Here is a 72,089-nt window from a genome sequence, read left to right on the forward strand (position 1 = left end):
TGCGACTGGGTCACACAATATCAACACAACGTCCGACTAGCGCTTTAAGTGGCTTGGCACTGACTTGGGTATATTCGAATATTCTATACATACAAGACGATCATCCTACTACTAAAGTAACTCGGGTGTCCTCATCATTTCCCAAGTGACAAACAAAGGCATAAATCTTATGAAATATTACCTCATAAGGTTATTATGGTTATTACACATACATCATTACTATCATGTGGTTATCTTGTCATTATTATTAACTAAAAGACAAGTATGAGAGGTCGCTCCCTCACTTACTACTATTTGGTTCGTTCTCTCTCCTAGAATGTTATGCAAGGGTTTATTAGTTTGTTATTGTTGCTACTTATTAAGTTATTCCATTTCAGTCATTCGTTACTTAAGGACATTTTAGTTACTTCTATCTATGATGAGGTCTCTATGCGTTTCGTGACTTAACGATGATTTATGTGTTTGTTGTTCAATGACTGTAGCATTAGCTAGCCTGATACTTGATTCGAGTTCATTACTGAGTTACAAAACTCTAGTCGTTCTTATTGCACTTCCTTTTAGTACATCTTGAACTAAATGGACGGCTTACAAGTTCTCAGTTCACTAACGTTTCCTCATACTACAACTTCACTATTGCGTAATCTGACTTACTTATTGTACCGCTTGTCAGTATAACCTCAGCAATGATCCTTGACCTTAATTATTCGATACATACTCGACTGATGATAATTTGATATATTACTCTTAGTTTGGTTACATCAGTTGTAACCCACTCTTACGAGTTTTTTTAGGCCCTCTTGGTCCTTTGTGTCCCTCACGGACTAAGTTCCCTTATTACAGATCATCCTTAGCTTTTACGGGCCTTAAAAAGGTCAAATCTAACCATCCAAAGTGAGTAGTATCAATACTCTACTTGCAGTATCGATACCCTAAGGTCAAGTATCGATACTCTTATGAGTATCAATAACAAAAATACATTTTGTTGCTAAAATTAGGCCCAATATTGATATTGTTACCCTATGTATTGATACTGTATGGACAATATCGATACTCTCCTTATTATTATTATTGATATTCCTAGTTGGAAATCCCCAAATTTTATCCCAGATCATCCAATATCGATATTGTTCATCTAGTATCGATACTCGAACCAGAAAACCTAGAAATAAGCTCGGGAAACACTCAAAATCCTCCCACAGGACTTAGTTTGATCCCAAAACATGCTTTAAAGTTTAGAAAAGTTATTTAGGGTCTTTTAGTACTATAAAAACACTATTTTTACACCAAAACATCATCTATCATAAATCAAGCAAAAACTCCAAAATATGCTCAAATAGCCAAATCCCCCACAAAACATCATGTTTAGGAAGTTCATAACACACAAAAATTAGAAATACACTACCTAGGTTAAAGAATCCCAAAATGAAGCTCTTTTAACTAGCTATCACTCTTCTCCAAGACTTGGATGGCAATCCTCCACTTTTTCTTGCAAACAAAGAACCCCAAAATAAAGCTCTTTTAACTACTATCACTCTTCTCCAAGACTTGGATGGCAATCCCCCACTTTTTCTTGCAAACAAAGAACCCAAGGCTTTAAAGCATTGAAACGATGTTGTTTGAGGGATTATGAATGAAATTGAAGTATGAAAGATGCCTAAGAACTTACCATTAAGCTATAGTGCTTGGGAGGAAGAATGGAGAAGAAATGAATGGTGGAGAAGAATGAAATATGGAGAAGAAGATGGAGGATATAAAACCCTCATATTTTCTCAAATGGGAGAATAACACTTTTGGTCCTTCATGTTTTGCCTTATATTTAAAAATCCTCCTTTTATGGTTAATTGGTCCCAACAACTTAAATTACAAAATCATCAGGGCTCACATACCTCTCAAGTAAACCCGAAACTACTAGCCTGAAATTTAGAGTGTTACACCTACATTTAGCAAAGCTTGTAAATTTAACAAATTTCTAAGTTATTTATACAAATTTATGGTTTAATATAAAAATAAGTGTTTAAATTATACTCAAAATTTACTTTTGGTGCCCAAAGAGTTTTTTTATTAAAAATAGGTGCCTAATGTTTGCTCTTTTATGCTTTAAAGTGTTGCTACCGTTAAAAAAAGGTTAAGTGACATGTGTCACTTTTAGATTTTTAAAAATATATTTTTAAATAATATTTTATTTAAAAAATTAAAAATATAAACATGACATGTGTCACTTAACATTTTTTTAATGATAGCAACACCTAAAAGTGTAACAGAAGAAATATTAGACACCTATTTTTAATAAAACATTCTTTGAACACCAAAAATCAATTTTTAGGTATAGTGGAGACATTTATTTTCATATTAAGCCTAAATTTATCAAATAATAATTATAATTTCTAGTGAAATTTTTTATTTAAATATCTAAAGAACTACTACCGTATTCAACCAACTTTTGATTGCGCCACACTTTTTGACATCTCTCGCTAAATTTATGAACACATGTAAGGTGTTTAGTCAATGAGATATAAAATTATTTTTGAAAATAAATTTTTAGTATGTAATATTATCTGATTTATTATTAAAAATATTACATTATTTTGTTTGATTTATTTGATATGAATATAAGATTATAATGTTTGGTTAAATCAAATTTTATCAAAGTATCTTTATAATATATTTTATTTCTAACAAATTAAAATTTTAATTTTAAAATCAAATATTTGCATAAAAATTTATATAAATATTTTTAGTTCACAATCTAATTTTTTAAAAACTATATTTAATATATTATTAATATAATTTTCATACTAAACGATGTTTGAAAAATAAATTTTCATTAGTAACATAGAGATCAAATTACTCCATAGGTTCCTACATATTGTTTCTAATTATCAATGTGGCTCAAGGGACATATTCAAAAGTTTGAGTGTCCAAGTAATATAGAGCAAAGATATTTCAAGGATTTAGAGAATGAGACCTTTTAAAAATATGAAAGTCGTGTTTACATTTTGAGTAGTTGACGGTATTTTAATTCACTATTTTTTCACTAACGTGTAAGTAAAATATATACATAAATTATAAATATAAAGGAAAGAATCACGTTGTGGTTGGGGAGGTCTGCTCCTTACTAAAAAAATATCCAATGATCCATTAATTGGTCGAGTGATTAAGGACGTTCATATTGTTCAATTGTTCTACTTTGTATAAATTCGAATTCTGACATTTCTCTTGAGAATGTAATATCTTTATATTTAATCATAAAAAATTTATCCAAAAAAATAATTTAATAATATTTTATATTCTTTTACTTAAATATAAGTTAAATTAATTTTAAATTTGTAAATTTAAATAATTATAAACTCCTTATTCTATTGAAATAAAACAATTTAGTTATATTCAATGTTTAACCATAAATCCTCTCCATATTTGTTAAAATGTATATATTTTTATTACAAGTGTTTGATTCAAGGTTAGGTACATGTATTTTCGATTCAAAAAGTCTACTTGTGATTGAAATAGTATACATTTTAATTACTAGTGTTTGATTCAAGGTCTTTGCTAATGTCATCAAACATAACTATAAATAATCTTTTGTTCACATCCATATCAAAGAAAACAAATAATATTGTATATTTACCTTAGTTTCTCATCATAAAATATTTAAATATAATTGTCACACATCAATTCCGGGGTTAAATTTTTCTTAATTTCATTTTGAGGGATAATTTAAAATTCGGGGGACCAAAATAAAATTTTGATAAATTCTGGTCAAATCTGAAGATTTTAAGTTTGAGGGACTTATAGTATAATTATAACATTTTCTTTTTGATGGGTATAAAACCCTCCCAAAAACTAGAATTTCCATTTCTAGAAACTGTACACTCTCTCTCATCAAGTTTTCCCCTTTTAGCAAGTTTAAGCCAAGAAACTTAAAATGTCGTTTCACTTTCGATCGAAGTTCCGTTATTGACACCGCCCATGCCACTGGATTCCTTGTGTCATCCTGAGTTCACTGATATCAGTTTTGTCACCAACGTCGCTGGCGTGAGGAGGGGTGAGCGATAATAAGTTTTTGACAAAGCGTTATCAAACTCTCCACCTTTCACTGAGGTAAAATGAGCCTTATAAGTGTCGTAAAATGCTTCTAAATAATTTATAAAAAATTTATGTAATTTTTCGATGCCAGAAGATGTTGCACGTGCCCCCACTCACCGCCGCTGTGCGTGGGGGAGGTCCTCCGCCTGTTGTACTTCTAGAAGAGGTTAAAACCCGATCCGTTGACTCGATCCAACCTGACCGTCTAACCCATCTAATCTGTAAATGCCTAATCCATTTTGAATCAGTCTGTACCCGTATCCGATCCGACGTGTATCTATCGACTTAAACCTAAAATCTCGAACCAATCCAGTCAGATCGACCCACCTGAACTAGACAAAATCAGTTTAACAGAGCCAAACTAGTCCAACCAAATTGATCCAGCCGCACAGATCGTACCGCACCAAGGCTAAAAGAGTTTGTCTAAAAACTCTTGATGACTGAAAGATAGTGATGATTAGGGAATGTCGTGGATTCTTGAAAAATGTTGTATCTTCTTTGGTTGCTGAAAGGATGATGCGGAAGGGTTATGAGGCCTTATTTGCTTATATTCTGGATACCAGTGGTTCCCGATCTACCATTGAGGGAATTCGATCCGTTAAAGAATTTTCTGATGTTTTCCCGAATAGTTTCATTGTTTACCACCAAATAGAGACGATGAGTTTGATATTGAAGGTTATTCGGGTTCGACGCTAGTTTCAATGGCTCCTTACCGTATAGCCCTTAAGGAGCTTAAAGAACTTAAAGTTCAACTTTTGGAGTTGTTAGACAGGTGATTCATTCGCCTCAATGTTTCACCATGGGGAGCTTCAGTTCTCTTTATCAAGAAGAAAGATGGGACATTGAGACTTTGTATTGACTACCACAAGTTGAACAAGCTTCCAGTAAAAAAAATATATCCCCTACCTAGGATTGATGATCTTTTTGACCAGTTCTGAGGGGCTACCATCTTTTCGAATATAGACTTGAGGTCTGGTTATTACCAACTCAAGGTGAAAGATTTTGATGTCCCAAAGACTATTTTTCGTACTCGATATGGGCATTATGAGTTCCTCTTGATGCCATTTGAGTTAACTAATATACCTGCTACCGTTATGGATATGATGAATAGGGTGTTTCGACTCTATCTGGATCAATTTGTTGTCGTGTTCATTGACAACATATTGGTATATTCTTGAACTGAAGCAGAGCATGATGAACATTTGAGGATCATTCTATAGACTTTGAGGGAGCATAAGTTCTAGGAAAAGTTGAGCAAGTGCGAGTTCTGGCTTTTCTTAGACATATCGTATCTGCTGAGGGTATTCAAGTGGACCCAAGTAAAGTGGAGGTGATTCTGAACTGGAAGCAACCCAAGAACGTCTTAGAGATTTGTAGCTTCTTGGGCTAGCTGGCTATTATCGTCGCTTTGTGGAAGGTTTCTCCATCATTGAATCTCTTTTCACGAAGTTGTTGAGGAAGGACGTTCTATTTTTCTGGTCTGAGGGTCAACAATCATGCTTTGAAAAGCTGAAGACTATTCTGACCGAGGCCCCAGTGTTGATTCAGCCCGAGTCTGGGAATGATTTTTCAGTATATAGTGATGCTTCTCATTTTGGACTAGGATGTATTCTGATGCAGGATGGGAATGCTGTAGCTTATGCATCCCGTCAATTAAAGTTGCATGAAAGTAACTACCCCACCCATGATTTGGATTTAGCTGCAGTGGTCTTTGCTATAAAGATATGGAGACAATATCTCTACGGAGAAAAGTGTTATATTTATACTGATCACAAGATTCTGAAGTATATGCTTACTTAGAATGAGCTAAATCTGAGATAGCGTCACTGGTTGGAGCTTCTAAAGGATTATGATTGCGAGATAACGTATCACCCATGCAAGGCTAATCTGGTGGATGATACCTTGAGCCGTAAGGCGATATCTAATTTGAGAGTGTTGCTTTCTAGATTGAGTTTGTATGATTATGGTAGTATGTTAGCATAGTTACAGGTTAATCCGTTCTTAGCCACTAAGATTAAGGCTAAACAACTTCTAGATAACTCATTGATTTCCATTATTGAGCAAGTTGGGCATGGTTTGAGTTCGGATTATACTCATGATCATGAGGGTATTATGTGTTTCCATGGTCATTGTTGTGCTCCTCATGATGATAAGTTGAGACAAACTATTCTTCAAGAGGCCCATAGCAGCCCTTATGCTATGCACCTTGGTGAAGACAAGATGTATAAGAATCTCAAGGAGTGTTACTATTGGGTTGGTATGAAGAAGGATATTTATGATTATGTGGTGAGGTGCTTGACTTGTCAGTAGGTCAAGACAGAGCATCAGCATCAATCTGGTCTGTTGTAGCCTATCAAGATTCCAAAGTGAAAGTGGGAGCGGATTATGATGGATTTTGTGACTGGTCTACCTCTGACTCCTTCTAAAAAGGATTTTGTCTGGGTGATTGTCTATAGACTTACCAAGTTAGCTCACTTTATTCTCGTGCAAATTAATTATTCTCTGAACAAGCTGGCTAGGTTGTATATCTCTAAGATTTTCAAACTTCATTGTGTTCCATTGTCTATTATTTCTGACTGAGATTCGAGGTTCATGTCTAAATTCTAATAGGTTCTGCATGAGGCTCTGGGTACTCATCTGAACTTCAGTACAACTTTTTATCCTCATATTGATGGTCAGTTTGAGAGAGTGATTCAGGTTCTGGATGACATGTTACGGGGATGTGTGATTGACTTCTATGGTAATTGTGAAGATTTTCTATTGCTAGCAGAGTTTGATTATAATAAGATATACTAGGCTAGCATCGCATAGCACTGTACGAGGCTCTGTACAGACGTAAATGTCGTACTCTTATCTATTAGACTAGGTTGCATGATAGGAGGATTTTGGGGTCAGAGTTAGTTTAGGAGATTGAGGATAATGTTAAATTGATCCATGATTGCTAAGAGAGGCCTTTGATAGACATAAATCATATGTTGATCAGAGGAGAAAGGATATCGAGTTTGAAATCGGGGATCAGGTTTTTCTAAAGATATCTCCGTAGAAGAATGTACTGAGATTTGGGCGCAAGAGTAAGCTGAGTCCAAGATTCATTGGGTCGTACCGTATTTTGAAGAAAGTTGGACATGTTGCTTATCACTAGAGTTGCCTCCTCAGCTTAGCTGTATCCATGATGTTTTCCATGTTTTCATGCTGAGGTGATACAGTCTGGGCCCAATTCATGTTATTCAGATTTAGGATGTGGACATGAGACCTAATTTATCTTATGAGGAGGAACATGTTCAGATTTTAAACCAGGACAAGAGAGTTCTTCAAAACAGACGGATTCTGATGGTTAAAGTTCAGTAGAGCAACCGTAATCCCGCAGAGGCTACCTAGTAGATGTTGGAGTCGATTGAGGCTTAGATTTTTCATTTGTTCACACCAGGTAAATTTTGAGGATGAATTTATTTTAGGGGGTGAGTTGTGATACCTCAATTCTGGGATTAAATTTTTCTTAATTTTATTATGAGGGCTAAATTAAAATTCAGTGAAATTTGGGGGACCAAAATAAATTTTTGATAAATTTTGGGTACAAATCTAAAGATTTTATCCTTGAGGGATTATGGTATAATTATACCATTTTCTTTTTTATGGGTATAAAACCCTTCCAAAACCCAGAATTTCCATTACTGGAAACAACACACACTCTCTCTCATCAAGTTTTCCCCTTTTAGCAAGTTTAAGACAAGAAACTTAAAACGTCGTTTCACTTTTTATCGAACCTCTATTATTGACACCATCTATACCACTGGATTCCTTGTGTCGTCCAGTATCATTTTGGTCACCAACGTCGTCGGTGTGAGGGGGGTGAGCGATAGTAAGTTCCTGACGAAGCATTATCGAGCTCTCTACTGTTCACCAAGGTGAACTGAGCCTTGTAAGTGCCTTAAAACATTTCTAAATAATTTATATAATTTTTCTATAATTTTTATGATGCCAAAGATGCCGCACACTCTTCCGCTTTGCGTGGGGGAGGTCCAACGCCTAGTGGGCTTCTAGAAGCGGTCAAAACCTGATCCGCTGACCCAATCTAACCCAATTGTCTGACCCGCCTGATCCAATCTCACTAGATCCATACCCGTATCCGACCCGAGTCGTACTGTTGACCCAACCCCAAAATCCCAAACCAACCCCCTTATAACACCCTTAACCTTGTACGTACTTGAATACTAGTCAAAGATGTCACATAACATTTACAGACATTTTATAGTTGAAAATTGGTACAAATTCGGTTCTTTAAAATTTATCCAATTTAATCCTTTCAATAAAATAAATTAGTCACGCAAAATCATAATATAATATTTAGATCACCCAAATCAATGACAGTTTTAGGCATCAACTAGATAATTCTATATTGTTTCCTATCATAAAATAAACTTCTTATTATAATAAAAATATAATTTTTTACTCACATATCTTATATTCATAACTATATATCGCAGGCATATCTTATTCGTATACATGCCATCTAGGAAATTAAAATAATAGGATGTCATTACTGATACCTGTAATTATTCTTGGTTGATTGATTCCAAGCTCAACTTCTTACTTTGTTTGTTCTTTTTTGCCTACGCGTGATAATCATCACACGCTAAGTATACACTTAGTGAGACATTATAAATAAACTAAAGTGATATCATATATAAAAATAACTTAATACTATTATAATAATTTAAAACGTGAAACTTGAATTTAAATAAAATCATTAAATATTCAAACTAACTTATTCAAGCCGCTATTCCTCATCAGAAACATGAAAAATCATCATCTCATGATTTTGTTAAAACCATGATAATCAATATCAAACATAATAATCATGTCATATTCTTTTCATTCAAATATATTTCAAAACTTTCATTTTCAGATTCATAACTTTTCAAATTCATAATTTATTTTAGATTCATAACTTTAATTTCATATTCATAGCCCATTGTATAATTATGAGAATGCAAGGTACGTGAGTTAGACAAGTGTGCGCAATAAGCACTTCAATGCTTTCATCAACTCAGACTATGCACTCCAAGTGCAATAATATAATTTGCACCAATAGTGCGATACAGAATGTTCCAAATGTACCATATCATAATCAAAATCACTCCACCTCATGGCATGCCAATTGTACCTACGACTCTCAATGCAACATACAATGGGCTTTACTTTAAATTCACATTATTAATAATTCAACATTTCCAATCAATAGCATTTTTCAATATCATTTATCAAAACCAATCATTGGGCAGTTCATACCTGAAACCATACATGACTAAAAATACAGATATCACATAACATACTTTGAGTCGTTCTTACTTAAAAATAATTTTAGAAATTTCATTCAAATATATTTTCATAAAATATCATATAAAAACATATTGGATGTTTCATATCCAAATATATCATAAATCATTTCGTTAATCAATATGGAAAGATCCCATAATTTAATTCAAACTTTTCTTTTAAATCGTTCGAGGTTGACTTATCACAAGTCTTCCTCATTTAGATATAACTTACATAAATAATGCACTCACTTTGATAATTTATTTATAAGTCCAAAATATAAGCCTCCCTAAACTTTAGGTTTATTCCTTCGCTTTCGAATACTTCGGTTACAAAATTTATCGTAAATTACTATACAGGCAGTTTGCACTACTTTTAAAGAAATATTATTATGTATTAATCTACACACTTAAAAATTATTGCATTTATGCCACTAAAAACTAGACTCGAATACAAATCTAAAAATATAAGGTACTTTTTCTAGTTCAATTTGTACAATTTATAATGAATTCTCAAAACTGACTTACTAAAGTTGTTTTGAGCAGAATATGTTATCTTGTTTTCTAACCTATCATCGATTAAAAATTCATATCCTTTTGTATACTCCTTGGAATTAGTATTCGTTTGTTTTTTTAAAATAAAAAAATAGACTGATATACGTATCCAATGGTGTAAGATTCATCCTCTAATTATTTCTATAGAATTTATGATGATTTTCTAAACTTACTATTCCGATCACAAATTTGGGTAGATTTCACCAATTTGTATTTCCAACTTATTCATTAATTCTATTAGCTCACCGAATGAAAAAATATATATGCATGAACCACAAAACACATAACAACTAGGAGTCACTTCTTACCATAGTAACTTCGTCATTGGCTCATCGCAAGTCAATGTTTGTTCGATAACATAAGTACAAATTAAATTTACACTCGCCTGTGTTCTTAGCTTGTAAACCTTCCTTAGAAATTCACATTCCATCCTTAAGCTTTTCCTTAGCTTTAATATTGTTTGATCTTGATTTCAAGCACACAATCTAAATGAGCATCATTACAAACATATACAAATTCAAACCACATGTTAGAATTTTACTAACATATGAACATAATAGAAAATAATTTCCTAAAAATTCTTTCGATATTACTTCCATGTCACAACATAATTGTTGACCATAACACTTCAAATTGATCATTCAAGTCCCTTTTTATCTAAATTCATCAAACTTCACATAACATTTTCAACTTTGTATTTTTAACCACAAATTATGAATTCTTTTATAATTCATCTCAACTTTTCAGTTTCATTCGAAATTGTCTTACTCTTTGCTCAATTCAAATTCAATATTGAAAATTCCAACATAGAATCAACATAATCAATATAGTATATTTACAATTTCATAATTACCTTTAAACCCTCCAAACTTCCCAAACTACTCACCAAACTTTCCAAGTTTCCAAATGATCCAATTTCACATTCTAACATCAATTTCAACACTCTAACATTAATTTTCAGTATAGTACATAAACTATTGAACCATTACATATAGATCCCATAATTTCCATAATTGTTAAATAGGTCTCTCAATTTCATAAAATTACAAAATAGTCCCCAAATTTTTCTAAGGCTTATAGAATACTTCTTACATCATTTCCAACCCCTACATAATTTTTCTCATCCTCAAAAGCCAAGGTCGAATAGTACAAGTCTAGGGTTCCATATTTTCACTTGGTTTTGATTCGATTCAAGCATGAAATCAACCTCTATTCAACCTTATAAAATCTATACAATTAAAAACCTAATCAAATTTCATCAAATCATAACTTTCCCTAATTTTTAGGGTTAGGTCGAAACTACCAAATGCATTTCTAGGAGGTTTGATCATGATTTAATCATCAAACAAGCTTGGAAATGATTCCATAACCTCAAAATCCATCACCAATTCCATAAACCCTAATATGAACATAAGCCCTAGAATTTAGGATCTTTGAAATCAAGCAAGATTAGCATGCAATAATGGTATCGAATGATAGAGCTCATCGAATAGAACAATTTTCTATTTCACATCTTAATCCAAAAACCTAATAAATTGGCTTAAAAATGAAAAATAAAAAATTCTCTTACCTAGGGAATGAAGGCCATGAAATGGAGGAGAAATAAGACCAAGTTTTCATGGAATTTTAGTTAATTTCATGTTAATTTATCATGTATTTAAGCTTAAATGAATATAAAATTCCTTTAATGAGAAATGACAATTTTACCATTAATAAAACTTGATAATTACATCCATACCAAGCCACATAACCCTTATCATCTTTATAAAGTCAAATATAAACAAATTAATTTACCCTTTACAACTTTTCCCTTGCAACTTTTCCAAAATTTCAATTTTGCCATTTTTCATCTAACGGTCCAAATTTAACATGAAAATTATTTCCCAAATCCAATATTCCATATTATTTTCAATCATTTTAAAATGTGGAAATAATATTTCTAAGCTTAATTTATCATCCTTCAAATTTTCTCAAAATTTCTATTCGATCTGATTTACCAAATTTTTACTGGACTTCAACACTTTCTAGTTTTTAACACCAATTTCGGATCAAGAATCTGATTTCAATAAATCCTCAATCTCAAGAGTAAATTATCAATTTATGGAATAAAAATTCTTTTTTGGGAAAATTATCACTTAGGTCCCTCAACTTTCCCAATTTTATACTTTATCTACTAAACTTTCAAAATTTACATTTTGGTCACTAGCCAAAATTTTGGGGTATTACACACTTGAACTGAATCGAACCGGTCTACCGGAGATGAACCGATCCAATCGTACCGCTCGTACTGCACCGCACCTCACTTCTGCAACGTGTCACGCTTTGACCGCAATTTGATCGTCGCCGTTGACCGACATTAACTGTTGACCATCGTTGACTTTTTTTAAACTCCCCTCTTAATGTTTTTTATGTCTTGAGTTCAATTTTGGGGTCAGTTTTGCCAAATTATGACCCGAAGGCCCCAAATCGATCTCGTTATCTGAAAATGCTTAGTATTTTTAGTATTTCTGCTTATTTATTTGGGATTTGATTATGGAATTGATCTGGGATTAATTTTTCATGAAGGTACCCGTGACTCCCCTGATCGAGGGTTGACCAGATCTGATACTTCTTGTCCGATAGATGAGCATATTGCACGTTCTTCAAGAGTGACTAGTTGGTTTCCGTAAATTGTTTAGTTAAAGTTTATTATTTATTTTATGTTAGGATTTTGAGATAGTTTTTCGATTCGTAGGGTCTAGCACTGTCGTTGATTGTGATAGACAGACCTGAGGGTAGGCTACCGTCCCAGACTTCTCATATTGGTACAGGTGTGTTCCTGTTTGGTGTTACAATACTGTTTTGAACTATCTGTCTGAACTGTTTAGAAATATAAATATTCTGACTGCATGATATCAGTTTTACCGCATACTCTAACTTCTAATCTATGATTTACCGTATATTCTAGCATAATGTTTGTTTACCGTATTTTTGTATCTAATTTTGAAAAATCGCATGTTTCAATGTTTTATTTAATTAAATTACTGTTTTCACTCAAATTCATGCAAATTTACTATCATGGGTGTATGATTGGAAGAAGTATCTCAGACTTAGTCTCTATCTTGTAAGACCTTACCGCAGGTACCTCTGCTTTGTGAATTGGCTAAAACCTTACCGAAGGTCGTTATGCTATAAGCATAAGGTCCTTTCCGGACATACAGGTGAGTGTATGGTTCAGGGGAACCTACACATTCTAGAGTTTGAATGGGGTAGTGTTTATGTTTTAAAGAGCATGTTTTTATAAAAATAAATTTTACTTAAGTATTTGTCTAAATTAAAGGTAGGTATTTCTTAGACTATGATTCTTAATATCCAGTTGTAGAGATGCATATAATATATATTTATGTAGATAGGTACTCAATGCCTATTATATAATTTAAAGCCATGTATTCAGAATTGACTCAACTTTTATTTCAAAAAGTCTGATTGCATTCGTATTACGTATTAACCAGTATACATGGGTTAAATTTTGAAATAGAACATGGACCTTTGGCATATTTAAACCCCTAAAATATATTGTGATATGCCAAATGAGTTTTAATTCGATTGGCATTATTATTATTATTTCAACATACATAAGGATATGTGTTCAAGTATATATTATGGCATTCGATCTTTATTTAATTAGACTTGAAAGTATTATGCTCTTATTTGACTTCTTTTAAAAAAAGTTAAACCCTTATCTGAATAGATGTAGAGAAGTTAGGCCCTTGTTCAAATGTTTTAAAATGTTAAATCCTTCTATGAGCAACCCCTAAAAGATTAGGCCCTTATTTAAGTATTTAGTCTAATTTTAACATTATCACATCGCTAAGTACTATTTTATTTTAACTTAAAATGTCTCTGTTTTACCTAACTTTTCTTACAATTTGAGTTGGGAACTATGCTTCCGTTTTATAATTAATAATGAACACTTATATTTCCTGCTAAAAATATATTAGTTTTGTAGGTAAATTTGTAAGATCTATAGGTCAATTCAGGCAACGAAAAATATTCTCCCTAAATGTCAACAACAATATCTCATTTGTCTACACACCATTTTATATTAGAAGGTTAACCATGCAGCAAGTGGAATGTTGAGATTCATGGCGTTCATGTCCTAACCTCCCCTCTATTTAGGTTATTCGAAAAACATGAATTTTATGATTTAGGTGATCCGCCCAAATTAGTGCCCTTTGAATTATAATAAAATCATACATTGGCATTTATACAACTTTGTTTATAGGATGACACACGGATTTTACAATTTAGAAAAACAAATGGTTCGTAAGTTCGTCAAATAAAATATTTGACAAATCCATATATAGTTACAGATTCGAAAATATTTTTTAGAGTGAACACATACATATATATTAATATTAAATATTTTTATATAAGATAAATACAAACAAAATTTTAAAATAGATACCATCAATAATATACACTATCATTATTATAAAGAAATTAGGTTTTCATATCCATTTACTTCCACCAGCATTCACATATAAAATAAAAACTAGTTTAGTTGGTAAAGAAATGAAGCTCATTCTTTGTCAATCAAAATTTTATTTTTTGTAATCGGCACTCCAAAACTCAAGTCATACATAAAAGGTACTGCCTTCGTCCCACTGAAAATGTCTTTTATTAACTTTTTAAAAGTCAAAATATTAAGATAAAGTATGCAACAATATTCATGAATCTTCGTTTTGATCTCAAGTTTTGACTTTTTAGAAGGAATTGAAGACGGATTGAGTCGTCAGCATTACTTAGGTGCAATTTCTACCCGTAAATTTAAATCGTTGGAGAGAATCTCGTAAGAGATAATTACTTCGGTGTAAGATTAATTCGATTAATATACTTGGGGCCAATTTGATATAGCTTATTGAAAATTAATTTTTAAAAACGCTGTAAAAATAAACTTTTAAAATTTTGTAAAAAAATTGTAGTTTAAAAATGTTTGACATTGTTATTAAAAAAATAAGTTTGAAAAGATAAAATATCAATTATATACATTATGTTGTAAATTAAAAATATAGCATTTATATTATATTTACACTTATATATGAATCATATCAATTTAAACTATAATAAATTCAAATAATTATTATTATATATGAATTATATCAACTTAAACTATAAATATATAATTATAATAAAAATATATTTTGTATAACTCACTATTAATATTTTGATATATAAATCATAATTTTTTATTTTTAAATAATTAAATAAATTATTAAAAGTAATAAATTATTTTTAAGGATGTTTGTATTAAATTATTAAAATAAAATGTAAATACACAATTGAGTTAAGCTGTGCATTAGGAATGGTAAATTATAATTTTCTTCCAAACGTAAAGTTGAAAATGAAAAAAATTAGAAATCCTAACTTTTACGGTTGGTTTGAAACCACCTGTTTCATTCCAATTATTTTTTTATCCGTTTGACATTAATTTGTTATCAAAACGGATGTTTTAGCTAAAAGTACGTTTACAAAGCTTTATCGAACGTGCCCAGAACGAAAAGATAAAATATTTCTATGATAAAGAAGTTTAATTTTTTTTAATTATAAACTTTTGATTTTAATATTTTTAAATTTCTTTTTTTAAATAAACTTTCAATTATTTTATAAAATTCTAACAATTTTAAAAGTTTTTATTTTCAGTTAAATTATTTTTAAACATTTGTAATGATTTTATGAATTGAGATATATATAAAATCAATCTTTCATAAAGTAATTATAATAGTAGGAATATATATTACCCATACAATCTCTACAAATTTAATCAGTGTCTGAAAGAGATCAAATCTCATTAATTAGTAATTAATAAAGTCTTCTGTTAGGGTAACTAACATTGCTACCTTAACTTTACCTATCTTTCTTTTGGGTTAGTAGAAACTCACTAACCATGAAAGACTTTTTGAGACTACCAAACTAAAACATTCAAGTCCAAAGATGGAGAAAAATTATGGCAATTAAGAAATCTAAACACATTTGGATAATTTATCTTCATAACGTATATAGGAATGACCATTTTATAATTAATGTCAAAACCCAAATTCCAAAGCTTTCGTCATTTAGAGTTCAAAATGTATACTAATCCGTGCCTTCTTCCCACCCACCCACCACCACCCAACAAAACAAAAACAACTAATCATTATTGTGACACGTCTTGCTGCTTTATCATCCCAAAACAGTTTAAAGATTTGAGTAAATTATACATTTAGTACTTAAACTATCAGTTTTGATCTATTTTAGTACCTAAACTTTCAAAATTTTCAAAATCATATATAAAGTTTAGTTTTTATCATTTTAGTACCCGTTCAAAATTAAACGTTAGAATTTGATTTTTTTTTTAAAGTTTAGTACTAAAACGGATTAAAATTGATAGTTTAGGTATTAAACGTTTTAAGTTTTTAACAGTGGGGTATTAAATTAAAACAAAAACTAAACGTTTGGTATGATTCTAAAAAAATTGAAATTTTAAGTATTAAAACAGATCGAAATTAATAGTTTAGTTACTAAAGGTGTAAGTTTCCCTAAAAATTTATTAAAGAAGGACGAACAAAAAAATTTATGATGATAGACTAATTTTAAAAATTTTACAAGCATGACGAAAACATATTATCAATTGAAAACATATTATCTAAAATATATACTAATTTAGAATTTTTAAGAGGACGACTGCCCTCACCTGCTCCTTTAGTTCATCCCTGTCAGTACTTTTTTTATAGATCTAGGGTGAATACAAGGTATTATATTTTAAAAGATTCTCAACCATTTGATAATAAACATTCATACCACTACATAAGCGGAGCTCGAATCCATGTTATTGGATATTAAGCAATTGAAATTGCGATCGTCGTACGCATGTTTAAGTAACGCAATTTGAGCAATCCATCTGACAACACACTTTCATACTGATGGCCGATAAAACAGCATGGTTCATGTCCATAATCTGCAGATACGAATTAATGTGTGTGAAAGTAAACATAGATATGGAGCATGGCCTCCTTTATGAATGTTAATAGTCAATTTGAATCCTAATAGAATTTTATTGGATAGACATTATTTGATAATTAAGTGTATACTTAGACATCACAATAAAATTATATAAAAATGCTCATCAATATTCGTTATTATATATATATAGGTCCAAACTCCAAACAAGATGTTGTTTATTTGTTTTTTTGGCCCAATACGGTGCCCGCCGTATTTATTTGGCCCAATAGGGAAACCCATAGTTTATTTGACCCAATGAGATATTATTTTTATATTGCATGCCTAATATTTTAATATTTCTTAAGAAACTCGTCACCTCGAGGTGACGAGTTATATTAATAATATTATTTTTCATATTATTATGTGAATTTTTTTTTTTTAAATGCGTTGGAATTAGTCACATTTAGTTGACGAAATTGTTATGGGTTTAAAATGTATAGCCATTTAGATTTGAAAAATAGTTGTTGGTAGCGGTTGGAACTTGTCACATCGATGTGACAAATTCCAATGTTCATTTTCTCAAATTTTAACTATAAATAGGAGTTGGGTTATTTGATAGAGTTATAGGAGAACCAAAACATGCATTTGTGGAAAGAATATTTCAGACAATTTTTAAAATATCATCTTTGGTCTGATTAATCTGATATTGATGATTCGAATTCAAGCTCATCTTTAATGAGGAGTAGGTGAAAGAATCAATAAAGTCTATTCTTGATCAACACAAGGAGTTGAAAAAGGAGTAGGAGGAGAATAAGAAGAATGAAGAGTTAGCAAGACGACGGAGTAAACGACTCATCGAAAGAAATGAGAATAAGAAAAATAATGTAAAAATTAAGAGGATCAAGAAGAGGAAAAGTTGTATATTTTTTGAAAAAAAATGTTTTAAATAAATGTATGAATTTTACTTTAGTTAAACGTTCTAGTTTGCAATTATATATGAAACGTAAAAAAAATGAGAAATTATTATTGATATTGGTTAATTTTTTAAAATTGGTACAACATGGGAATATGGTTACAAAGGATTTATCGTCCTGTTCGATATCTTGGGATATGTAAACATGCTTCCTGTTGTGCCCTTCACCTCTGCAGTGGCCACATAGCTTTGGCAGACCTTGCTCTATTTGAGGGTCATCAATATCCCTCAACTTTCTTCGTAATTACGGATTGGGCAACCATTCTTCAGAGATAGTAAGTGACCAATATCTATCGTTCGGGAGATACCTAAACTCACAAATATATATGTTGTGCATAGTATGCAAGCTATAACAATCATCAGTGTAAATGTATGTGTCTACATTCACATGCATACATGCAGCAATGCGTGAGCGCATGGGTATCTGAAGGCTTGAAATCAACCACAATCACACCATCTTCTATTTACATTCACAGTATAGATGGAAAAAGTCCCACCCTCATGTGGTCGAACAAGTGCTTAGATAATATAATCGAATTCCAGTATGGTGAAATTACGAACATACATTGATGTTGTAAGAGTTTGATTTTTGTTTATTGCTTTCTCCAGATCTGGAGTCCAATTTCCACCTTAGTTAAGCATTGTCTCTACCTGGGCACCTTTGTTTGCCCAAACTTTACCCAATCAGAAATATGTCTCCCGAACAATACTTTCCACAAGAAGATGTATAGCTCATTTTAGCACTGAATTGATATATTCATCAAGATTGGTTGTCATATGACCGTAACATCGACCTTGATTATCATATGACTGTTGATAACCCTGTGAAATGGCTATATTTTATGCCTTTTTACTTAGGTTATTGTTTGTTCTAAAGCTCATGTCATAGCATTTAGAGTGCATTTAGGTCATATAGTTGCATTTGGTGGTAAAGTCTTGATGCAACACAAATTTATTGAAAATTGATGTTGCTGAGAGAAAGGTCTTGCTTTTATGGTATTGTGCAGGCGGATGAAAGCTTAAGGAGAAGATGTGACCGCTGTAGCATGCTGGAGAAATTGTTGTTGTAGTAATGTGGAAAAGAAGAAAAGAAAGATTTGCTGCAACAAAAGATGGATAATAGATATGGAGAAGAGAAGAAAAAATAGCAAAAATATCTTTGCCAAGTTGTCCAGCCACATGTGATTCACCACCCCTGCTACAAAATTTGGGACTACCTGCCACAATAACTGCCCATTCACGTGAGAAGGGTGTCACATAGGGTACAAAGGGAATTTTGGGCCCAAAACTCTATAAATATTCCCTCTGTAAATACCAAGGTACCCTATATTTTTAAGAGAGCATTTTGGGAGATGACCTAAGAGAGAGGCAGCTGCGCATTTCCATTTTCTTCTTCCTTTTTCATCCCCTTTTCATGGTTTTCTCCATAGCCGAGCTTGAAGGAGATAGCAACTAGACCCCAAGAGAGGCTAGCTTGCTAGCATGCATGGAGGTGGAGTTAGGTCACAATAGCAGTTCATTTGGGAGTTTTTCTTCTCCTTGTGCTTTATTTTCTATCTATTTGGGCTTGAACTAAAGTTGAATATTTTTTGATGAACTTAGCCACACCATGTATTACCTTATTTGGTATTGGATTTGTGTTGGATTATTTTATTTTATGTTAATGGAATGGTTTGATGTTTCTATGTTTAAATGATGTTTTTCTCACTGTTTTTATCATTTATGCACTATATCATTGTAGGAGCTTTTGAGAGATTATCGTTTGTTGTAGCGTAATATGCTTAGTCTTGCAAGAGCTTTTGAAAGATTGTCATTTTCTAAGTATAGGTACCTAGAATCGAGAGAGCTAGTTAGATCTACGTGAGCAAGCGAGCCAAACCGGGATTGGGAGTTCTAACCCACCTTAGAGATAATGAGAGGGTTTTATTCGACTAAAAGGGATAGTACTTTGTCGATAGGCTAGTGTTGCAGTTCACATTAAGAGGTATTGTCGTAGCATTAGTTTTATCAGGTTCCTTGCTTGAGAGAGTTTATGAGCATTTTCAGAAAATCCTGTCGGGCAACATACTCATAGAAGCAGAGATCATCCTTAGCATAGAATATTTTTGCCATAGCAAATCCATACCATTTATCTATAGAAGGGCTCAATTGTGTGAGGTTGTCAGTCTTATCTCATTTCCTATAGTTCAAATTATTTTATTGCTTTAGCATACTTTTACGTTTTACTTAAATTCTTGCCTCAGTACACTTTTACAATTTCATCAATTTTTGTCGTAGCAATTTCACTCCACTTTAGTCCATTCTTACCACAACATTCCATCACCATTTATGCATACCATCTGCCACAGCTATACTTTCATTTCTTTATACCATTATATATATATATAGTTAGTTAGTTTTAGATTTAGTTCATGACAACCCTTATTTGCTATAACTTGCTTTTAAAATATCTCAAATCCCTGTGGAGACGATACTCACTCACTATTTTATTACTTGCATCGATTGTGTATACTTGCACAGAATTGTGTGCCACAACACAATATACTTACACACGATCACGTGTGCCCATTTTTCCCGATGTATCTCAGTTGCAAAGTTATACACCTCTTTTTCATACTTTTTCAAATTTTCCAATCTTGCACGAAAGGTCGGTTGTAATAATGTGTAGCCTGAAAAGATAGTTAGGTGTAAGTATAATAATTATAAACGAAGACAAAAAATGAAGGTTAAAACTGAATAAGTTACCCATGCTGATAATCTCTTTCTTTATCTTCTTATTCTTGAACCTCGTCATAGCATTTGAAGCAATATGACGTATGCAATACATAGGAAATGCATGCGGAGGCGACCACCTACTTTTCGGTCTATCAATCATGGCCAACAACCCATGTGAACGATATGAGCTCATACAAAACCCTCTTGAGTGACAACATGGGAGCGCAAGTTTGACATAAAGAAATTCCACGTTTTCTCGGACTCATCTTTAACAATGGCAAATGTAATGGGCAGATGTTTCTGTCACCATCTTGTGCAACAGCTATCATAAGGACATGTTTGTATATGCCTTACATAAAAGTGTCATCCACTTGAACCATCTAAGCCTTCAATTTGGGACTTGAAAGCCTAGAACAAGCCTCTGAAAACTCTCTAACACACTGAATCTTGAGGTAGTAGTTCGGGTCAACTCAAGACCCATATTTGGAGACCAAAAGACTATTAAAAATAGTTAGACCAAGTTTAGTGATAGTGGGCTTGAGCTGGGCCCAATAAGTTAAGTGATGAGAATGATTTTAAATTGAGTTAAGAGAAGAGGGAGAAAAAGTGCAATTTACACGTTGCTTATTTCAAAAGCTGAAAACCCCTTTCTATTATATGTTTTACGTGAACCACTCCTCTAAATACTCACATGTGTATAAGTTTACTTCTAATTGATGTCTTCTTGTATCCCGAAGCAATTAATGTGGCTATTTATTTGCATACATTTCTATTTTATTGGGAAATTATAAAATTTGTCACTTTTGTTTGATTTTTATAATTTTTTCTCACTGAATTTAAGAAATATAATATTTGGTCCCTTTTGTTTCATTTTAATTAAGATGTGGTCATTGAAGGTTAACAGCTAAACCTTTAACCGTTTGTTGATGTGACGCGATAAATATATAAATTAAAATTACATCATTTTCACGTAGATAATACGTAGATTAAGTTTTGGTCACTCTCCTTTCATATTTGTAAACTTTTGCTCACCAAATTCAAAAAACATAAGTTTTGGTCACTTATGTTATTATTTTATTAAATTTTGGTCACTTGAACATTAAATGTCATTAGTTTGATGACGTGGCCCATTAATAAAATGGTTTAATTTTTATTTTAAGCCCTAAACTTTAGACAAAATATTGATTATGGGTATTTTTATAAATTTAAATTAGTTTAGGGATCATATTAGGTTTAGGTTTTAGGGTTGTAAGGAAAAATACAAAAATAAATAATGAAAATTATGAAAAATACAGAGAATTCTCCGTTAAATCTCTGAAAAGTTTCATCACCACGGCGATGCGACCGCCTCCAGCCGAGAAAACTAGAGCTTCTTCAATGGCAACGTTATTAACGACACAATATCAGGTTTCCATCTCTGACGCGTTGTTGACCAACGAAATCCTCGTGATCTGAAGATCGTCGAGAACATTTTGTCACATCCGAACGTGATCGACCTCCACAACATTTACGAAGATTAAAACGACGATCACTTATTACTAGAGCATTTCTCCTGGAGTGAGTTGTTTGATCAGATCGTCATGGAAATTAGGTACTTGAAGCTCGACACGGTGGCACTGGTGCGACAGATCGCAATGGCTATAGATGTTAGCGGTGATTCAAAAGGAGAACATTGTATGTAGGGATCTTGAATCGAAAAATTGCTTGTTCTTGAGAAAAAATAAAGATTCGTTGTTGAAGATCATTGATTTTGGATTGAGTTCAGTGAATGAATTCATGGATCCAATTATCGGGTTGTTTGGATCCATTTATTATGTTTCACCGGAGGCGTTTTCTGAAAGGAAAATCACCACGAAGAGTTATATATAGTTATCAGTTTATTTGGATCCATTGATTTGTTTTCTTGTTCCTTGTTTGATTTGGAATTCTACAGTCTCAATCTTTGGAAATTGAATTTTTGTTTGTATAATGAGATTACTCAGCTTCATTTTATCTCTAAAGGCCTACCAATTCATTTTTCTCTAAACTTGTGGTATTATTATTTGTTATTGGAAGCTGGAAATCTTGCATTATTCTTGAAATATAGCATGAGTCCTTGAAAGAAGGCAAATGGAGCAATGAAGCAGAGATGTCTGAAGAAAGAAGAGGGAGAAGATGAACAACAATGAGGATGAGAAGAAAACCTATTAAAATTTGGAAAAATTGAAATGTTGTTCCTAAACTAATTTTAATTTACAACAAACCCATAATCAATATGTTGTCTAAAGTGTAGGTTTGAAATAAAAATTAAACCATTTTATTAATGGGTCACATAATCAAACAAACGACATTCACCGTCCAAGTGACCAAAACCTAATAAAACAATAATGTAAGTGACCAAAACATAATAAAACAATAACGTAAGTGACTAAAACTTATATTTTTTTTGAATTTTATGTGAAAAAGTGTACAAATATGAAAGGGGAGTGACCAAAACTTAATCCGCATATTATCTACGTGGAAATAATGTAATTTTAATTTTATATATTTATTGTACCACATCAAAAACCCGTTAAAGGTTTAACGACCGTTAATGTTCAATGATCACATCTTAAGTGACCAAATATTATATTTTTTGACTTCAACGAAGAAAAATTTATAAAACTCAAATGAAAGTGACTAATTATATAATTTACCTAATATTCTCGAATTCCTCTCCATTTCTCGCTCTTTCTCCTACCATAAATAAAAATGCAAAACAATAAATTACACAATTAATTATAAAAAAAGGTAATCAATGGGTTAATTTATTTCTTTTTTAAATTGAAATTTAATTAGTTTCACATTAATAACCCTAATTATGAGCTTTCAATTTTTTTCAGTTTTTATATTTACAAAGTAAGTGTAATATTTCCTTTCAAATCTTATAAATGGCTCATACATCTCTATAGTGATTGTTATATAAAAAAATGAAAAGAAAAGATATTAAAAAAAACCATTTCGACACTGACTTCCTTTTTCTCAAGAAACCTCTCTGGCTATGGCTGCCGATGTTAGCTATTTACATAGAGTTTTAAGCTGGTACAAGGATGATCGCATGACGAGGAATGCATCCGGTGAGCAAAATCAACGGTTTTGATCACTAGGGACTTGCTTGGAGTCGGAGGCCGTGGTGGTGGCGCAGGCGGTTGCTCGGCCTTGATCAATATGAAAAATGATATATTAGAAGAACTTAACCTTGATGTTCAAGTCCCTAATGGATGGGAAAAGCGCCTAGACTTGAAGGTATGTTGATAATTCTCATCTATGAATAAATGAGTTATTTTCCTTGTTTTTTTCTTTAGTTTCTTTGATGCATTAATTTATTTTGTTATTAATGGTTGCAGTCTAGTAAGGTGTACTTGCAAAGCTGCAATTCATCAAATTCTTCACAATCATCTGATGGAACCAAACACCAAATCAATCAAACAATGCCAAAGCTTCAAGATTTGAACTTCCCACCTTCTAAAACTTTTATAAACCTTTTCAACGACACTAACCTAGAACTGAAACTAGTCTCATCGTCCTCCACCACTTATCAGAGCGTGTGCACTCTCGACAAAGTAAAATTCGCTCGAAAGGCAGGGCTGTGACTAGGTTTTCGGGTGCCTGTACAAATTCTTATAAAGGAGCCCCTATTTTCTGATATATTCGATTTCGGGTAATAATAGTGGCGTTTTATGACAAACGCCGCAATAAATCCATCTATAGTTGTGTTTTTTCAATAAAACCGCAACAATAGTGATGTTTTTTTGAAAAAACGCCGCAATAGTCCATCTATAGTGGCGTTTATTGAAAAACGCCACTATAGATATACTTTTTTAGAGGTCTCGTCGTCGCGCAGTTCACACCGCCCCAGCCACGGCACTGTCGAAATGGTGGAGAAACATTCGATCAAAAGGCGATCACCATCATCCTCCTCGTCATCGTTGTGGAAGTCATCCTTGTTGTCGCCTTCTTATTCTTCGCCTCCAATCAAAGGTTCGCGAGACACCGGTGGGGATCAAGAGAGGTTGTTTGCCTCGCCGGTTGCGGCCGATTGCCCCGGGTGCTTATCGTATGTTATGATAATGAAACTTAACCCTAGATGTCCTACGTGCAATACCCTTGTTCAATTGCCAGCTTCTAAGAAGCCTTGCATTTATCTCAATATATCCATTTGAGGCGGGGGGGAATTCAAGTTATTCTAGCTTTGATATCCAATGCATTTACTATAATTTTGTAAATAAGGTAGATGTATTAGAATTTAATTATTAGTAGAAAATTGAGCGTATGTATATTGGAAAAGGATGGCAAAGATCAGAAAGACTCAAGTTAATGTAGGCATATATATGATAAGAAAAAGGATAGTGACGTACCAATAAAATAAAACAAAATGCAATATTGTTGTCATATAAATGTGTGAAAACTGCATTCACCTAAACTTTGTCAAACAATGAGCTTTATTATGGTTGCTGCATGAAAGCTAATTACTAACCAGTTCATTAATATACCTAACCATAATAAATGGTAATTTAATTGCATCATGGCATTTAATGTCTTTCTACCTACCATCGTTTGATTTTAGCTCCCAATACCAATCCCTATATTTTCTTCCAATAAAACCAACTCTAGTTGGCCTAATTAATTATATAATTCTATATTTTCCCTAACATTTTATATTTTAAATTAAAGTAAATATTAAAATTATTTTTGGATGAAGTAAACAAATGATCTCTGTATTACTTATATATATATATATATATAAAAGATACTAAAATTTATTCAGCAGCCAACAAAGCTTCCTGGGCAACAATGGCTTCTAACTTCGGTGACACCGCAGTGAAAAGGAACTCGCCTAAGGGTTGGCCACGACTACATAAAACTACTTTGTTGAATTCATCGACTATTAAAAATTACAAAATAATCAATCAACTATTCATATACTCTAAACATATCCTTTTTCGTTAATGTATTAACGGTCGTCTAAATTGGACATTAACATGTTAACTTGGATATGATAAAATTTATTTTGTATAGTCGTTTGAAATTTTGGAATAAGATTTTATCATATCTTGGTCATTAGGTTCATATCCAACTCACAAGATCATTACTTTTTTTAATAGAAAATGACGAGTTTGAAATATATGAATAATCGGATGATCATTTTATAACTTTTAATAGTTTAAGGATTTAACAAAACATTGCCTTATAGTCAAATGATCATTTTATAATTTTTTAATAGTCAAAAGATTGAACAAAACATGACATTGTAATTGAGAGACCATTTGTATAATTTACCCTTAATTTTTAAGTTTAATTGTTTTAAAATTAAAGGAATGGTAAAAGAGTAAAGGGTTGAGATCAGGGATGACTGAGGGAGGTGTTGGGGTCGTCACGTAGAATTTTTTAATTTTTTTATATTTTATTTATTTTTTTATTTTTTATTAATTATTTAATTTTGCATTCTTAAAATTTTATAACTCTATACCTCTTAAATTTTTTATATAACTTTTTAATTTATATCTGTTAACATAAATTTTCGCGTTCATCCTAGACAGGACCATAACAGTATGCAGCTTGATGAAGCAAATTCCTGGCTGATCAAGGAATTAGTAGAGTTATTGTTTCGTTGTGTTCAAACATTAAATATAGCCACTTTTAGAACAATTTCCCGACTAGATTGGCTTAAAGGTTGAGCTTCACAATATATATAAATTTATGTCTTGGATATTATTTGCTAAGGAGCTCCATCCTCATCATTACCGTCAGCTGGCTGTTAAAATTTAGAATAAGTTATTTATTTGGTCACATATAATTATTGTTTAGTTATGTTTTGATAATATAATTATTAGTTTTTAAAGCCATATTTAACATTAATTTTTTTTGTTTTAATATTCGTCATTAAAAAATTGATGGTGGTACTGACGTGACATTATCTTATGATGACATGTTAGCATCACCGTTAATATTTTAAAAATGGGTAACTAAAACAGAATCCAAACGTAACTTTATGTATGATTTTGAAAGAAATAATAATTGAGTGATAATATTAAAACTAAGTAATAGCTGGATGATCAAATAAACAGTTTACCCTAAACTTTACTTATATATATATAATTAAGATAATTTTGCTGATTAAAAATAAATTAAAAGATTTCATTATTTCAAGCACTCGTAATACTAGGATGCAAATTATCATAAACGAGTTATTGAGATGAAACAATTAATGTATAAAGGATTAAAGAATTTTAGATGTTAATTTAAATTATAAAGTATGTTTTGTTTTTAGAGTTTGTAATACTGTGACACATATTTTGTTAAGTGAGTTGTCCTATATTCTGAAAATACTTTATATTTTGACTTGGTTTGTCTCGAGATTATTACGTCTATTGTATTCAATTCTTCTTCTTCTCAAAATGCAATGTCCTAAGGCATTTTTCTCGAAAAATCACCTTTAACATTTAATATTCCCGATCAGGCACCATTCAGACTATATTTCTCGATCTAACACCATTTGTAAAAAGGCGCGCCCCCTGAAGCTGTACGCTGATTTGGTGCCACGTGGGGTAAGGCGCGCCCCTGAGGCGCGCCTTATGCTGACATGGGATACACGTGTATAAAGCGCGGCCTCTGGGGCGCGCCTTAGGCCATGTAGGAGTATAGCGCGGGGTAGGGGCCGCGCATTACCTTTAATTCTGACACAATTATATTAGGTGCAGACCAGGGGCCGCGTCTTAGCTTTATCTGATATAATTATGTAAGGCGCGGTGCAGGTACAGCGTCTTGTAGCTTTTCCCGGCTATAAATATCCTTTCCCCCGGTAACTCCTCACATTTCTTCTCAACAGAAAAAAAAATTAATACAACAATCCGACAATCTTCTCATATTTGATTCAGAAGTTCGTGCGATTTTTCGTTATAAGGTAATTTTGTGATAATTTTTTTATTATATTTATTGTTTATTATGATTATTTGAAAAAATATTATACTAATTGTTGTCAATTAATTTCTGTGTTTGTAAAATTAGAAAGTGGGAGAATACGTCGAAATAGTTTTGTGGTACAGATAATAATATAAAATTATATTATTTAAATTATTTACGTTTATGTGTAAAAATTTTATTGTGTTATATTTTTGTTCATATATTATTTATTTAATCAGGTTTGTTTTAGTTGTTTTATTTTTGCATATATAATATTGTCGCACCTTTAAACTCAAAGAATGACGCGACTTTCAGATATTGTTTATTATGATGGTGAAATTCGAAAAGATGAAACCGGCGTTGTTTTCGTATCAAATGAGTGTGTTAAAATATCATTCAAGAGAAACATAACTCTTGAGGAGTTGATAACGAAGATTTCGAGGAAGATCCATGTTGGAAGTAGTAGAAGAATGTCGTCGTTGCAGTACAGATTTCCAACATCGTTGTTGCCATTAACTTATACAGCGTTCAAACTTTTGAACAATGATGATGTGGAAATGATGGTTGAAGCTCAAAGTAATTATTCAGACACCGATATTGAGATGTATGCAAATTTTGTTTAAGTGCGTGCTGTTCAGGGTCAATCATTAAGCTCCCATTATGGGCTCGCTGAACAAGTTGATCAAGTTGACAGCCCGACGACAGTAATATGCAATGATTTTAATGCCATAATGGGGAGACATTCATCGCAACTCCTTACGATATGAACCAAGGTGGGTCGACGAACAATATGTATGGCAACATCGCATCCAGTTCAAGGGGAAGGCATTCATCTGCAAATCCCTTTGACCTTAATATGGAGATGCCATCACCGCAACAATCTGTGCAGTTTCCATTTGACACGATGGCTTCAAGTTCCAGGGGGAGACATTCGACTGCGAGATTTTTCGATCTCAATATCGATATGCCTTCCAGTTCAAGGGGAAGGCGTGCAAGTAGTAGGTTCTTCGACCTAAATGTGGAGAGCATGGAGGAACCATCATCTCCACCAGAATAACCGCTTCGTGAGCCTGGTGCGGATGGTGCTGAGACTGGACTATTCATTCACCCATAATCACCGCAATTCAACTTCGATGATGATGATGATGATGATGTAGATGAAGTTCCAGGAAATGTGTCACAAATTGACCCTTCAACACACATGTATGAAGCTGATTATGGTGCAATGTACGGGCCAGAATTTGTGGATATGTCTCATCTCGGTGACTATAGATATTACTCATCAATAAATAATGGTGAGTTATCTTTAGGCATGGAGTTTTCAAGCAAAGAAGAAGCGGAAAATATCAGTAATTATGTTCAGTCCAGAGTCGACCGCTCCACGCCCGAAAAATATGTATGTTATTGTGTCTGACGCGAAAACGGATACAATTGGATGGTTCGTGTATCGAAGATGAAGAGGAAAAACAACAGATGGGAGCTAACAGTATACAACGGTCCTCACACATATTGTGCTGGAGGGGTCAACCAAGATCATCCCAGCTTGGACTCTGAAGTGATATGCCAAGCCATCATGCCCATGGTAAAAACAAGCTCTCATATAGTTGTTGCAGTGTTGATTTCAGCTATACAATCGCAGTATGGGTACACTGTCTCCTATAAAAAAGCTTGGTTGGCAAAACAAAATGACATTGTCAAACTTCATGGCGAATAGGATGCATCTTACAATGAACTTCCAACTGGTGCGGACGTTGAATCCTGGGACAATTGTGGACTTCGAAACCCTCCTATGCATACCATAATGATCGAGTTCTCCGCGATCAATGCCAATTCTACCAGGTTTTTTGGACTTACCCAAAGTGCATTAATGTTGTCAAATACTGCAAGCATGTGTTCCAAATTGACGAGACTTTCTTGTATGGAAAATACAAGCAATTTTATTATTGGCAGTTGTCCAAGATTGCAATCGCAATATTCTTCCAGTTGCTTTTGCTCTTGTCGAATGAGAAGATACAGATTCATGGGGTTTTTTCCTCTGAAATTTACGTGTACATGTTATCACGAGGGAAAAAATATGTGTCATTTCATATCGCGGAGCTAGGATCAAAGCAGCAATGGAGTCTTTGGGTCCAATATGGCAACACCCTTTGTCCAACATAGGTATTGTCTCTGACACATTGCTGTGAACTACCATGGAAGATACAAGAAGAATGATGAGCGCCAATTACTTGTGCGCATGGGTAAGTGAATTTGATGTAGTTTGTTTTCTTTCGAACCTTTTGATCAGGTTAGTAAGTTATACATTTTTTGATCAGGTTACGAACAACTTCCTCGAACGATTGAATCAATGTTCAAGATTTGCGGGAAAAGAACAAGGAATGATACGATTACATCAGCCTCATCGATAAAGAAATGTGGACGAACGCATATGATGGTGGATATCGATATGGACACATGACGACCAACTTGGTAGAGGCAATCAATTCAACCTTAAAGGGTGCACGTCACTTACCTATAGCGGCTTTGGTAAAGACTACATATTTTCGTTTATGGGCGCTTTTTGCGAAGCTCGGGGGACAAGCTCAAACCTGGATGCAAGGCGGTCATGTCTATCACCCTAGATTAGTTGGAGATCTACAAAAAAATTATTGCATCAAATGGAATGTCTGTAACAAGTTTCTCTAGAAGGCATGAAATGTTTCATGTCACAGAGTTACCGCGACCTCTTCAAGGGATTGAAGCTGTGTCGTTAAGAGTAAATCTAAGGGAAATAACGTGTGACTGCGGGTTTTTTTAAGCTCTGAAGTATCCATGCTCTCATGTGATAGCAACTTGCTCGCATACACGTCAAGACTATAACCATTTTGTGGATCTCGTATACCTACTATATGAAGTTTTTAAGGTATACGAATTTGAGTTCCCCCCATAGGTAATGACAAAGACCCTTATGAGGTTCAAGATTAGCTTCTGATTGTACCAAATATGAGTTTATTGAGGGAGCGTGGTTGTCTAAAATCCAATCAAATTCATTGCGATATAGATATTCGAGAAAGATCTAGAAAAGACAGAAGATGTGGGCATTGTAGAAACCCAGGATACACTATAAAAACATGACCACTTCTGTTGTCATCAAGTAACAATTGATGAGGAAATGATGTAGTTGTTTATCAAATAATAATTATTGTACTTTAATTTGCATTTACTTCAAGTTAATGTTATTCGATAACCGCTGATGAAGATTAAAAAACGATACAATTATACGAGATAACTTATATTAACGATACAATAAGTATTAAATGGAAAATGATAACCAAATTACAATAACTAATATTAAATAGTAATAAACAAAATTAAGAAAAATAAATTAACAAAAAGTCCAACAAATTTAACAAAATAAATTAAAATAAATCCAACCATATTAACGAATTAAAGTAAGTATTAAATGATAAATAAAAAAATTACAATAAAAAGTCCAATGAAAAACTACAATAAAAAGTACTAAATATAAATATAATAAAAAAACAAAATATATCGATGCCTGCGACGCGAATGTATTCTGCATGGCGGTGGTTGTTGGTCTTGAGGAGGATTTCTTCATATCACTGGTTGTGACTCCTCTCTATCATCATCATCACCATCATCATTATCATCGTGTCCTCCTCGTCCTCGTCCTGAGCAGCTAAATTTTATTGACGAGGAATGATGATGAAGCACCTCCATAGAATAAGGACTTTGGAGGTGTATGACTGACTATCCCACCGGCCTGCGAAAACTGGGAAAACTCATAAAACCCATACATTGTTGAGTGTGAAAACTGTACAGGAGGTGTTTGTGCTACGGCCATGGGTGATGAGGCTGAACCCGCCAAATATCCAGCATATGAACCCCAAGTCATATCTACAAACATAGACCCATAATAGCCTTCAGGAGGGGTCATATAACTCTGTGAAGTAGCGGCGGCGACATCGGGTAAGGGAATGGCGGTGGCATAACATATGGCTATGATATGTAAGTCGTTGTAGACGGTGGTTGTTGTGAATGTCCTGCTGGTGCAGCTGAGGATGAATCGGAAGCACCTGCTCTCCGTCCACGAGTCAGAGGATGATGGTGTTGTGTCGGTGAACGTCTTTGTCGACGTCGTGGAAAGGTCCGCCCTCGCGTATCCTCGGGAAGCAGAAACGGTTTCCCGTTACTATTGAACCACTCATAATAACCATCAGCAACCATTAAGAGGTCAGTAAAAATGGGATCTCTACGGGGAAGGCACCGATGTCGACCCTCCCACAGCACGACCCACTCATGATGCCTCACCAGCCAATCAGTATCGGTCTTGCCACGTCTATCTGTGCTATGCAACTCGTCCATATTATGAGGTGCTTCCGGAATTGGTTGAAAACAACCAAATTGCCGGAGCACGCTATCAGTGGATTGCCACTCGATGGTCGCATAACAGATCAAAGGGATCATCGTCATCCAAACATCTAATGGGCCCCTCAACTCAGGTGGGATCACCATCCTCACATCATCATTAGAATATGACACTCATTCAAACTAAAACAAATATATATAATTTTTATCAAAATAATAATCTAATTATATAACTATAATCTAAATTCGATTTTTAAACATTAAAATGCAGACCTGTGTGCCAGCCTTCTGGTCTATTAGAACCCTAATTTTTTCTAAATCATCAGATAGCTCTTGATGATTTTTCCTATCAGTAGACCACTATTCAAGGAAAACAAAATTTATTATACACTATATAAAATGATTAATAAACGAAATCAGTTTTATAATTACCTCAATAGTAGCGGAAATACGAATGAGTTATTGACAACGGGACATAAAAAAGGCAATCGATACCATGCCCAAGACTGCAGCAGCAGGAGACATCCGTCGATAGTATTTCTCCTGTAGTCAGTGGCTCGACACATCTCCCTGTACAATAAAGCCAAAACTATCGAGCCCCAACTGAGTGATCCGCCAGATGAAAGTCGCCAAGATGTCGCAAACATATGCAGTGAACTTGGTTGCGCGATTTGTCCGGCATCAGCAACCCTCCTATCAGCTGCAGTATGCATGCGTGCATACATTTTAACTTCATCATCAGAGGCGTCCTCGCTCAACTCCCAAAAATTGGCATCTAACCAATTTAGCGGTATCTAACCACCGTTAAAATTTTCCGAGACACGTCCTAGATTTTCCTGGCACAAAGTAGTCCAAGAACCCTACGTGATCCCTGATATCAAATCTCTATCCACCGGAAGCCTCAGGTGCATAGCAACATCCTCAAGTGTAATCATGCACTCTCGGCACAGAAGATGGAATGTGTGGGTCTCCGGCCTCCACTGCTCTACTAAGGCAGAAATAAGGTCTGGTTCTATCTTACAGTGACCTGATATCTACCTATGTAACCGAATCCAACCTCTACTAAATACGACAAGACACGGCTAGGTATCACTAACTTAAGGTTCCTAATAAAAGGATCTAATACACGGTCCTTCTCCTAAAATTAAATAATTACAATTTTAATTCTTAATCTAATAATCATGCATTAAATAAATAAACAAACTATTACTAATAATTTAAATTAAATTAAAACGTTAAAATGTTACCGTATCAGCAAAGTATCGAAATATATGATTTCCATTCAAGTGAAGTAGACCGTCTTCCATTTTATATCTGCAAAAAAATTAATTAAGTAAAATATTAAATAAATTAAAAACTTAAATAAATTAAATACAAAATAGTAAAAATATAATAAAATATACCTTAGACAGAGATTATAAGAGTATTTGAGAGAAGTTGAGAGAAATTGAGAGAATTTGGTGTGATGAAAGTGATTGAGGATGGGGTATTTATAGGGAGAGATTGGGGTGTGAAGAGTCGGGGTAGGTGGGTAATTATACCTAAGGCGCGCCGCAGGGGGCGCGCCTTTCTGACGCGTGGAAGATTTACAGGTAAGGCGCGGCGTCTGCCCCGCGCTATACCTAAGGCGTTCCCCAGGGGCCACGCTTTACACACGTGTATCCCATGTCAGCATAAGGCGCGCTACAGGGGGCGCGCCTTACCCCATGTCTGAACGGTACCTGATCGAGAATATTACTTGGAAAAGGTGATTTTTCGGGAAAACGCCATGTCCTAAGGCACTTTTTTCCTTTATAAGTCTTATAAGAAGTTTTTAATGATTTCCATTTTCTTTAAAAATAAAAAGAATAATTTTATTTTTGCAGTAGTCTCAAATAAGTAGTATTTTCTCTTTTAGTTATCATATTACTTTTTTGAATTTCATTGTTTGTATTAGTATTATCTTTTGAATAATAATTGTCGATGATTATTATAATTTTGATGGGTTATCCAAAATATTGAAGAAATAATTTATATATAAATAATAATGTGAAAGGTCATTCTTTTCTTTATATTTACTCGATCAACGACGACACTAATATTAGTGTTGGTTGTCGATCGTCGATATTTTTTATTTTATATTTTCAATTGCCTTTTGATTTTTAGTTTTTAATAACTTTGTCTTTATAGTATGTTTTTCTCTATGTTTTCTGCCTTTCGAACGTTTTTAGTCGTTTTTCATCTTTTTCTCAGGTGTGGATTTGACGACGCCTCGACTGATCAAGATGACGCTTATTTATTACACTAGTGATTTTTCTACTTTAGACCCTCGGATTAAATTGAGATGAGAAATTACACTCGTATATAGTTTTCTCACGTTGCTCGAATCTTATATGTGATATGTCGGCGGTCTTTGAGTAGTTCTCATCCTTTTTTGTAGTTCGTTTGCCGATGCAATCAGATCTAATCATATCTATCTTTATTGCCATTATTTTGGTTTGACTTTTAACATTTTCTTATATGGTCATGTATGATCTCAAATGGTTAGTTTCTTGTATTAATAGTTATAGGAAAATATTATAATTATGTGTTTAGTTTATGATTATAATCATAAGCATTCATTATACTTCTAAGTATTTTTCTTTTAGTAAAACTAGTTTTTTTATTAAAAAATATGAAAGATGCTTAATTGGTTTTTATTGAATATGATAATATAATTGATTTATTATAAAACGTTTAATTATTTATTTAATCTTTAATTAAAAATTTAAGAGTTTAAAATTTTATTAAATTTTAAAAATATTAGAATAAAATAAAAACATTACTTAAAAATTGAAAAAGTAAATAAAAATTATAAAATATTAAATATCGAATAATTATAAAATATTTAAAAATTACAATGTAAAAATACTTTGATATAGATGTATGGAATGCTCGAAATCCAAAGAGTCATACGACTACACTTATTTAATACTCAATTGGCACACTGTAACGTTTCGATTTTTGGGTTAGTAATTTCGGATAAACTCGGGTGAATTTTAGGTAGGTCACGATACCATTTAGAAGTGTTGGGTTAAGTTTGGCTTATTTTAGTTTGGGCTTGAGCCCATTAAAACCTAAAAAAGGTGTTTTTTGTTTGGGAATGATAGGATGAGGACTAGGAGAGCAATTAACCCCCAATTGTTTCAAAAGTTGAATTCGTTCAATTTTATGATGTCACTCGGGAAGAAACAAGGAAAAGTGAGAGCCTCATTTTCATCCTAACTTGTCTTCTTCTCTTCTCCATTCAAGCTCCATTCTTCATCTCCTCTCTTATTGATTAAGTAAATGTGATAACTTTATGAACCTTTTCCTCTCCAATCCGAAAATATAAGGTAAGAAATGGAATCCTTAATCCTATAGCTTCCTCCCAAACCCATTCTCTTAAGTTTTGGCCATGGAAAACCATAAATGTGGGTTTAAGAGTGGGTTTTGGGGTTTAGGGTTTTTAGAGCCCCAAATTCATTTTTAGAGTTTAGAAATCATGTTGTTAAATTCATGTGTTCTTTTGGCAGATTGGGAGTAAGGTAATGCACCTATGATCCTTTTGTACCGTATGCATGCCATCTCATGTGTTTGTTTACTTGTATGGGTACATTGAGCATGTTGGGTGAATTTCGCTTTATTTTGGCTTTAGGTGTTTTTAAGGTGAATAAACTAGTTAAACAACATATTATGACCCCCTAAGACTTCTAAACACTTCTCATAACGTTTAATAACCTTAAGTGATGAATGGTTGGGTTTGAGGGTTTATTTTCGTGGGAAATAGGTTGGTTATGGACTTGAGTATCAGTATTGTATGAATTGTACCGATAATGCTCTTTGAATGGCCTAAAAATAAGGGGAGATTAAGTGTTGAGTATCGATACATGTTCATGTTGTATCAATATTGTTCTATAGGTATCGATACTAGTCTAGCAACTCAAATTCCAGTAGCTATTTTTGGTATTGATAGTCATGGGAATATCGATACTAAGGGTAGAACATCGATACTCTCAATAAGAGTATCGATACTGGGTATTTTCTAAAATATCAAAACCATTTTGGTATCGGTACTGGGGTTAATATCAATACCCAAAGGTTGGAATATCGATACTCTGAGTAAGAGTATCAATACCAAGCATATTTTTATAATATCGAAGCCATTTTTGTTATCAGTACTCGGGGTAGTATCGATACCCTCTGAGGTCAGTATCAATACTATATGGCCAGTATCGATACCTTCGTCCTTGATTGGGTATGAAACCGATTGAATGTTAAGTTCTTGGGAAGGGAGAAAAGGTCTTTGAAACTTCCCTAATAAGACTAAAAGTGAGAACAACAAATAATCTTTGAGATCGACATAAATTAATAATGGCATAACACTAGCCTTTGTGTGAAGTTCTGAAACCGATAAGGACACCCTAATTTCCTTAGATGTAAGACGTCGTTTTGTGTGATTGGGACATCCATGTGTTAAGTTAATGCTTATGCACTTTAAATTCTAGTTGGACGTAGTCTCTGATGCTATGTGTCCCCGGAGGCATCCCAGGTACTCTGAGAAATATAGTAGCAGGACGTAGGCTCCAATGCTATGTGACCTCGAGGTGTCCCAAGTACTAAACAATGTTGGATTTTCTATATAAAGATTATTATGCAAAGTGACTCGGTATTATCTTAGGTACCTTAAGTATGATAGAGGGGTGTAAGTCCCAAGATGCTATGTGACCCTCCGACTACACCATGACTGCCTACCTCTTTGTGTGTGTTGTTTGATTGCATGTTCATGATTATACTTGCTTGCATGCCCATGTGGCGAATGCATACAACATGTTAGAGTTATTTGTGTGGCACAATAACATCCTAAACAAGTACGATACACAGTTGACCAATTAGAATGCTACACAGAACCACTGGAATGGCTAACCAAAATTTTCTTGACTTTTTTTAAATAAAATGATTTCTTTGATATTTCTCATAATAAAATAATCAACTATCGTTATATAAAATCTTTACATCAGGAGCTCCCACAATAATTAAATCAAAATATGCATACCACTTTAAAATGAGTAATGAATTTAATATACAAAAAAAAGTCTACAAATATACATGCCCTCTAAAAGATAATCTTGAGGCGTACTCTGCAATGAAACTTGGTATAGCTCAGCTAAACAAAAAGCTCCTCAACTGCTCCTCCTACTAACATGCGTAAGGAAACAAATTCCAAATGCAGAGCTCTCTAGCCTAGTGCCACACTAACAACTAAGTCATACTGAGAGTGTTCAATAGATGCTCAAGCTAACCGGTAAAAAAAGTGCAATAGTGAGTATACTCATATACTGCACTCTCTACTCTATGGTAGACAACATGTTGCGACTGAGGCTTCTACATCTCGGAGCTCACGCATTCATCTAGTCTACTGAGGATGAGGCACTGAATCTCTACATCATATACAACACCCTTGATTAACCCACCCCTCGCGAGTGTTTGGCCTCACCCCTAGTTAGTCAGTTTATAGTGCCTCAAACACTACCTAAGGATATTCGGATTGATTCTATTGCTCGATACTAGTATCATTTACTAAAGTGACCCGAGTGTACAAACAAGGGTAGTTTTATTTTGATCTTAACAGTTATCATTTCTATTATTCTTATAAAAATTAATGTTATCACTTGGAGTCTTATCTGTTATTAATCTGAGTATGTGGGGCATCTCTGGTCTGATTCATTAATCCTTGGATTAATTATCGAAATATATTTGTGGGTACCGATACTGACCCTTCAGTATCGATACTAAACCTTTGGTATCGATACCCCCATACTAGTATAAGATATTTAGGTTATGTAGTATCGATACTCAGGTGGTGGGGTATTGATACTTGCCTGAGTATTGATACCAAATTTAGGTTTAATGTTTTGAAAAATACCCCAGTATCGATACCCTATGGCGAGTATCAATACTATTGCCCTGGTATCGATACTCTATGAATGAGTATCGATAATAAATCTTTAAAATTGCCTAGTTTTTGCCTGAAAGATGAACAATATCGATATTGTTCTTATAGTATCGATACCATAGATACAAAGTGCCCTGTTTTGGCATGAAAACACCTAACTAGCCACCCAAAAAGTCCAATTAAGGTCCCCAGTTAGTGTTTAAGTGTTTTATTTGATATTAGGGGTCATAAAGAAGGCTTGAAACATGCTAAAAATCACAAAACATTGAATCTACCATGAATGCTCCAAAACTCAACTCTAAACTTAGAATGCATCTCTAATGACTCATAAGTGATATGAAGAAGTTGTAAATGTGTTACCTTGAATTCTTGGATGCTAGGAAAGCCCTAAAATACCAAAGGGATAATTATCTTTCCCTCTTGCTCTTAAGCTTTCTCTACTTCTTTCACTAATCAAAGGTAAGAAAAGGAATTACTAGCTTGACTATGTGGTTGGATTAAAGTTAAAAACACTTTCTATAACTTGAATCTACAAAAAATAAGATAGAATCCATAGATTCTCTTAAACCTTCCAAAAACCCATTTTTGGAACTTAATCTAAAACTTGAGAAATGGAACTTGAATTGAAGCTTGAAGGGTGGAGATTAATAATCTTACCTTGGTTAACCAAACTTACACTTGAAATCCTTACAATCTTAACTTTATAAAGGAATAAGAAGAGAGAAAATAAAGAAGGAAGAAGAATAGTGTTTGTTGGGAATGTAAGGGAAGTGGTTCACGTAAAATATATCATAGGGAAGGGGTTTTCATCTTTCAAAATAAACAAGGGAAATTACACTTTTAGTCCCTCTACTTCTAGTTTCAACTTAAATCACCACCAGCCTTTATGCCCAACTCAATCTCATTCTCAACTTAAATAAGTCCAAACCATTCCAATGGGCCCTTTGGTTCCATTTATGGGTTTCGGGTTGATCCGAACTACTAACCTGGGATTCGGGGCGTTACAGGCACTGAGCTCATGAGCTTAGCGTTTGGAATGTGTTTTCGTTCGCATGTTCATAGGGGGATGGATCGAGGAGTTATCGTCGGTCGTGATTTCCAACTTGGATCATTCTGATCAAAGTATGTATTAGATACTTGTTAGTTGGCATGTACTTCGCAGAGACCATACTTGTATTTGAGTCGTAAAGTCTACTTATTTGACCTCATGTATTTGATTTGTTACGTTGGAGCTCCTATTTTGTAAACATTGTATTTGAATGTTTTAAAACCATGCTATTTTATGGATTTTGATTTAACCGCGTTGAATGTCGGTTTTTAAAGGAAAAAAAATTTGGGTGGTTCCTTGTGCCGTTCTAATCCACCAATCTTGGGTTGGACCAGATTAGATGTTATATGGATGAATTAAACGATCTCAGTGAATAAAAAAATATTGTTATTCCTAAAGATTTTGTGTTCGAACACAATATCTATAAGGGTGTTTGTTTGGGTCAAAGTAAATGTCTATCTCATCGAATTAAAATGTATCAATCCGGTAAATTCTAGTAAGTTTTCAAGCCTAATTGTTGGGTTTTTAGTTAGTTAGCCCAACGACAGATTCCGTTTGAACAAACAACATTCTCTAATTTCATTAACTTCTTAATTTTTGATAATTTTTTACATCAATCGGCTAGCAAAATTTCTTTAATCATATTAGTAATTTGAACGAAAAATAATATTATTAATAATAAGATAATCAAATTATATCAAATTAAAAGATAAAAAAGTAAATCTTAAATTGAGTATTATACAAATACAAAATTCATAATTGTACCTAATGTTTTAATAGTGATAGCTCATTTCATGCCGGATTAATGGAATACTCGAAGCTATTATATTTCCTTCAGTTTTTATTCTATTAATCTTTTGGGTGAACTACAAGTTTAGTATCTAAATTATCAATTTTGATTCGTTTTAGTACCTACAGTTTCAATATTTTCAAAAGCATACATAACGTTTAATTTTTGTGTCATTTTAGTATCTCGTCGTCAAAAAATAACGCATTTAGTACCTAAACTATCAAATTTAGTCTATTTTAATACCTAAACTTTTAAACTTTTCAAAACTTAATATTAAGTTTTTTTAACTAGTATTAAAATAAAATAAAAACTAAACGATATGCATGATTTTGAAAAAAAATTAAAAAATTTAAGTACTAAAACGGACCAAAACTGATAATTTAAGTATTAAATGCTTAGTTACCCTAATCTATTTCAATAAAAAAATCTATGGAAATTATTATTAATTTATTTTTGTGGTGATGACCAACTTGTCAGAGGCCTTGACCAAGGACCAAAGTTACAAAGTAACAGATAATATAATACATTAATAATAATACATAGTATTTTGGTTTTCTTGTCATCTTTGGGTTTTTTTTCAGATGTATTAGAATAAAGAAATATAAATCAACATTGATTAAGTAAAAATATAATTACAAATGTTTTCCAGTCAAATAGAAAGTCGAAGCCTTTTAATCTACCGCAAGAACAAGAATGAGATCACGTTGGTCACAATTTTTTGGGTCTAACTTCTCAAAGTTTGATCACAATAATTTAATAAAATTTATTATTCAATGGCTAATGGCTTGATTTGGATCAAACACATTGCACGTGAAAAGGATTTTACTTTTCATCACTTTGGCAAATAATCGTTTGGATTTGTCGAATTCTTTTGTCTGATTAAGGAATCAAATCAAGCACGAAATATGCTTAATATAATTAGTTTGATGATATTGTTTAATTAATCAACTTGTGGGGTCTTAAGTGCCAAAACCAAAGGGAAAACGACGTTTCTCCCACAACTTGTCCAACGTCTCTCTTGCTTGTGATCTCCCTTTAACGTACATGCTTTCTGTAAAATTATGGCATATCTTCTTCTTTTTTCCCCTTAAATCAGATATATTAAAATAATTTTCAACTAAAGTTATTCTCTATTTTTTCTTTTAAAGTGGTATGCGGCTTGATACCGCTTAAGCATGTCTCGAGTTCAAGTCTTTGTATATGTAGAAAATCTCTGTTGTGAGACTCACCCACCAAAACCAAGTGTATTATACGGTTCGATCCATATTAGTCATGAAACCTTGAAATTGAGAGGGTAAATGTCATCTTATTCAACGGTCAAATGTCATCATCTCACTATTTAAAAAATAGTGTCACGGTCTCTCTCTTTTTTTCTTTTTTTCTCTTTATTTAGCCTTTTTTTATTTAGATCTAGATATACATTCTTTTCTTTCTAAATTCTTTTTTGTCTCATTTTTTTAAGTATTTGTTTTTGTCTGTTTTTTATGACACGGTTGTTTATATGCATTTATAGCATTGTTTTCTCTACAGTTATGATAATTTGATGCTCATGTTACATTCGTGACGACATTCCTCCTAATCAAGAAATATCAACAATCTCAATATAGAGGGGGGCGACTAAGGTGGTCATCCTCCCTGAAAAATTTAAATTATATATGGGTAAGATCCAATTACATGTGTAAAACAACAACAACAATAACAACAGAACCCTATTCCCATATGGAATAGGGTAAGGGGATGTAGGGTAGTAGGCTGCCCCCAACGCTAGTTGGGAGCAGCTTCCGTGGAAGACCTCCGGCAGTCAGAAAATTAAAAATAAAGATAAAATGCAATGCATGAATAAATAAATAAATACATAGTTGAACAATCTTCATATGCAGTCTGTATATGCACATCTATAATGGGAAGTAATCCCTGCGTAAAAAGCTCTGCATATAGACAAAAACGTAAGACCCGACTAAAATTAAAAAGAGGAAACATGAAGAGAATGATACACAGAAGTCAACGATAGCAAGAAACGAGAATGAATAAAGTCAAATGGGTTAAAACCTAAACTAAGGCAACACTTCTCCGCTAGCCTAGTTCTAAGCTTTCATAAATTCCAATGACAGAAACGAATATCAAGTAGCAGTCATGGAAATTTCTACAAAGGCATTAAAAGAAGATAGAGATGATACACCCTATGGATGTGCCACGCAGTACTCGGTTACCCTGGTCTTAAGTCTCATACTTTCCTATCAGAGGTCATCCTCAGTAATTGCTAAATCCTTCAAATCAGATCTCAAGCAGTCTTCCCACTTCCGCCTTGGTCGTCCTCTCCTTCTGGCACTGTCGACTGTAATCGATTCTACCTTCCTGACCATATCGATGGTTGTCGCCTAAGGACATGCCCAAACCACCGTAGTCTTCCCTCCCTCAATTTTTTGGATACAGGCACCACCCCCAAGGACATTCTAATAGCAGAGTTTGGTGTCATGTCCCAAAGAGTCCTACATATGCCCATCGAAGCATTCTCATTTCTGCGGCCTCCATCCTCCTTACGTTATCCTTCTTTATTGCCCAACATTCTGATCCATACAGCAGCACTGGTCTTATTGTCATTTTATAAAATTTTCCCTTAAGTTTTAGAGGAACCTTCTTGTCACACAAAACTCCGATAGAAGCCCTCCACTTTAGCCATCCTGCCTTTATACGGTGTGTAACGTCATCATCCATACCCCCATCTTTATGTATCATAAACCCTAGGTACTTGAAATAATCCTTTGAGGGGAGAACAATCCTTCTATGCATACCTCTACATCTTCATCGTTTTGGTTACCACTAAAGTTTGAACATAAATACTATGTCTTTGCAATATTGATCCTTAGACCTTTTTCTTCCAAAGCAGTCTTCCAGGTAGCCAGTCTATTATTTAGCTCAGTTCTTGTTTCAGCAACTAGGACAATGTCGTTAGCAAAAAGTATACACCATGGAACACCGTCTGGTGTCGCACAATAGATGTCGTCCATAATCAAGGCGAAGATGTAAGGGCTAAGAGCACACCCCTGGTGGAATCCGATTTCCATCGGGAATGCCTCGGTGTCACCAATTGTAGTCCTGACGTATTTAGTAGATCTACAGTACATATCACGAATCGCCTGAATATAAGCAGTTGGGATCCGTCTCATTTCCAAGGTCTTCCATATCGTATCGCGGGGAACGCTATTATATGCTTTCTCAAGGTCAATGAACGCCATGTGAAGATCTCTATTTTTTCCCTATATTTCTCCATAAGCCGTCGAAGTAGATGAATCGCCTCCGTAGTAGACCTGCCTGGCATAAAGCCAAATTGGTTTTCCGAAACCCTAGTAACCTCTCTCAACCTAGCCTCTATCGCCCTTTCCCATAGCTTCATGGTATGGCTGAGTAGTTTAATACCTCTGTAGTTGCCACAACGTTGGGGATCTCCTTTATTCTTATAGATTGGTATCACCGTAGACTCTCTCCACTCCTCTGGCATCTTGGCAGTCTCTAAAATAATATTAAAGATGTTGGTCAACCACTTAACTCCCTCTTCTCTTAGGGACAACCATATGTAAAACTCTTTTAATTTTACACTTTTTTGGGATCATTGGATGAGAAAAATTAAAGATTGAGATTAACAGTATAAAATGAGAAGATATTCACTGAAAAACACAATGAGTTAATCTCAGCCTTTGATTTCCTTCATTCCAACGATCCTAAAAAGGTGTAAAACTAAAAGAATTTTACACATTATAAGTTGATTGTAATCCTCTAGACCCGACCTAGACGTTATGACCGAATCTCGAAATCACACAAATTCAAAATAACATTAATAATAAAGTTTCAGTTTATAATTTGCATCTTCAAGAAACCATAATAAATCCGTAACAATAATGGAAGTTTATAATATTTACTATAATATGAATTTGAAGTCCAAAACGTGTAAAACATAGTATCCCAAGATCCCATATAAATATATATAAAATCAATAGAAATTAGATAATAAAAAAAGTCTAAAAACATCCATATGGTATTTGAAAAGGAAACGTGCTACTATACGATCCTCCAAGTATCGATCATAGTCTTAAAAGTCAAAGAAATCTTAAAAGATAGAAACTAGAAAGTCAACTAATAAACTTAGTGTGTCCTCCAAAGTAAAAACAAATATGTCTTAATGATGCAATATAAAATCAGAAAGCATAAACCAATTAACCATTACTGGATAGATATAACAGTAAATTCACACAACTTTACCTTTTATCGTGGGTAAAAAAGAGTCCAATAAGGATCTCAGTCAGAAACATAAGTCAGAATATGGATTAAGCACTCCAAAGAGGATCCCAAACAGAAACATGACAGTGATATAATTTCATAAAGAATCAGGATTGGGATATAATTTCATGCTGAATCAGGACGGAGATATAATCTCATGCAGAATCAGGACGGGATATAATCCCATGGAGATGACAGAAATGCACTAATATATATAAATTCATAGTGATACAACACTAATAAAAATCAGACATATTACGGATAAATATAATCATGTTACAAACATGTTTTCTAATAGAATCATGCCATATAATATCATTAAACATTAAATGTATCAAACAAGTCAAGAAACGTACCTATAGTAGCTAATCGAATAAATACAACCACTATCAGTAGATTAGATCCCTGCAGATATCTTAAATTTAATAATAATCTTGCAAGAGGTATTAATTGACAAAAGAGAAACTATCTTGTGGAAGGATCTCAATAGAGGAAGTCTTGTAAGCGAAAGAATTGTTAGTAGAAAAAAATCTCTAGAGGTATAATATTTTTTTATAGAAAACCACTAGTTTTATTAAAAATAGAAAATATTCAGAATTACAATTAAGATTTAAAAGTATAATCGTAAACGTAAACTAAATTATTTAGGACATTTTCCTAGAACCATTGACACAAAAACTATCTACCTAGATCACACAATGACCAACAAAAGAAAAAATAAAAAATCTAGCAAATACTCGAACAAAATAAATATACGAACAAATATGACTGCATTTGCAAACAAACCACAAAAAAAGATGAAGCTACTGAAGGAAACTGAAAAATTGTAAATCAGAGTCAAGTGATGTGAGAAAACTATCCACGAACACAATATGTGTATCCAAATCAATTCAGTGTCCAAAGCAGGAAGATCAACATGATAACAAATAAGTATTATCTTGATCAGTCGTGGCGATGTCAAATTCAACCTCTGACAAAAAAACGTAAAGTAAAAAAGACATACAAAAATGTGCCACAAAGACAGAGATAAACATGTCATAAAGGCATAAAACATGTCACAAAGACATAACTATTCTTATTAAAAACTAAAAAAAAAAATCAGCGGGTTGCAACTAGCATCAAACATGCGACAAAATTAGAGAAAAAAAAGTTAGATTGATTGACATGAATTATAAAGAATAAAAAAAAGATAAAAGAGAGGAGGAGGAGGAAGAAGAAAAGTAGCTAAGGTTTTCATCTAGACGGATAACACGTAAGGGTATTAAGTTAACAAAAAAGTAATTAAAAATCACTAACAATAAAGTAATTTATCGATGACTGAGAATGATCGTGTGCAGACAACATAGAAAATAAAAATTAATTAGATATTTTTTAGAATATAAAAGATTAATTTATTAAATTATTTTAAATTAAATTATTAGAAAGTAAGTGGAAATTTTATCTAATATATCATAATTGATTCGGTTGTGATAATATCTTAATAGAATAATTAAAGTACAATTTAAAAAAATTATTCGTCTGTAACTGAAGCAATATTTGAATGACTTATGATGTAATTTACCCTATTTTATTTTAGTTGCCTCGAAGAACTTAGTCCGACAAATTCATCTGATTTAGCGGCGTTTGAAGACGGAACTGCCGGCCGAAAGTATTCCAAGACAGCATAGACTGAAACTCCCCCCAACAATCTTTATCGCAATTTAATATCTTCCCAAAATATCCTTTCCCCCCTACTCAATGTTCGGCCAAATTATAGATCTGTCCACCCCTACCCCCGCACCAAAACACACACTCAGTTCTTGCTAGTTCAGTCCCTTGTTTGGATGCCAAGAAAGTTTAAAAAATAATCTTTGGATTTTCCTGTGATTCCAATAAAATTAAAACAAACAAAAAATACTTTACGTTTTGTACGAGCACAGGTTTTCTCGGAATCCAAACAGAATATTTGCAGCATTTAAAAGCCGCTTCCTGCTTGAATGACAGCTGTGAGAATCCCAAACTTCCGCTTGTCTGACTTCGGTTCCACCGTGATTAACTTAATTTTTTTTATAATTTCCAAAACCAAAATTAAATCTGGAAGAAAAAAACTGAACTCCTCGGTTTGTATACAATCAATCCTCTTTACACTGTAAGAACTACGAAAAACACTAAATTGCTTTACTCTCCCTCTAGATTTCTATATTTACACAAAAGAAAACGCGAGAGATAATACGAAAACCCCAAAAACAAAAACGGCATCGTCCCGTTCCTGCTACTCTTCTTCTCCTACAATAAAACAGTCGTCGGAGAGAAAACGGAGGAGATCCTGGGGGTCACGTGACTCATCCCCGAGTCTCAACGCTTCCATAACCCGCTGGAAAACCAGCACGTGACACGGGATATGAAGCACCCCTTTCTGGTCATACCCGTACTCTTGGGCCGACTTGTTGAGCAAGCCGACGAAAACAGGGTGGTTCAGCAACTCCGCGTTCACCACGAACCGCTCCATCTTCCCCGACGTAGACCGGCACGTGGCCTTCGGGGACCGACCGGCGCGAATACTTTTTCAACGAGGCGACCGCCATGCGGAATGATTCGGCCCGACGCACGAACGCGGTGCGATGGCGCGCGGAGGTGGCGTCGGAACGGAGAAGGCTGTACTGGGAGGAAGTATCGGCGACGCGGGTGAGACGGCGGATGAGCTGCTTCATTGGGCAATGAAATAAATGAAAAGAAAAGAAATCTTTGGTCGAAAAGGAAGAAAGATGAAGAACAGAATTGTAAGGATAAAGGAGGAGGATGGGTCATTTGGGAATATATAAAGCAGAGGGAATTAAGAAAGGACTGGAAGTGATGGAGAGATAGGGGTACGGGTAAGAGTACTTTGAAGGTACAACAAAATTCGTTAATTTCTTACTATTATTACTTGGCCTTAGTTGGGATGAATTTGCGTTCTATAACAATCTTTAGAAGGCCAGCACATTTTTTAATATATTATCTAATTAAGCTTACATCATTTATTTAGTTAATTATTATTGGTCGAAGAGAATTTTATTTTTTTGAGGTTTTGAGTTTGAAATAATATTTTAACTCGACTTTTGTTGACATACAGACATGTTATGTCAATTATTATTAATATTTAATGATTTAACGATCAAAATAAAAATTTCTCATCGACAATATCTTTAATAAAATTTCTTATCGACAATATTATTAATATTTAATATTTACTGTAATTTATCATTTTTTATCAAATTAAAATTTGATGGTAAAACAAGGAAAAATAAATTCAAAATTACATATGAAGTTTGATATGTAATTCTCTATGCATATTACATGCACTAAAGAGTCATATTTATCCACATGAAAATGGTTGAATCTATTTATTTTAAAATATTTCATATTTTTGTACAAATTCATATATACATTATGACCTCAAATTTTAATTAGGTAAAATAGTAGTTTTAAAAAATATTTATAACTGAATTAAAATTGAAACTATATATACACACATTAAATTCGAAATCAAATTTATATACAATATTATTCATTAAATGTAAGTTTATGTCTAATTTTTAAATTTGTTAAAAAGAATAAGAAAGATAATAATAAAGTATCCGAAGGCAATTTTATATTAAAATCTTTAAATAAATAATTATTTAAAGAAATAAGGTTATCTAGAAATTATTAGAAAGAATAATCATCAAATCGTTCACATCGGACGACATCGAGGCATGTAAATTGCGTGTTAAATCATCGCACTCTCTAACAAGCGAGATACATTCGACGTGGGCGCACTTTCCATATAAGCTAATAGAATAATTGGATAAAATGATTTCATGCATTGCAAAGAGCGTGGTAACCTTTATAAATCTTGCGATATTTTAGATCATAAAGGTTGAATCGTGCTTTGCAATGTTGATTTTTATTCAATTGTTTTACTGACTTAGCTGGAAAGTGTGCCCACGCCAGAGGAGAGTGTGAGGATTTAACATGTAGTTTATAGGCCGCGAGGTCGTCTTTATTTAAATAATTATTTATTTAGGGTTTTTAATATAAAATTACCGTACCCGAAGAAGACAGTAAAAAAAACGTTTGGGCGGCGCAATTAGCGGAGGGATGCTTTCTTTCTTCCGTTGTCCGTTGCAGCCCAGTTCCGTGACTTTCATTTTGCCTTTTCATTATTTTTTAATATTTTACAAATAAATGCTTTAAAATTTATATTATTTAAATTTTCTTCTTTTTCTTTTATGATGAAATGAAAACAGTTTTTATACTTGGATAGTTTTAAACTCAAAATCTATAAATAAAAATACGTTAAAAAGATTTACCAACGAACGGGTTCAACTCTACTATATTCTTAGTCAAAGTATATGCGCAATCATATTAATTAACAATTAATTACATAATCAATTCAATAGGAGTATTACAAAAATAATTAATTGTTAAAAAGTCGAAATCAAACCTAGCATGTATTAAAATAACTTGAGACAGTACCCACAAATAGTAGGATTTAAGAATGAATTAGCTACTTTTTTTGGTCACTTAGTATTATATGTGTTTTTGTTTTAGTTATTCAACTCTAAAATTTTAAACTCGTCATTAAAATTTAGAAAAAGTTTCAAGTTTTTCTTGCATTAATTTATTAAAAAAAAGACGTTAAAAACTTAATGATCAAGTGACCAAAACAAATTAATTGTAAAATTTAGTGATATAATTAAATATTTTAAAACTAAACGATTAAAACAGAAAAAGAATCAAAATATTGACTTGATTCAAATATTACCAAAAGAAGTTGAAGGAGTTAAATATTACGTTCCTTGTTCAAGTCACACCAATTAAAGTTTTGATTTTGTCAAGATAAATATTGATTAGGCGATGGTTGGTTTATGTTTCTTTTTCTCACAAGAAGGTTTCTATTTCTTACCGATGTATGGTGAACATTATTAGATTACAATTATAAATTTTACTTATAATTCATAAAAAGATATCTTTACACATGAATTATGTTGTTATTCTTGAGGACTCGAGTTCGAACACCATAGATGCAAGGGTGTGAGCATTTTCAAAAGGTTAAGAGTTATATTTAAACAGATAATGCCTCGTACTTACCCAGATTAATTAAAATATATATATATTACATCAAGATGCATTCAAGAATAAAAAAAAACATAGGGTATATAATATTTCGTCCACTCCTGGCAACTTTGAATGGACAAAACATTCTAGACAATGAGAATACTTTAACCTAAATATGTGAAAAGAAATTGTAAAAAAAAATATAGTGATTTGGTGCGTCAAACTTTTTCTAATCCAATTGAGAAACAAAGGTTCATTTTTTTTTAATTAATAGTGGAATTGCAATATGAAACTTTTGAATCATACTAAACGTCCAAGGAATGATTTTAATGAAATTTCAAGAGCATGCCATCAACTATATGTAAGTATATAGAAGGAGATTTGAAAGGTTATCAATTGATTTTAATACAATTTCAAATAGTAACCTTTCCATTCTTTCCTCTATTTTTTTAATGGTAGTGGCCTCTGTGTTCTTACTTCGTGTGTTGGAAGATATGTTACAAGTGTTTGGTGAATGATAAATATATTTGGGTCGCAATTTAGATTTAAATTTTGTAAATGATATTTATTGAGAGAATTGATTATAAACTCCAAATATGAATTATAGAATGGACATGAAAAAAAACTTATAAGTTCATGATCACTAAAAGTCTATCAATATCTTGGTCTTTAGTATTTCCTAATATGGTATCAATCGCCATAGTTTCTGGAGAGTTCTAATCTTCCATTGTCATCTTGGGTTCTCAATTTTTTTTAATCTTTCATGTTTGTTTCTGTTCTTGAAGTAATTGTTGAAGATGAACACTAACAGTCTTGGGCAAAGTTCTGAGTCATGGAGTTTGCGAGAAGTGGAAAGACTTTGACCAACAAGAAGGTTAACATTGTTCTTGATGAAATGAATTTCCTTCTCTAGAAACAACAAGTGCTTTTGACAGTTCGAAGCCATAGATTGGAGAGGCTTCTCTTGGGAGAAATTAATCCACTTGAAGACTTCTCTTGGGGAAAATTAATCTACCTGAAGAGATTGTTCTTGATGCCAATGGCAATCGAGTTTTGAATGAAGATTATGAAATCTTTATGGCCCAAGATAGCGCTCTTGCAACTTGGTTACTATCTACGATCAACTTTTATCTTCTTCCTCAATTTGGAGGAGCTGAAACTGTTGTTGAAGTACGAAAAATTGTTATTAAATTTTTTGCTAATCGTTCTACTACCATCGTAATGAGTTTACATTGACCAAATTTTACCCAAAAAGCATTCAAAGAATTAATAATTACCTATCAGGCAACCACTGACCAAAATGTACCGATCTAACACCCATTTGCTGACATGGACGGAAGGCGCGGATCACCAAACACACCTTCCCTGGTTTTTTGTTTGAGCTGGTGCCACGCGGGCAAAGCACGTATCACCATCTGCGCCTTCACGAGGAAAACTAGGCAGAAGGCTCGTATTACCATCCACACCTTCCATTATTCACATTGAATTATTGGGCACTCCACCCAAGCCTTAAAGTTCAACGACTCACCCATCCCCCTCCCCTATAAATACCCCTGAATGCAAACATCAAACCACACCATAATTACTTTCACATTCTTCCTTCTATCAAGCTAAGTAAATTTTATTATAGTTCTTAGAAGGTAAAATTATTTTTATTATATTATATTTATTTTATATTCAATTATTTGACCAAATTTTTTTGTACTAACTATTTCGTATTATTTTTATGGTTGTAAAATGGAAGGCGATATAAAATTTTAAGACATTTTGTCGATACAGTAACAATATTTTATTGTGTTATTTAATTTACTATGATTTTTTTAATTTTTTAAGCATTAGATTATATTTTAATTCATATGTTATTTATTTAATAGGCGTATTTCATCTATTGTTTTTGTAGATATAAGACTCTCAATCTTTCAAACTCTCAAAATGAGGCGTACTTCAGCTATTGTTTACTATGATGGAGAAATTCGGGAAGATGAAATCGTGTTTTCTTCCTATCAAATCATTTTGTCATAATATACTTCAAGAGAAACATCAGCCTTGAGGACCTAATCACTAAAACTTCAAGGAAGGTTTATGTTGGAAGTACTAGAAGATTGTTCTCACTTCAGTATAGATTTCCAACCACAATATTTTCGTTAATGCGTTCGAACTCTCCAACGATGATGATTTTTCTATGATGGTTGATTCTCATAATCAAAATTCAGAAACTTATACATAAATGTATGCATCATTTGTTGAAGTGTTTGCGGTTCGTGGTATGTCATTATGCTCCCATTATGAGCTGGCTCAACAAGATGATCAAGTTGACAACGCAACTCAAGTAATGTGTAATGATTTTAACTCGTTACGATCACTATCGAGGTGGCTCCACGAACAAAAAAATATTTAAATATGAACTCAATATTAAAATTACCTCAACAATAATGGGAAGACTAATGGGTTTTTCACGATCGTATATAAAAAGGGCATGCGATACCACACTCATGACTACAGAAGAAGGAGACATCCACCGATAGTATTTTTCCGATAATCAGTTGCTCGACACATTTCTCTATACAGAGGTGCCAAAACTACGGAGCCCCAACTGAATGAGCCGGCAACTCGAAAATCTACGAGGTGACGCAACCACATACAATAAACTTGGTTGCGAGATTTATCAGGCATCAAAATCCCTCATATGAGTCATAATATGCAAGCCTGGGAAAATACTTTAGCTTGTTCTTAGGAACAGTTATCGCTCAACTGTCGAAAATTTGTAGCCAACCATGATAATGATATTCAACCACCGTTAAAATTAGGCGGGATACCTCCAAGATACTCATCGCACAAGGAATGTCAATTACCATCCGCCAAACTAGAAATGACATTCCCATCTACCAGAAGCCCCAAATGTAAGGAAACATCCTCCAACGTAATATGCACTCCCCACACAGTAAATGGAATGTGTGTGTCTCTGGTCTCCACCTCTCAATCAGTGCAGAAATAAGTTGGATTCAAGATTACAATGCCCTTCATATCTAGCTATGTAACTGAATCAAGCCTCAGCTAAATAAAGCCAGACACGATTCAATATCTCTAATTTAGCGTTACGAATAAATGGTCTAATATACGGCCATTTCCCTAATTAAATAAATAATATACAAATTAAAATATAAAATAATACTAAAAAATATTCAAAATAATTAACATAACACAATTTAAAATTATTATCGTATCTGCAAAATGACTCGAGATATGATTTTTATGTAAACACGGCAACTCATTTTCCATTTTATAGCTGCAAAACATAAATAAAAATTGCACAGTAAAATATAAAAAATAATACACTATTTAATGATTATAATATAATAAAAATAATTTTACCTTCTAAAAACAATAACAGAATCCACTTGAAGCTTGTTATAAGAAATAATAAAAGTAACGAAGTTTTTTGGTGTCGTTTGAGACTTGTATAATGTGATATTTATAGATGGAGTAGGTGTAATTAAGGGAATCTTATTCAATTTTCCCCGTAAAAACGCGGATAGTGATCCGTGCTTTGCCTGTGTTGCGATAGCTCAGACGAAAATGAGAGAAATCGTGTTTGGTGATCCGTCCCTTTCATCATGTCAACAAATGAATATTAAATCAATAAAATTTGATTAATGGACGTCTAAGAGATAATTATTGATTCTTTGAGTGTTTTTTTTTATTCGGAATGGGAATGGGTCCCACGTAAAGAAGAAAAGAAAGGTAAAAGGGGAACAAAGTGAGTCAGCATTGCAAGGCATGGCTTTCCACGAGGCCGTACAGTCATATTAGTATTTTATTTAGATCCACTTATTATTATTTTCAATTTATTTATACAATTAATTATTAGTGTCATGAATTGTTATACACTAAATATAACAATATTTTTAAACTATAAGAAATGAAACGATATCTAACGTAATTTTTTTATAAATAAAATTATTTAAATAACATAAGCTATATATAATCCGCAAATATTTTCAAATAACTCAGTTATTGAATTTGAAAACGTTTTCAATCAAGTATTTAAACTAATGTAAATCATATCTGATTAATATTATATTGATATTATGAGATTAAATCAATTAAATAAAAAAACATCTCAAATAATAAAGCATATCTTTAGAATTTGTGTAAACTAGCATAGTAGTCGAGTATTGTTGAGGTCGACTAGACTCGAAAATTTGTGAGCTTAAAATTTTTAAGCTTGACTTGAACTCAAATCCTGAACTGAAGCTTGTTAGCAGCTCGAAATGAAAACAAATTATTAAACTTAACTCGATTGAAGCCTCAAACTCATTCTCGAATCTAAACCTTAAATACATGAAAATCTTACTGTATTTTAAAAAAATCAACACATAAATGTTAATATTATTAATAATTTCTTAAAAAAATAAAATCTTAATATATTATATTTTCGAGTTGCTCACAAGCTTTTCGAGTCGAGTATCAAGTTGATCATTTCGGCTTGTTAAGAACTCGAGTCGAGCTCGAGCTCGAGCTCGAGTCAAGTGCGTTCAATCCGAATATTTATCGAACTTTGACCGAGTCAATCTCGAATAATTCACGATCTATCTCATCTCATTTTCAATCCTATTCACACCATTTGTGATGCATGCTGGCTTAATATTTTCTTTTAATAGCATTTGTCATGCATGCTGGCTTAATATTTTCTTTTAATGACATTTGTCATGCATGCTTACCTTCTAATGGAGCGTTAAAATCGAAGAAACAAAAGGTTATGTGTCATGGAATGCTATCCATATGCATTAATTTCATTAGAATTTTGCATTTAAAAAGCCGAGAAATAAAAATGAAAAAAAAAATCACGGCCAAGTCAACAATTCTCAAATCTCAATCACCGGGGTGTGCAAATCCCCGGTAATTATTTAGGTCGGTGATTTCTCGGTCCGTGTCTCGATTCAGATGTTGTGGTATCCAGTAATCGGATACCCAGATTTTACAGGTACCTGATACTAGGTTTTTTTTTATTTTCAAATTATTAATTTAAAAAAATACATAAATTTAAATGTTCGAAACTTCGAATTACATACTCTAATATCCGAACATAAAATTTAAAAGTTAGAAATACAAAATATAATAATTCATAATATAAATAAATCATTATATTTTATATTTATATATATATAATAAAAATAAAAACTAACCAAGTACTCAGGTAACCGGATACCCGAAAAAAACTCAATTTTGTGACTCGGGCCTAACCCGAGAAATGTCGGGCCGGGTACCCTACCTGATCGGGTAATTCTTTTAAGAAAATTACCCAAATTTTTAAGTGCGGGTCGGTGGGTCGGGTCAACCAGGTCGGGTATTTTTGCCCACTCCTAATCACCACATCAACCAAAATTAATAAAAAAAACATCTATAAGTTATTTTAGTAAGATGAGATGTTAGATTTTTCTTAAACAACATAAGGGTTCGAGTCTTAACATTTACGAATAAAATAAACTGAATTGGGATGGTCGTCTTCGACTTTGTAGTACCTAATCTAATATAGATAAGATATTGATGATTAATTAAAAAAAAAAAAAACTAAAACCAAATGCCCTATGGTCCAAGCAACCGCATAAAATTAATAAACAAAACAATGTGGAAAAATAAAATAAAAAGAGACAAGTTGTAGTCTAAGGATTAGAAAAGGGCTAAAAGAGTAATTGAGTCCAACCGTACATGTCCCATGCTACGGACAGAAGTATTATTAAATTATAGTCAACATGTGTGCAAGAATTTCTTTATTCAAATTGGCCCACATATTTGCAAATGTTGACTTACTCGTCCCAGTTCAGCTTGACGTTGGGGCTAATGGACCATGGCTCATGATGGGTGTCCTGCTTGATTATATAATAAGCACAATGACATTTTTTTCCTTATTTAATTTTATTAGTTTAGTTAGTTAAATGTTTAAATACTTATTTTAATTTTTATTAAACTAATTCAAAGGTAATAAAATAATAATGCTATTTTTTTTCTGTCACACCATTAAAATATTAAAATTATTAAAATTATAAAAAGTTGATATTCGTATTTACACAATAAAAAATTAGCTAATTTTTCATTTTTTTTCTGATGGCGTGGTATAAAAGGCAAAATAATTGACATAATCTTGAAGCTTCCTTTATTATTCAATCATATTTGGGTCAATTCGATAAAAACAAAAGGTTCAATAGTAAAAATTAATGCAATAAAAAATTTAAGGGTGTAATGCCCTAAATTATCGACGATCTAAAATCACTGTCGACCGGCCAACACCAACCGACGAGAATTTATATATTGAGTGTATGAATGTTATACTGCGTACTGATGTCGTGATTGCATGAGATGTGTTGAAAAAATTGAGTTTGATTGCTTTGAATTGAACCAATAAGGACTGAATCATAAAAATATAAGTTTAAAAAGGGTAGAGTGTAACTTTAGGTGTAGAGTATCAATATTTGACATTATGTGTCGATAATTGATCTAAGTTATCAATACTAATACAAGAACATGAGGGTAAAATTAGTCATTTTGGATAAAAAAAATTGAAGCTATTAATTAACATGTTAGGACTAAATTGCAAAAATAGAACTTACAAGTGTCCAAAATCAATTAATATGTAAAAAGGACTAAATTAAAAGAAAATAGAAATTAAAAGAGCTAAAAAGACATTAATTCATTCTAAAATAGACCAAAATTTATCCAAAATTTTCAAAACACACTAATCCTGAATGCGAATTTGGTTCGGGCACGAGTCAAATATCAGATATAAAATCTAAAACGATTTCGTTTTGGGATCTGAAAATCCTTTTAAAAAGATATCATTTTAGGAGAATTTATATACCTTTTTTGATCCCAACGTTTTATTCTCTTTTACTCTTTTTCTCTCTTAATGTAACCCTAAACTCGATTAAGACGTTAAAACCGAATTTAGGAGACTACAGCAAATAATTTAGTTTAGTGGAAATTATGAAAATTTTCATATAGATACATTCATCATCGGAAAAGGAATATAAATTTATAAACATGAATAGAAGTTCATAATAAATACTGCAATACAACTTCCAAAGTCTAAAGCAGAAAAAGTAATTTAATATCCCAAAAATCCCATATAAGTGTATATAAAAAATTATGGAAAATAAATAGCATAAAGTCTGAAAAGCAATCATACTATGACCGAAAGAAAAAGGTGCTACTAGACGATCTTTTAGGTACCAATCGTAATCCTAAAAGTCGAAAGGATCTAAAAAGATAAACTAAAATAGTGAGCTAAAAAGCCCAGTGTATCATCTACAGTAAAACAAATAACAATAAATATATATAACAACACGGATAATACGTAAACAGTAACATCAAAATTTATTCACCAGAGCGTAGCATCATTAACATGCAACTATACCTTTCACCACAGATAGATAGGATATGGACGTTCCTTCTGAAGAGGATCTCAATCAGAAAAAGAAATCAGTATGGGGATTTAACCCTCTGAAAAAGATCTCAAACAGAAACAAGACAGAGATATATTCCCATGTAGAATCAAGATGGAGATTTAATCCCATACAGAATCAAGATTGCATCAGTATGCAGATAATAAGTGATGTACAACGTTCAAGAAATAGAAATGCCACATATAATTATGATCTACTACGAATATGTTTTCAAACAGTACATATAACTTAATAGCATAATGCATTGAAAAATATCGTACATGTCTAGAGAACACACCTATAGTAGCTAAATAATACTGGCGCCTAAGCCTTGCGCTTCTCACGATAGATCGTTCTACGTCTTGCGGAATAAGGACCTAAAACTGCACCCTTCTATAAAAACGGATGTTAGACAACTAAATAGAATAATCCATAAAGTCACTAAACAAAACTTAAACGTATCTCGAGACAAGCGGATGAACTCAAAGTAAGTATAACGAGAGTGATTAGGGTCTACTGTAGAATAATCCAAAGACAGGAGAGTACCTTCAAAACATAACATCAGAAAATGAGTCTAAAATCTCATAACTTCTTAGTATAATCAAGACTTTAAGCAATAAATGACGTAAAACAAGATTTTGAGTCAAAATTTGGTAAAACAGACTCTAGACATCAAAAAATATCAAGATAGGGTTTTTGGAAAAAGTCAATTGCTCAAAGTCAATGGTCAAAGTCAGTGGTCAACAATCAACAATCAAAGTCAGCGGTCAATGGGTTGGGTCGGTCGACGGATTCAAGACCGGTCCAACCAATTTGGTCCAAAAATAAATTGATTCGACCGATTTTGAAACTAAAACCGCATAGAGTAGTCCCACACGCGCACAACGACACAAGAGGGAAGGTGGAGGGGTTTCAAAAATACCATAATTTGCATAATTATGTTTTAACACACGTAGAAGGGCTTACTGCGGTCGGTTTGCGAAAAAGAATATCAAAAATTAGGTTTTCTTGAAAACCCAAAACTAAAGTCCCTCATTCAACGCTAACAGCAATTGAAAATGACCAACCAAGGGTACCGGACAAACGGTGACGGCGAGACGAACACAATTACGTTGGTGATGAGAGTCATGATAGCCTGAATGTTGACGGAACGAAGAGAAATCAAATTAGAGTGATGGTGGAGAGAGAAAACAAGAGAGAGAGAGAAATTGGAAAGTTTTGCATTGTTGGAGGGGGAAAAAGGAAAGAGGGGGAATATTTACCCAAAATGGATAATTTATGCAATTAGACCCTGAATTTTCATAAACTCATGATTAAGCACAAGCTTTAAAGAGTTTTCAACTTAGGCCCAAATTTAAGATGTGACACTCAATATTTTCTTTGCCTTCTCTCTAAGAATGTTTGGACATCGTCGATGTCTGCGTCGATGGTCACCATCGTCCGTCACCACCAACGGTAACAAAAGATCGCAAATTACATAACTAACTTCACTCAATACCCGGATTCCAAATCCGACCTTTGTTTTTATTTCGTTACACCTTCCTAGCTATTTTATGCCATTTATGTTTCTGATAAGTTTATAACCTCATGAAATAATAGAATAATGCTTCATTCGGGTTTTACTAATCACGTAAATATAAAATGGTAAGTCTTGAACCTCATGAAATTCTCTCTCTCTCTCGAAACCACAGTTTTTAAGATGTTGTTTAATCAAATTAAAGTTTAAGTATACTAATAATTTTTTATTATAAAACATTTTACGTAAGAAAATTTAAAGCCTAGCAACGGGCAAATTTGGCCGACTCCTGGTCAATTGTATTTTCCGCTTCTAGCCAAACATGGTTTGATCTGACTGAAAAAAAACAACGTATCAATGAATCTTTTTTAAATAACTTTGAAATTAAGGGCAGGTATTTTTTTTGGTCATATGAACTATTTGATAGATCTCACCTAACATATGAAAAGTTCTATTGAAATTGATTATTTGAAAATAAATAAGTGATTAAGCCCGAAAGAGTCGTTGGTTTAATAAGTACGTTTGAAGTTGGTGTGTTGAGTAAAGAAAATCTAATGAACTTCAATTCGTACGACTCGATTCTTCGTACGGATTTACAAGTATCGCTTTTCTTCTCGAAAAAAAAAGGAACTGACATAAGTTGTATATATGACAATATTAAATAAAATCTATTCTGTATAGTATTCTTTTTATATTTATTAATGAATGCCATTTGTATATCATATTTCAATATTTGGTCAAAACTTATTATAAATAAGGATGGACTGAGAGGAGTGAGTGGGGCGGTTGCCTTCTGAAAATTTAAACTTATCATATATTTTAAATTTTTTATATGTATTTTCTACTGAAAATTTATTTTCACCCCCTTAAATCTTATAAGTTTATCCTCTCTTGAAATTTACATAAAATAATGCGTACGTACTTGACTACGAACATATGGTGATGTTTAAATCTATAATAAATTTAGAAGAGAACAAATATTATAATTATACATAATAAAACTCGAATTTAGATATTTAAAAATGAAAAATTAATACCTCAGTAGTTAAAGGGATGATTGTTATCCTTAGAGATCCTAGTTTCGAGCACCAGAGACCGTAAGAGTACTGAGCTTTTATTATCAAATTGTTGAGAATCTTTAGAACATATACTATCTTATAATCACCCTAGATTAATAAAAAAACTTTAATCTTAACAATATAATTATGTCCGTATATATATTGATACACACATGATATTTATTTAAATAAGTCGTCGTGAACAGTTGGACTTAAAATAACCCAAAACTTCCAATAAGAAATAATGCCAGAGGGCATGTGAGGTTTGAAATTTAGTTTAGGTTAACACATTTGGTAGGAAATTCAAGATGGCACATGAGAAATTTTGAGCACCAGAATTTAGGATGAATAAATTTTAATTTTTTTAAATAATTAAAAATAATAGAATTTGAACTTAAATAAAAGAATTTCAACATCATTTAATCGTTGAAGTAGTGTGACAATCGGCGAGTATTTACATTATGTTTATGTGAATATTTGTATAAATTTTGTGACCTTAATAATTTATCCTTTATTTATATGTAAAAGAAATATTTTATATCACATTTTAATGAATTAATTTTCTATTTCTTGTTCCAGGTGATTCACAAAGATGGAAAAGCGTGGGCCATTAGTGTGGTCTGGTTGAGAATCTTTGCTTGGTAAGAACGAAAATTGCATGAAAGCAACTTCACAACCACTCGTAGCAAAGAAGCAACGTTTTGTTTGTTCAATGTCGCCTTTGTCATCCATGTCAAGTCCTTTTTGACATATTAAATTATTTTTCAATTAAATTGATCCGATCGGATATACAGTTGCGGATCTAGAACATTCCAGGATAAACACCTTCGGTAAAATAAACAACTAATATAAAAAAATTCGAATTCTAAAATAGACACGTGCCTACCCTAATCTATGTACATCTGCCACTATGATATACCGATGACATTATTTCATCACTGATCTCATGAGATTTGGTCGGCTGCCCTATTAGCTTTTTTCTTCTTTTATGTTATGTCATTAGGGATTGCTATGAAATGTTTGATACCCAAACGAATTCTCCCATTTACTTAAATCAACAAAAGAGTGATGACATTTTAAAATCAAGACTTTTAAATTCTGCTAAAGAAAAAAAATCAGTTTATATAAATATTTCTCTTGAGAAAAGAAAAATGAAAATTAAGACCAGTGTTACTTTTTCAACTTCTCAACCACTTTGCAAACATAAAATTAATGTTGCCAATAATCGTGTGTCATGTTGACTAGAAAATGCCAAAATTTTAATATTTTCAAATTGAAAGACCAAGAATGATGAAAATTTTAATGGAAAAAATCAATTAAAACTAGGGTAAAAGATTTTTACCCTTGAAGTTATTTCCCCCCGATTCTAAAGTTTTATCATGATTAATCCAGACTGATCCGCGTCATACACCTAATTTTTATGGATGACTTTTTTCGCGGAAATTTTCTGCATACACAAAAATTCCAACCCAAATCCATACTTAAGTAATATCAAACTGCTTACCACTTGAACCAACCCATCGATATTACCCTAAAAGTTTGGTACAAAATATACTTTCCTTTATAGTTCGAAAAATATCCATTTACCCATTTAGGGTGAATTTTCTCTTAACTAATTATTTATTATCTTATTTGTTTTTATTACTTCAATATTTTCAATTAATTAATAATAAAAATATTTTTCATTATAATATTTTTATTAAACTAAGTTAATTACAAAGTAATATCTGTTCTAAATACTTTCAATAATTTGATAATGGATATGAAATAATTTTGTATGTCTCATTAAAAACTTAGTTTTGAAGAAAAGAGTATGACATAGCTAGATAAAATCTACAATATTGAAAAAGCATCAGTGTAGATAAAATATATATGTTGTGAAAAAGTAGAAGACTTGCGCATAACTCGTATCTAATTCTAGCGTAACTACCACCATAATACATTAAATAGCTCATTCCTTCTTTAGCCAAGTGATTAACCATTTCATTTGGGTTCTTATAGAAATTGCATGAACAGATTACCTTACGCCAAGAAAGTCTTTCATTTTGCACACCAATTGAGCAACTTCTTCTCTTCACAACATAATCTTTCTGCAAATCCAGCCTGAATTTGCCTGGATGGAAACTTGCCAAAAGACTTCACCCTACAATACATGAACCTTTAACCAGGCCATCCAAATGGAAACTTCCTTACCTAAGATTAATGGTGGATTCTTAACCCACTTATAAAGTTGACAAATTACATCATCAATCTACAAAATATCAACGCTCCAAAATGGATATATTTTTTTATCCTCAAATAAAACGTTAGAAGCCTTCTTGAAAAAGGGGGAAAAACTAAAGAGAAAGGCATGAAGGGATAAAAACAGAAGACAGATCAAGTAAAATTTTCAATGTTTAACACTACAAATGCTATCCTGCAAAATTTTTGATTTGGCATAGTTTTGATCAATATTTCATGTCATCCACTCATTATTTGTCTGCTAAAAGAATCTACCAAAGCCTCCTCAATTCAACAATCTGATCGCCTAACAATCCTTGCGATTCCAACACAATTTTTAACACCATTAAAAATAGTAAATGGATGCCCCAAAAATGAGGATATCAGTAAGGATAAGTCCCACCACATCGAAAACAAACTTGGGAGCAAATAATCCCCACACCTGCAAAGCAAAGAAAAGGCAGATTTTCATGCTGTTGAGATTCATATCAAACAAATATGATGTTACCATGTAAAGGCCACTGTACCATTAGATGCCTCCTTTGGATGGCGACACATACTATAGTAGCGGTGGCTGTAGTAGCTGTAATGAGTCCATACACCATAAATATCTAAAGCGACGATGAACCATCATTAGCATATCTTGTCGTTAAGAAAGTATACATTTAAATTGAAAATAATCATACTAAAAAGAACCTTTATAACAGATCAGAAAATACATATCAGATTTAAGTTCACGAGATAGGATGATAAACTATAACTATTATTAAGTAGTCCACGTCATAGGAAAATAGACATCCTCATTAAAAAGACTTACCCAAAATAACTTTATAGAGAAGAGACTTCCATCCTCAGTCTGATTGGACAGGGATGAGAATGCAACAAAAAGAGGCAGTCCAAATATAGGAAGAATGCGAGAAAATCCAAATGTATCAATTGTAAGAAGGATAGCTTGCGGTGCAAGAACAAAGTCATCAAACCTGAACATCAGGTCAACCTCTGTTGGGTCAATAAACAATAAATAGCTGGAAATTTTATTAATTTTTTTAAATTAAGGGAAAAAAAGTCACTAATTATTTTCTGTGATCAAGAAAGATAAATGCAAAAGTTACTTCTTTTGGCCGGTTAATTTGGAATAGAAGATGCAAAAGTTCACACACATACCAAAGACTTACCCAATAAATGCAGCACCATATCGGAGGCCATCAAAAGCACACCTGAAGAAAAATTTATAGCAGATTCAGAAACAGTTACATCTTCTAGTTAAAACTGTAAAGTTCTTTATATGGATACACCTTCTACGACAGTAAGAGTAGCATTAGAAGAACAAAACAGACCACACATAGAAGGATCTACCTAGCATAACAAAATTAGCTAATTAATTAAACCAAGAGCATCGATACCAAACATGTTGACTGCCACGTGCATGATTCAATATAATGAATTATATGCATGCATCTTACCAGTGGCCAGTTGCAAAAAACAGACACAGAGCTAAAAGACTCCACTGCACAATAGGAAGAGGATTAAAAATTGAAATTCCTGCACCTCCACGGACAGTATGTTGTTCTATGCCCTGAAGCCTCATCATGCAATAACCTGCAACATATAAGTCATCACCATAGGTTCAAAGATCATTAAAATCAAGAATCTGATAATATAACTCTATAGCCTGGCAAGAAAAAGGAAATCAATCTCAAATGTGCTATAGGGAAAAAGCACCTGCTAACAAGGATCCTAACACAACCAAGGCACCTTGTTTCCCTTGGAGAATAATAACTGTTGAACTACACGCAGATAAAATAGATATCATTTTAACAAACAAGTTTCCTTTGTAATTTGACATTTCCTCCTTCCTGAACAGTGGAACAATCGCCAACAGTAACAGCTGACCAAGTCCAATACCATAAATTGTCCGAGGGATGTAATTTTTTCCATATCCTTTAAGAAAATGGGCAAGATCCAATATGTTGCTTTCAGAAATCCAATGCAATGCTATGAGCAAATAGCTTAAAATTGTTCCCATGGTAACACACTTTGCAATTCCCCAACAGTAGTTAGAAATGGCCTTGTATAGATAGTATCCTAAAATAATCAATGCAAGAATTGGCACAATTTCAGCCATATATGTCCGCAGCGATTCACTTATAGAAATACCAGGCATCCATGAAGAGGATGCACTCATGAACTGAGAAGTGGCAGCTTGCTTATATAGACCAACGTCAATAGCAATCCTAAAAATGAATGTCAAAAGAAGAAATGTAGCTGCCTGGCATACATTCAAAAAAAAATTATAAGCATAAAAAGCAATTTAATTAAATTAATTTATCACAGATTTACAACACAGGTAAAAGAGGGTCCAATTCTCTTTTAGCGGGGGAGGGGGGGATGTATTTAAACTCAAGGAGATCAATACTCACTTCAAGTAGCATCTTGTTCTTCATGAAAGAAAAACGTAATGTCACGATGCCGGTAGTGGCCAAGAGGAAATTTGCAACTTTCCCTTCTTTCACTGATATCAAGTAAGAAAAAGATAGTGGGAAAGTCAGCAACAGTGATTAAAAGATGCTCGCACATGATAACCAAATACCAGGTTCAAGAACTTACAAATATAACTATTTGATAGCAGACTCAATGCATGCATCAGTGTCGTAAAGGAAGCAAGCATTAATCCAAAGGAAATTCCAGGATCTCTCGATAACAGAAGAGAGACACCATAGGACTTATTCAGCTTCTTAATGGCAAGGATATGACAATATAAAGATAATAACATAATCCCAATACCAGTTCCCATCATCTTTAAATTAAACTCAGTCCACTTGGAGCGAGCCAACTCAGCAACATAAGAAAGAAACTCAAAATAGGCAACTATTTGCCTTTTAAGAATTGGCAATGATGTGTTGGAACTTTCATTCTTGTACAAAGATAAATTCAACCAATTCTCTTCTGCTTTAGCGTATAAATCAGATATGTGGAATAAGTCCTCAGAGGAAAATCCGATAACTGATGAAGCTGAATAGACATCAATGTATCTTTTCACCTATATTAAAAGAATTAGTACGAGAGAGGAAAAGGATAGTGAGCAAGAGGGTGTTTCTAACAAATAATATACCTTGCTATACCTACAGCTAAGTCTTATCTAATCCCTTTCTTACTGCTAGCTCATGTTCTCTTACCAGGCAATGCATAAGTGATAAACTATCCTACTTGGTATATTTTTAAAGGAAAAATACAGTCGACAAAGTTCTCATGTGCAGTGACGGAACCACCAAAGGAGTGGGAGGGGCCCTGTCACCCCCCCCCAAAAAAAAAAAATTGTCTAATGGAAAATTTGTCCCTGCTAGTTTGATTACTGATTGTCCCCCAAATTTTGGGATTAAATACTTATTAGGTCCCTGTTAACTTTGAAGTTAGACAAATTGAACCCTCACACTGTCTAATCCCAGTTCCCTCCCTGCTCATGTGGTTGATACCTTCAAGCCAGGAACCAAGATCAAAGAAAAATAATACCTGCCATGAATTGGCGCAGAGGACATTAACATAATTTCGCAACCATTCTTCCAACTTTGTTTCATCCTGGTTGTTCCATGTTTTATTGTCATCCAAGTTCCATGTACCAACAGTTAAAGCATATAACTCGGGATTAACACGCCCAATGCTGAAAAAAGAAGAGTTAGCATGGCATTTTTTATGGGACTATGAAAAGTGAAAAGAACACTATTTGATGCAGAGGACAAACTTAAAGTCAGTAAAATATAAACCAAAAAATAAGACGTGGATTTAAACATACAGATACGTCACACCTCTCGAAAATCATAAAGTCTAAATTACATAAACAGTCACTATCAACAACTATCTCTTGGGGCCCCCGGGGAGGGTGGGGGAAGTTGTGGTGAGAGGCAGCTTCATGGTACAAAGATGTTTGTCTCACTAGAGGCTGCTTTCATTCCTATTCAAAGCCACTGTCCAGTGCAGTGGTAGAAGCCCTAGGCTGTGAAGGGGAAACAAATAAGGCAACTGCCTCCAAATAAAAAAGAAACAAAAATCATTTGCCATAATTGTTATAATTGGATGAGTAGCAGACTCACAGCTTTTCCCTGAAATTTTCAGTTGAAATTTTGACTTTAGTTAATTGGCCAACTGGAAATTATAAATTAAAAATCAGAGATGTATCTGGCAAACACTCGAGATGCCAATAAAGATAATATGGCAGAGGAAAACAGCAGACAGAAAAACACCTTGCCTTTTAGGGGTCAATCCCAAGAGCCATTTAAATAGTATTTCTCACTCCCAACTCCCCAATGCAACTAACATGCATCATTTATTTAGTAGCAAAATAAAATGACTTCAAAATAAGTCCAAAGAAAAAAACTAGTGATTAATATATTCATAACATGGAAAAATGTAATTGTTATGCGGCACCTTCCAAATGGAAAGGGGACCCCAAGAAGTGATGACACCGTTACTGCAAAATCAAGCTGCAAGAAGTGATATGACTTAAAACTTGTTTTATAGATGAAAACAATCAAAGGGAAGTGATCAGAGACTACAAATAGTAAAAGACCATTCCAACCTGGGGGATAGAGCTGATACATATATTCTTGCTAGGCTGAAACAAAAGGAAGAACAATAAGAAAACAATCTGGCTCTTGAAAATGCTAAATAAATGGTCAACTTTATAAACTTGTTACCATCTGACAAAGTTTTGTCCCCTAATAAATGACATGGTAGACAGAACCCTAACAAAAAATTATAATCAAGTCACCTGATAAAAAATTGCAGCTAAAGTGGTCTCTAATGTTAATGTATTATGCCTTTTTTCCTTCCCTTTCTCTACTGTTATCAACAAGGCACACAAAAGCAGCCTAGGAGAGCAAACATCTCTACTCCTCCTAGAAGCAACCAACATATAATGGAAGAGAGAGGAAATGCCAAGTCTACCTCACAAGATGAAGAAACAAATTCAGATGGCAGAGAAGGCAAATCTTTAAAACTCATGGCAAATATTGATGTTTCAACCTACAGGAAGAAACAAATAATTCACTAAAATGCCAAATAAATAAATAAATTCCCATGTCGTAGATCAGAATATGAGCATCAGACCTCCTCAGGACTTCCTCCTCCATGATCCCCATTTAAGGTTTGTCCATGGTCACCCATTACAATAAGTAAGCTATTCTCATGTAACTTGCCAGATCCAGATTGGTTCTGGAGTTCTTCAATCACTTTCTGAATCAGACAAGCAGTCAGGAAGAGACATAAAAGCTAAATGAACTCTTGGGAAGCAACAGAAGGATAAGAAGTAAATGCAAAACGAGTTTCTACAAGATATTTTCCATGCCAAGTCCATAGAAAACTGAAACAAGCATGTCACAGATTGCAAAATAAGTTCTCAATTGGAGTTTTTGTGAGACAGGGAGGTTTGGTTAGGACTGTACTTTTAAAAAAGAAAGAAAAAAAAAGCTAAAGATGGAGAATCCATGGAAGCAGAACGCTAAAGATGCTAAACCATTTGGAAGCAACGAGTAATTGTATTGCTTCAACAGATTACCTCTAACACTGCATTGTACTGCTCCAATTTTTCGATCATTGGAGTGGAATCAACACCATAGATATGGCCTGCATGATCCTGACCAAAAAGAAGCTCGTAAATACCAAATTTGCAACATATCCACTAATAATGGATACAAAATCTTACAAACTTCAGGTGATTTTAGAAGCAAATGAAGCATCCACAATTGCTTTAAATCAGTACGGCTAAACTAAAATTTGTAGCACATAATGAGAACATATCAATAGGTACATGTACACTAAACAAGGTAAAAGGACTTAGTTTAGAAAGGTTTTCTTTTCCTAGGTATAACCCGATTTTAACATAAAATCAGATTTCAATAGCAAAAGCATAACACCTAGGTGATGAGGCATCAAGGAAGAGGAAATAACCCCCCCCCCACAACAAGAATTACTAATAACTACTACAACATCAAATAATGAAGCTTGTCTTATCAAAAATAATAATAATAATAAAGCTCAAATTCAGCTTCAGGTTCCAAAAGAAATAACCCTGAATAGTTCACTAACCAAACAATTATGAGAACTTTCTCATCTCAAAATAAACAATGTTAGTCATACCACTCCAAGAAAATGTGCAATAAGGACATCCCAATCTTGTTGATGTAATGATGGAAGTAGGTGTTCAATGCATCCATTATCTACCTGAACAAAACAAAATTGGCATCATATATCACAGCCATTTAGATACAGCGATAATGTCTTCCAATGAATTACAGTTAAAACATGGCATACCGTGTCAAGATCCTTAACATTAAAAGAAGGGTATGGATAAGATTTGTTAAAATGATTAGGAAACAACTGTGTCCATGTATCGTCTCCCATCATCACCACTCTCTTCCCATTTTGAATCAACTGGAATAATAAAATAAAAAGAACATAAACAAATGCAAACAAATGTTACACTAGTCCAACAAAAATAAAAAGAACACCAATAAACATTAAGCATTTTTTTTGGTGCTTACTTTTGCTACTTAGATTTTACTTCCTAAAAGGCAAAAACAAGTGTATATATACATATATATTGAAACAAAAATGCCACACTAGTCCAACATAATATTCTATATGTCAAAGGAAAATCACAAATTCTCTCAAATTCTCTCTTTAGAAAGAATATGGTTCTAACTTTTAATTCTAAAATGAAATTACTAGTATTGGATTTTCTATTTAAAACCATTTTTTTTATGGAGCAAAAGGAGTAATGATCAAATAAACCTGCTTAATGAAATTGTCTTCAACAATGGCAGGAGCACCAAAGCTATTCCCAACATCAATAAAAGTAGGGAGTGCCCCTGTTGTCAATCCCTGAAAACATCAATAAAAACAAAACCATTAATAGCTATTTTCATCAAAGAACAACTTTGAAAACTTGTAAAACGAAAAGCAAAGCAACCTTCAAACGTTGTAAACTGGTAGTTGGTGGGTCAGCAATAGCTTTAAAAATTTTAGCTGAAGAAGGATTCTCTAAAGCCATCCTCTGTAACACTTTCAGTCTATCCATCCAAGGTTGTTTCTGCTCAAAAACAGAACTTGGAGCAACGAAATCAAATCGCAGCGCATCGAGAATGATGATGATGAGACGGTCAACTGCAGGCTTTGTCCAACAAGAGGAAGAAGAAGAAGAATGGCAAGGAGATTGAGAAATATCGGAGCAGCGGCTGGAATGCGGAAGTTCAGTTCGGGTTAAGAGAAAGCCTTTGGTGAAAATCAAAATAGCAATGATGTGAAGGAACATAATCAGGACCGTCCATTTCCCGAATCTCCACCATCCCCACATGGTTAATTTGCCTACCGACGAGGCTGTTTTGGTAATGAAAGTAATTGGCAGAATAGAAATAGGAAGCGGCGGCGGAGGCGGCGGCGGCGGGTGAGGAAAACGGTGATGGGTTAACGGGGAAGAAGCTAGTGGCGGCGACGGCCGTAGAGAGTGGCGGCAGTGAATAGGAATAACTATTTGGGGATTTAGTTGGCGAGGGTATGGTTAGATCAGATTGATGATTAAATTTGCCTAATTAGTTATTAGTTGATCACAAATTGCACTGAAGAGGGGAAACAACATGAGAACCCAAAGTGATGTACAGGTGAGATTAGAAATTATAAGGGTAAACTATCTAATTAGTCACTCATCTATTACCTTATTTCTGTTTTAGTCACTCAATTATTTATTTCAAAATCATATCTTATGCTATGTTTTTTTTTATCACCCGCTGTTAAAACAATAACCGCTATATTAACGTGACTAATTGTCTGGCTCCTCTTCAAAGAGAACTGGGATAGAACTCTGCTGCATTTACTTGTGAAATCTTTATTGATTTTATTCCAATAAGGTGATGACAGATGCCACCACTTTATTGGTAGAATAAAATCATTAAAATTTGTCACTAAATTATTAACATAACAATAACAACAATAATAGTAACAATACACATCAGCATAGTTGTTAACTTTTATCGATGAATGACTAATACATAAAAATTTAATGTTATATTACGTATGATTTTAAAAAAAAATTGAAAGAAGAAATTAAGTTACTAAGGCGTCCAAAGTAACCTATTCAAAAGAGTTTAGATACTTTATATTAAAATCAATCATCGAATCATGAATTAAATTTCACAATTTTTTAATCAATAACTTCTCATAAATGAATTTTAATTAACAACACCTGAAGCTTCCGCACCAGATAAATCGAAGTTTCCCTGCTTCGTTTGGGAATGCTTCTTCAAACGAATTTTTTCAATGTAAAAGCGTTGTTTTTCCAATTTCTTGGTTTAAATTAATAATCACGTTTTAAACGTGGTATTTTTTACTGAATACGAAATGTCTAAAATACTTTTAGATTTCAAACAAAATTTTGAGCCAAAACATTTCTACAAGCATTCTCAAATGATTAAATAGATTGTTTTAAATAATTGATAATGTTTAAGTTTCAGTATATGATTTAGACAAAATAATCAAATTCCGGCTTCTAAGGAAGACGCAAGTGATTTAATGCAGGTGTATAACTTATTCGATATTGCTTTAAACGATAATAATGAGGGTAGATTATCTACTAAGTCATTGAATTGTTAACTCTATTCGTTGAAGTTCTAGGTAAGCTGGAAACAACTTTATCAAATTTCTCTTACCACGTGTGATTTTTCAATATGAGACCCTAAAAAAGAGTTGAATCATATCATCAACCTCATATTTCATGTCAAATCTTGGATTTTACATATTTTTAGTACATTTTTACCTTTTTTTTGTTACTTATAATAATGAGTATGTCAACAAATTAAGATTTTATGTCCTAGTGTCACACATTTTTTTGTCACGATGACAATATTTCTGTTTTAATATCTTGTTGAACATCTAGATTTATCTTTATTGATAATATTCGATCAATTTTCTTAATCTAATAAGGATATATATATTTTCAAATAATAAATCATTCTTTGATTTTAATATCGAGCTCTTGTTAATCTCAGAGTTATTTGATTCATACACAAGATATCATATATCTTGCTATAATCTATATAGCCATGAAAATATAATCAACCATTTTGTTGAAAAGTCATAGCCTCCAGGCGGCTAATTTGGGCAGCAAATGGGGCGATTATTTTTGTCAAAAAGTGGAAATAATAAGGGATAATTACTAAATTTAGTTTCTAAACTTTAAGGTATTTACAAGATTAGTCCTTAAGCTTCAAATAAATACCCTAACCCATTAGCTTCAAACCATCTCAAATCATTCTAGCTTTCTCCCAATACTAGAGAATTTAGAGAGTTTCTTGAGAGTGTTTCTCCTTTTTATCAAGAGAATTGTCATTGTTTTCTCCTTGTTAGATCGAGAGAAGTTGTAATTCCTATTTTCTCATAGTGAAATTCTTCTACCTTTGCCCGTGGTTTTACCCTATATTATTTAGGGTTTTCCACATAAAATTTGTGTCTTCTTTATCTTCATTTTTATTTTCTCAAATTATCAGTTGCGATTTTGCTTTATCCAATAGCCGTATACCGCAACAATTGGCATCAGAGCCATATTAGAATGTGTAATATCTACTTATTGTCTTTGTGGTTGCCACCAAAAGGTGGATCCTCCAACATAAGAAAGTAAAAAGATATTACTCGTTCTTTGAAGGTTCCAGAGAACTATTCACGATAGTGAAATAGTGGGAGCTATCCGTAATAGAACCTATGGCAACGAAATTTGATATTGAAAAGTTCAATGGGAGAAATTTCTCATTGTGGAAATTGAAAATGAAGGTCATCCTGAGGAAAGACGGTTGTCAAGCAGCTATCAGTGAAAGGCCAGTAGATTTCACAGATGACAACAAATTGATTGAAATGGACGGGAATACAATGACAAACTTTCATATAGAATTAGCAGATGAAGTATTGTCAAGCATCAAGGAGAAGAAGACATCTAAGGAGATATGAGATCATCTCACCAAATTGTACGAGGCCACATCGCTGCACAATAAAATTTTCCTTAAGAGGAAATTGTACACTCTCCGGATGCCATAATCTACTTCAGTGACGAAGCACTTAAACATGCTGAACACTTTATTTTCTCAGCTTACATCCTTAAAATGTACAATAGGAGAACAAGAACGTGTTGAACTTCTACTTCAAAGTCTACCTGATTCGTATGATCAACTCATCATCAACTTGACAAACAGTAATGTCACCAGTCTAGTATTCGATGATGTTGCAGCTACTATTTTACAAGAAGAAAATCGACGCAAGAACAAGGAAGACAGACAAGTAAATCTACAACAAGCAGAAGCGTTGACAACGATGAGAGGAAGATCAACAGAACATGGCCAAAGAAGCAGTCACAAACATGGTAGATCGAAGTCAATAAGCTAAAAGAATTTAAAGTGCTACAACTGTGGAAAGAATGGTCACTTGAAGAAGGATTGTTTGAGTCTAAATAAAAACTCTAATCCACAAGGCAATACCGCAAACACTTCAGATGATGGAGATACTCTATGTTGTGAAGCGTCAACCACCGTGGAAGGCAGAAAAAGATTTACATATATATGGCTTATTGATTCGAGAGCAACATATCACATGACCTCAAGAAGAGAATGGTTTCATCATTATGAACATGTCTCAGGAGGATCTGTGTATAGTTGCAATGATCATGCCTTAGAGATCGTTGGCGTGGGAACCATCAAATTAAAGATGTATGATGGAACAATTAAAGTTATTCAAGATGTGCGGCACGTGAAAGGATTGAAGAAAAATTTATTATCCTATGGATTGTTGGATAATAATGCAAGCAAGATT

At 33.2% G+C, this 72,089-nt stretch overlaps 1 protein-coding gene and 2 pseudogenes across 1 annotated transcript; 1 reads left to right on the forward strand and 2 right to left on the reverse strand.

Moving 5' to 3' along the window:
• Positions 1–23,564: 23,564 nt before the first annotated feature.
• Positions 23,565–24,212, forward strand: LOC120126484 (annotated as a pseudogene).
• Positions 24,213–46,036: 21,824 nt separating this feature from the next.
• LOC120126388 lies at positions 46,037–46,731 on the reverse strand (annotated as a pseudogene).
• Positions 46,732–61,383: 14,652 nt separating this feature from the next.
• Positions 61,384–68,823, reverse strand: LOC120126623 (GPI ethanolamine phosphate transferase 3-like). Its single transcript, XM_039144772.1, has 18 exons — positions 68,212–68,823; positions 68,034–68,123; positions 67,554–67,673; positions 67,380–67,463; positions 66,799–66,876; positions 66,351–66,476; positions 66,189–66,266; positions 65,821–65,856; positions 65,670–65,725; positions 64,758–64,905; positions 63,855–64,287; positions 63,668–63,759; positions 62,970–63,516; positions 62,711–62,846; positions 62,423–62,464; positions 62,065–62,227; positions 61,775–61,858; positions 61,384–61,689 (listed from the first exon to the last, which is right to left on the reverse strand). Exons 1-18 carry the CDS (start codon positions 68,593–68,595, stop codon positions 61,594–61,596), a joined length of 2,793 nt encoding a protein of 930 aa, XP_039000703.1. The 5' UTR covers positions 68,596–68,823; the 3' UTR covers positions 61,384–61,593.
• Positions 68,824–72,089: the final 3,266 nt, after the last annotated feature.

The sequence above is a fragment of the Hibiscus syriacus genome, unplaced genomic scaffold (genome assembly GCF_006381635.1).
Source record: "Hibiscus syriacus cultivar Baekdansim isolate YM2019G1 unplaced genomic scaffold, ASM638163v2 tig00110458_pilon, whole genome shotgun sequence".
Lineage (NCBI taxonomy): Eukaryota > Viridiplantae > Streptophyta > Magnoliopsida > Malvales > Malvaceae > Hibiscus > Hibiscus syriacus.

Coding starts and splice junctions, on each gene's coding strand:
- LOC120126623 (XM_039144772.1), bottom strand. CDS start 68,595: ATGTGGGGATGGTGGAGATTCGGGAAATGGACGGTCCTGATTATGTTC. Junction 68,124..68,211: donor CCAGTTTACAACGTTTGAAG/GTTGCTTTGCTT, acceptor TGATGTTTTCAG/GGATTGACAACAGGGGCACT. Junction 61,859..62,064: donor TCTCTATAAAGTTATTTTGG/GTAAGTCTTTTT, acceptor TCGTCGCTTTAG/ATATTTATGGTGTATGGACT.